Below are 72,089 nucleotides of genomic sequence, written 5' to 3' on the forward strand. Positions count from 1 at the left end.
GCTCATTTGTTTAGAGGATGTCCCTGCAAGACTTCTAACACCAGCAGAACAAGCCTCGCATAAGGGATGGAAGCAGCGCGCTGGCTGCTGTGCGCCTGGTGGGTGCTCAGCGGGGCAGCCCGTGCCCTTTGCCTGATGGCAGAGGTGTGATCTGCTCCTGAAACGAGTGGGCAGCAGCCTGTAAATTGGAGTATTGATGCGCCTGGCATGATGCTGCTCCACATCTGGTGACAGAGTATGAGCAGAGCGAGTATAAAGGGCTTTCCTGATCCCATCTCTTCTGTCTGGAGCTGGCGGGTGGGATCTGTAGGCAGGGTTTCCCCAACTGCTCGGATCTCTTCTGCCCAGATAACTGGCCACTTAAGCAGCTTGCTTAAGTTTTTTAACTGATTCTGAGTTCCAGTTGTACAATCTCAGAAGGGTCTCAGAGAATCCATACTCTTTGTAATCTCTCTGGAAGGAGAGAGATTTGGTGAAGGCAGGCAGAACAGCTGGGTGTGCTGCCGGAGTAACACAAATTGCTGGAGACCCAGCAGGACAGTCCTTTAGGAGAGGAACCTCATGAAGAGACAGCTCTTCAAAACTTCTTCACAATGTAAGAGGGCAGATAACCACTTTCAAAATACTTTGTATTCAAGCCTCTTTGAGTCATAGCATCTTACGGTTGTGTCAAGAAGGTACTCTCTGTCTTACACATCTTCTTCTCATTCTTTTTTTCCTTTCTATTATTGTGCCTGATGTAGAAGTTCATTTGATTTTCTGATTCTTCCTGCATTTAATTTCTCTGAGTTCAATCTCTGTCTAGATTTAGAGTCATAATCATTAGTATTTGGAAGTGTGAGGCTAAAATGATATAATAAATTTGTTATAAGGTAGATTTTTTTTTCTTTCTAGCTTTTCAGGGTCTAATTATTTTACAGCTGATCTAGTATGCAATTGGTAAGATGAAAATGTAAATTCGCAGGTTTAGTATTCAAGGTATTTTTCATCTGATCAAAGAGATGGAAGCATTTTGCAAAACACAAAGCTAGCACTTTTGCTATGTATGAAATTATGTGGATGTAGTCCAGCCATCAGGAAATCCACAGTGCATCCACTAATGTTTATTTCATTTTTCTACAGGGGGTCTTGACCTTATCTTCATGCCAGGCCTTGGGTTTGATAAAAAAGGCAACAGATTGGGAAGAGGGAAAGGATATTATGATACCTATCTTGAAAGATGTATGAAACATCCCAGTGGAAAGCCTTACACGATTGCCTTGGCGTTTAAGGAACAGATTTGTGAAGCTGTGCCTGTGGCAGAAAATGATGTCCCAGTAGATGAAATTCTTTATGAAGACTGCTAAAAGCATCTTGATACCAACCCGCCTTCAGAGTGACCGACCAAAGACTTCAGATCCATTAACCACAACTTTTTAATAGTCATATATGATGTTGGGAGCAATAAAATACATTATTTGTATTCGAACAAGAAAAAAAAACACAATGTATATGTGGTAATAGTAATGCAGATTGCATTGATTTGCTTCTAATTAGCAAATATCTGGAGTGAATTCTTATTCTAGAATCAGTAGAAATAAGAATATGTGACTGTTTATTGCAGTAAGAATCATTTATTCTCATCATACTCATGATGAACAAGCTACTTGATACCTAACAGTTTTATTATTCCAGTTTCAGAGTGAACTGTCTTCTGATGACATTTCTTTATCCATTCTGATATTTGTTATGGTAAATGTTCTTAGTACTGAAATATTATGTGCATCTGTGAGCAAAACAAGAAACCACCAGATAAGTCGTAGAGTAAGCTGGACAAAAACTGGTGATTCAAAATAAGTTTTAATTGATTTTAGTGTATGCAAGTAATGTTGATTGTTTATTTGTCTCTGTGATCTCATAATAAAAAGAGTATCTGTTAAGAACAAGTTTCATGTCTATGACTTTCATACGTGTTTGTTTCTTTTATCTTAATATAAAAATGTCATGTGGTCTCAAATGTGGGCAGGGAGTTTTTGATCTGGAGAACAACTTATATTTTTCTTTTTTTTTTGTAAAATAACATTCAGAATTACTTCAACCTTTACAATTTTGTACATGAGCCATTCTTAATACCCCAAATGTTGTACGAAGTATGGGAATTATGTTAAAAGATTAGACACTAAGAATTGCAGAGAACAGTTTTTATGGATTGACTAAGGTTTTGGGTGGGAGGTTATTATTTGCCCCAGGCAGATTAAAAACAATATGTATGTAATTACACTTTAATGATGTCAAGGGGCAGATTGGAGGAAGATGGACACCCATTAGTTAGGTGGATGTGGCAGAGATTATCAATCCTCTAGACCATCCTGGAAGTCAGCAGGAGGACAATCAGTTTTCCTCTGCAAGCTGTCCTCATGGTAACAGGACATGATATTTCTGACTCTGGATCAATCACAGTCAAAATTATGTTTCCGTACCCAGTGGTCCAAAAGCCTTACAGAGTTTTTGCCATGTAATCGTGCATTGCTGTGTGTGTGCTGCACGTGTGAACTGGAACTAGAGCAAACTAAAGCATGACTCTGTCTTGGAGTCTGCACAGCATCTAAAATGTGTGTGCCCAGGAAAAGTGTAGTGCCCACTCAGAGGGAGGATGCTAGGTTTTAAAGGAAAACAGGTTTGGGAATTAAAGGCCAATAATAGGTGATAAGAAGGGTGGCAAAATGCTCAGTTTCTCCCCTTCCTGTGCTATTAATAATCCTACCTGCCTTCTTCAGCATGACTTCACTTTTCCTATACATGTTCAATCCCTCAATCAATAAGTCAGTGCATTTATTTTAACCAAACTACTGCATGTTATCATTAAAAATTCCATGAATTCTCAAGGACCAGATGCAGACCAGAATGCCCTTAAGACTTCGTCCATGGTAACTGTCCTTGTGAACAAAACCGTGCCTACCTGTGATTATATGAATCTTTCATCTCAGAAAGCTTGTATTCAATTTTATTCCCATTTTGCCAATAGAGTAATTAATTAAAACCCTCTTGTTCTGAGGTTAACAGAGCTGCATTAGCTCAGGTCTCTCTGGCCTGTGCACCCTGGTGTTTCTTTACCCCATGCTACTGAAGGTCTGTCTGCCTGGGGTGAAGATGCACCTTCAATGTTGGCCTGCTGGCCTTCCCACCAGCGTGCACAGCAAAGCTGCAGCCTGAACAAGACAGCTGGAAGCAGTTTGCAGCTCGGGCTATTTAGTAAAACGATGGTGCTCAGACTTGGCTGCCTGTCAGTTCTTTATCAAACTGAATCCTTCCGCCAAATGAAAGATGCATTTTCTCACTTGGTGTGTTGCAAACTATGCAGAATAAGTTGTGTTCAGGTGTCATACAGCGTTGTGCAAGCAGAAGGTGAGATGATGGTGTTGGTGCATGCAGCAGAGCGTTCTCCAGCTTCTCTCAGCTCTGCAGTGCTGTCAGCTGTTCTGCTGTACAGGACGAAGGCAGACTCTTAAGATTCAGGACCTTCAGGGAATAAGTGTGATGAGAAAATTGGACTTTTTTTTTTCATATCCTGGCAGTGTTTTAATCCCTTCTTCATTTCTGAACTTCTGTTGGCATATGGAGAGCAAAAAGGAAAAGACAGGGCAGGCTTCGTGTGTAGCAGGTTTGTCTGCAAGGCTGCTAGAGTTCACTGGTCACATTAGGATGAGACCTATGCCAGATGGCACTGCCTGCCATGGACATCAACAAAGCTGTGCTGAAGCCAGTATTTTTCACAGAGGAAACCTGGATCCCAATCCTGATAAATGTTTTAAATGCGTATACTACGTCCAGCCCTATTCAAACAGCTACGTCCTTCCATCCCACCCAAACTGGGGTGCTTATAGGAGCGTCCTGCCTCAAAGTCTAACCCTGGCAGCATAGCTGGGCTCCTGAGACTTGTTTCTGTGCTTTTGGTTAGTGTGACACTAAGCATGACTGCGTCAATGCCACTCCAATCCTACTTTAGGCACAAATTGAGAGCCCATAGCAGCATAGCAGAATATAATCAGGCACTAATGACCTCTCGCTGTTACATTCAAGCAGAGGGGAAGCCATGATGTGTGGTTTTGAGGCTGAATAATTTTTTTTGACTGCGTTTTATTAGAACACTTTATATTACATAAATCAAATAGCTACCAAGAAAGCCTCCTTATTACCCAAATCCTCTGTCTTGTGGCTTTGCTTTTCTTAGGCATTCTTTACATAAGAAGGTATTTTATTATTATTATTACTGTTATTATTATTACTTTATTTTATTTTATTATTCTTACTATTATTTGACCAGTTAGATATGAGGTTAGTCACACTTTATGGGCCTTTTGGATTAGCTTTTAATCCTTCTGGCTGAGCTTTGGTGTGTTCACCAGAACAGACCTTGGTTTGACACACATATTTCACTGCGGGTGATAACAGGTGAGCAGCTGTGTACAACAAGGCTAGCAAATGATGCAGAGACTTCAGGGCCAGCACTAACAGCTGTACAGAAACTAGAGAGAACTGAGGGCTTGGTCACTCATTTTGGTGTGGGGGAGTTTAAAATGGGGCAAAAGGGAAAAGCAAAAATTTGGCTGCAAACTAGGAGCTCCTGTCCAGCACAGCCGCAGGTAGGTGCCAAGCCACTTCTTTGTGGGCTAGCTGGAAATAATTGGTACAGAAAAAGAAAGCATACTTTGAAGGCTTTCTTATCTCACAGATCACATCACTGGGCACTACAAAGCCGATCTCTGCCACTCATGCTCCCAACCGCCCTTTTGGCTACGGCTGTGAGGGAGGCATTTAATGCACTGTGACAGTGGGAATGAGAGGAGCAGGCACTGTGTTCCTTACCAGCCCCTCCTGGGTCAGAAGGAGATCAGCACAGGCCTGGGGAGCCACAGGGCCCCAGCTGATGCAGACAGCCCTTAACATTTGGCTGGTGGGGACAGTAAACCAATATTTATGTATATCGTCTCGAGAATCACAGAGCTAAATAAATGTGACAGCTTTCATCTGACACCTAAAACTCGCCGCTGTCGCTCTGGGTTTTTCTGTTTGCCACATAACATGAAATCACTGTCAGTTTGATGGTATATAACAGTGTTTCTGAAGCACAAAGGTTAGGGGGCTGGTAGGTGCGTCAGAATTATTTACGTTTGCTATGCATAAAATGGCACTTGGGGAGCAAGGCAGGCAGGCTGCCAAGGAGAGGAGCCTGGGCTGTCTGTATGCTCCCTCGTATCAATGCTGGATTGTCAGGGTAGGATTTATAAAAATTGCTTCGAAACGGTATCATCCTTCCCCAAATGGATGTGCCCCTGTCTGTTGCAGTGAATGTCATTATTGCTCTTCTCATGACAAAGCACCTATCAGGCTTTACTTTGTTTATAAACAAATCTGCCTGCCCTGCATAAGAAATGGGTAGTTTAAGGAAAAATACCATTACCAAAGGAATAAGGTAATTATATTTCAGGATCCCAGCAGGGAATGCTATCTCAGAGTATTCAGGAAGATCTGACCAGTGGAGTTATAATTAAAAAATGTCCCCAGGGAGGAACTTGTAAATTATTTACTGTAAGGGGCTTTTCCAGGCTCTTTTAGTTTAATTACACACTCTGAAAGAGAAAGGCCTCAGAAACAAATTAACTAAGAGGTTGAAATGGATTTGTTAAAATCATGTTCACGGCTAAGCAAGTGGAAGACTGTGAGTAAGGTTCAAATATAGGACAAATCTTCGGAAGTTTTCGAAGATTGTTCGTGGTTTAAAAGTCAGATGGAAAGCACCAAAATGTACATGCATGGAAATGCAGTCGGTGGGTTTGTCCAGGATTTCCACTGGCCTTTGTATGTACTACAGGGGCTCAGATCTGACGGTGCTTCATGTCCTCACAGCCATTTGCTTTGTGAGAGGAGGACCTGACATTTGTGAGCCTTTGGGAAGGTGCAGATGACGTCCGAACGGAGGGGGATGAGGGATTAGAGGTGATGGAGAGGCACAGTCAGAAGGTGCTGAGACATAATGAGTTTTCCATTGCTCTCATGCCTCCTGTGGCACTTTAGCTCAAACCAGCCTGGTTAACCCTTGGTGGAAGGTGGTCTGAATGTGGCCCTTGGTGCTGAGCCGCAGGCACCGGTACCATTAACCCATACCATTGACAGCTGTCTCCATTTCGAATGCCTGGCTGAAACCTGACTTGCTTGCTGGAAGGCAGCTGGAGTGATCTCTGGTCAGATGTGGAGAGGGGGAGTCAAGAGGCCAGAGCTCTCCTCTCATCTCAGCCCCTGACTCATCGCTTGGCAGAGAAGGAGGCATTATCTAATATCTGTTTGCTAAGAAATAAGGTAGCCAGTAATACTATATCTGCCTGCCTGCCGATGCCAAACCTTATGTATGTAATGGCCCTTCTAAGCTGCTTTTCTCCTTGCATTTATCTCTTTCTGAAAATAAATAAATAAATAAATAATCCGCTGTGGCACCCTTTGCAAACAGCCAACTGCCTGAGCAGAGCAGCCTGCCAGGCAGGGTTTCTGGTACGTTAGCACATGTACATGCATATAGAACTTCTCTTTTCCTCATGTTTCCTTTTTCTTTCAATTTATTGCACTTACATGTCTTTCTTAGATGGAAACTGCCCCAGAGTTAGCAGTATTTCTACCCCCTGCATGTGCAGAGCCTTCACCACATGCCATTTGGTTATAGCCTCGAGGTCCTGCTATAATGTCCTAAACAATAAGTTCTCCACCTTCAGGCAAACTAGCTGAAAATCTGTAGATGAAAGCTGCTTTAGTCATTCATCAGGCTGATGAGATCTCAGCTTTTATTTTGTTATAGTGTAAATCTGCTGCTTAGTTTTCTAGTCTCTCTGAAAACTACTGAATCATAAAATGCTTGTAGCAAATGCCATCTTGCCTGTCACCAGAATAATACATTAAATGGCTTATCAACTCCAGGAGACGACTACAATACCTTCGAGATGATTTGGATGTATAGTTAGGGAACAAAATATGTTGACAGCTTTAGAATTGTCTTGATCAGTAGATTTTATTTTGTATTTTACTATAGTATCCAGTAGTACCTGGGGAGGAAAGAAAAGACCACTAAATTTCTGCAAATCTAGCTTATTCATGGGGAAAACCATAGAAGAAAAGTGGAGTTTAAATGTAAAATGAAGGACTCTTCTTGAAAGGGCAGAACTGTGAGGTTTGACTATCCTCAGCAGGAGTATTGCCATTTAATTATTAGGAGTGGTGAGTCCATATTAACCTTTATGGAAAGGTACTATAGACCATAATAAAATTGAATATTTTTCTATAGCTTTTTGTTATCGCTGTGTCAAATTTAATAAAAATTTATTAATAAAGAAATTCCATTAGAATGACTAAAAAATTACTGGAAAGGATCATTTGCTATTAAATAGTGTAGATTCATAGAGTGATTATTATTGGACCATATAAAAGCGTGTATGACTTTTTCCTTCTGCATGCAGCTGGAAAATGTAGTTACAGATAGACCTCGAAGGGCCCTGGCTGATGTTGCTGTGCCTGAAATGAGTGCCCCTGGGCAGCTCTCCATCACTGCCTTCCTACACGTGGCGTGCCTCGAGTGGGGCCAGGAGCTGCCCCAGACCAACCCAGCTGGGACACAAGGCACATGCAAACCTTGTCTGGAGTGAGATAGCCCCAGAGACCCTCCAGGTCATCTGTGGGTTTCATGCTGAAGCAGTCCCACCAGGGCCAGCTGTCTGGCTTGCTTTCCCTGGATGTGTAGGTCAGGATGGCTCACCAGTGCCCTGGAGAAGGCACCCCTTTGCATTCTTCTGCCACACCAGTTCTGCACCTTTCTGCAGAAATCCTGCTGGCATGAGGCTTCTCTGCAGGCAGATCATCCAGGGTTTCTCTCCTGGTCTGTCCTCAGTAACTCAGAGGAGGTGGGAATCTGGGGAGGTTTAGGGAAAATCACGTCATGCTGGAAAAACAGAAAAACAGGTCACTCTTGGTGAGCTGAGCTGTGGTAGGTGGCCCACTGGGAGGAGAAAGGGCTTAGCTCAGACTTTGCAAACGAGGGTTTTGGAGATCCCCTCCTGAGCAAGTGGCCAGATGCAAACTGCTCTTTTTTTATGAGCGTGATAAATTCTCTCCACTTTGCGAGGGCTAAAAAGGCGACTTTGCAGCTTGTGAGCTGGGAGAGATGCCTTGCCCTGGGACTTCTGCTGCTTAAACTGGTGGCGCTTTAATAAACTTCATCTGCTGCAGTGCTACAGGACACGCCACTGTCTCCCTAACAGGAAAAGCTCATGTATGAACAGTGTTGTTATAATAAATTAAGACTAGTGGGAAAGGCCGTGGAAGTTAGCCATAAATCTGGTGGTAAGCGCCAGCGAGCAGCAGGGGCTCTGCTGTACATCGTTAATAAAGATGTTGGAAAGGAACAGCAGCGTGTTGCTGGGGATATTGTTACTCGGGTCTCCACCACAGCAGAGCTGGAGTTTGATACGCAGCGAGACAATCAGTCAAAACCTCTCCGCTATCGTCAAATGAGCCAGGTTGCTCTCAGTAAAAGCTGCTGGTGGCAACAAGGTTATTGTTTCATTTTTATGTTAAAAAAAAGAAGTGTCCAGCTTGATTTTTCAACATAATGCAAATTCCTCAGAAAATTCCATGGCTTGTTGAACAGTGCTGTGAAGACTGTTTTGCATTATTTGCACCAAAATTGAAGCGAGGTTTTCAGCTGTTTAGATCACTGGCTTTGGCTTTGTGCACACAGTCTTCAGCATGACAGGCCTCTGGCTAGCATTAATGCCAGCACAATGCAGATTATTAAAGAGGGAGAATAAAGAGGTGAGAGGAGGGTATTTTAGTGCAAGAGGATTAAATCTGGTTTTGAGTAAGGTCTGTGGATCAATCAGGCTATTTTATCACCGCTTTGGTAGTTCAAAACAACCTAGATAAATAATTTTAGAGCATTGTAGTTTTCCCTGATGGCTACCCAAATTTCTGGAATAACTGTGTTCTCCCTGTGTGTGTGCAGGATGCTCTGAGGCCCACGGGCAGACTCTGAGGGGCACAGCAGGTGTCTTGCTCATGCTGGCACCTAGAAATTGAAATGTTTTTCTCGCTAGAGCTCAGGTAGAGGATTGAATCCATCTGGGCATCGAGGATGGGGAATGAGGATCTGAAAGTGCATGGCAGCGGAGCAGGAAGGGGACCAGCTCTGCAGCTGGGGCTATCCCGGATTCATCCCCTGTGAGTCAAGAGCAGGGAGACTTTACAGGCAGAGCCCTGGAGAATGCAAGCATTTGTGGACTGTGGGGAGAAATAGAATGCAAATTAAATTTTGAAGTAAGCATTTAGCTAAAATTAGCGCCCATGGGCCTGATGTTCTGTGTAGGCTGTGACAGGAGACATGGCTAATTGCAAGTGAGTTTCCACCCCACTTGATTATTGTTGTGACACACAGATCATTAACATGATGGTCTAAACATGAAACAAATTGTTTAAATATTAAACTGTCAAGCCTTTCCTCTGATCTCTAAATCACTACCTAAAATAGGGGGGATGTGTGTGTAAAAAATGAGTTTTGGGCTCTGCCACCGTCTGATACCGTGTTGCTCCCTGTCAGTGTGGCGACTGCTGCCAGAAGGCTGCGAAATGGTGTTTTCCATCATCTGCTTTGTTTGCAGATATATTTAATAACTGGTCACCTTCCACAAGCTCTCATGAAGACACAGAGGCTGCTGCCTCCTGCGTGCCTCCCTCTGGCCTGGCTCTCCAGCATGACTGGCCCTAGCGGTGACATCGGGCATTTGGAGCAAGGGAGATGAAGAAAGAGGCCATCTGCCAAATTCTGGCCCCTTCTGCAGTGGTTCCAGGTGGGAGTCATTGAGCAGTGAACAACTGCAGTGTCCTACTGTCCGTCTTGTGCTGAGCTACAGCTGGTCCTGCAGGAGCTGGGTGGCTTGGAAGAACCCCAGGAGCAGCTACAGGCAACGTCTGTGCTCCCAGGTAAGAAGCCTCCTTTTGTCACAGAGCTGCAAGATCCACAGGTTTGCAGGATGCCCTAATTGCCAGCTCTTACACTTTCAGAAACACCGGCCTTCAGGTAGAGGGAGGCGACCACAGACAGCCCTCATGATGCAAGAAGGGTGTTGGACATGTGGGCGAGGCCTACACCATTTTCTCATTTTCCTGGTCCTTAGGCCACAGAACAACACAAATATCCCCTAGACGCTCCAGGTGCAGTAATACTAGACTGGGTGTGGACTAGATGATCTTTCAAGGTCCCTTCCGATCCCTAACATTCTGTGATTCTGTAATACGCTTCCCAGAGAGGAAGAATTTGTTTGTGTCCAAGCACCTCACCTCTTTGAGGGTCTCCCCAACACCATTTCTCCATGAAACGACCTGTGTTCAGCATCAGCTTCCAGATAACATAGGATAAAATGAGTGTAAGAGCACTGAACTTCCATTATTTACAGTTCTGACCAGCTGAATTTTATATCTCAAATAGCTGTTCTGCCATGCAAAAAGTGTTAAGCATAAAAGACAGCAGAAGAGACAGAATAGAAACTGTTTAGCAGGAGCACAATGCTGTTGGGAGAAAAATACAAGCACATTAATGACATTCAACCAAAGGGTTATCAAAGTCAATGAGACTAGGGCACTTATTTGGGAAACTATTTATTCAAGGAGGAGACTCTAACAGGTTTGGATTCATGGTTTCCTTCCTGCGTAATACATGAGAGTGCAGGAAGCCAGCTCTTGAATTCACAGGTCATAACCTTATCTGCTGAAGAGCTTGAGGAGGATCAATTTGAAATGAGTCCTAGCACTCTTCTGCTTTTCCCCAAGAGCACAGGAAAATTAATACACCACTGAAGTTTCTCTCTGTCTCAAACCAGAAAATACACATTTGTGCTGATAATTACTTTGACAGCCATCACATGTGCGTGTTGTAAAGGATCAGCACAGACGCAGCTTCCAATGTGACGATAGCCTGTGGTAATAGCTACTACTAGGAGGAAGCTAATTAGAATGCATTACACAGACAGTCCCTACAGTTCACTGTTCCTTAAGAAAATTTGCATTTGGAAAGAGAGCCTTATTTTTAATATACATGGACAGTGTTGCCTGCAGATGTCTATTGTGCTACACCGGATCCATTTGTACCAAAGCATTCTCTGCAGTATCTCACCACATATAGCAGCTTTCTTTAGCACAGCAACAAAACTCAGAAAAAGCTTTGTCCTAGTTCTCCTTATAGACAAGCACATACAAAAATATCAAGCAATATTTAGCAGGAACAAAGATTTTAGAGGTAACCTAAGGAATTTTGTCCAATACTACTTTTTCAGAGTTCTCTCAAAGGCTACCTGCTGGCAACGTAATATGCAGAATAATGAAGTGAGGATAAGTAAATCTGTTTCTCACACACACATTCCAAAACTAGATTCAGAATGAGTTGAAGCTTTTGAATAGTACTTTGATTTCTAAGTCACGTAAGTATTTGCAATTTTACCCAGTATCAAGTTGCACATGCAAACAGATGAGTTTCAAGCAGCACGAACATACTCAAATTCTTCTGTGCTGGAGGTATTAATCCACATACGGGCATTCAATTACTATCAGAGCAAACTGTTCAACTGCACTAGAATCAGATAAAAATATGCAAAGCAGGTAGCTTGAGGCTCGTTTATACTACAATTCTTTTAGCTGTTTGAAGAGACTTTGTAATGTCAGTATACTCCCACCTGAGTATATTTTTTGTTGTGAGCATAGTAAAGTGGCCTTCTCATATGCGAGAGCTGGATCTGAATATATTCACTTCAAGGATGCAGGGCTTTTTGTCTTAAGATAAAAATGACCAAATAAGAAAAATAACCTAATTATTATTATTATTATTTTAAGAACTTATGGAACTTATAGAGTGAGAATCTGTGAAAAATAAATGAAAACCTGGATTCTACTTCTCTTGTTTTCTCCTGCTCATCATTTACCCTTTCTTTCTAGTTCTTCCCCCCACCTCCATACTATCGTTCTTGCTATCCTTATCAGTATAATTGGTTTTGTTGGCCTCCAGCTCAAAGGCCTGCCACCCCATCACTGTTTTAGTTTTTCAGATGCAGGGGGGAGGTTCAGGATAGAATCCCATCTTTTGGGAGCCTATGGAGATGCATAGAAAAAAAAAAAAAAAGCAGATAAGAACAGTAAGTCTATAAATCTTCACATCTATAAATCTTCAAATGGATTACTGATGACAGTGACTCTTTAATGGAAAGAGTGACAGTCCATGTAGACGAAAGGCAGTGTAATTCATGGAGGCTATTAAATTTGAGAGGCCTTTTCATTCTCATTTGTCTTTCAATGTTATGTGTCGATTTCTGGGAGATTATTCTCTGGGGAGATATGTGCCCTACTCAGCAAGGCCTGAAAACTGCCTGTGTTTGTCTGGCATTGGCCACAGTGGGTAATGTATTTACTTCTCCTGCATCAGGGGCAACAACCCCCAGCACTTTTGGGGGCTGTGGTAGGGCACCCATCTGCCCTGTCCTGCCCTGCTCATGATGTTTGAGACCCTGCTGGTTGCACTCACTGAGCTTTTAGGATGAAAAGGGGCCAAAAACCCATCACAGGGCAGCAGGACACCCACAAAAACTTCTCCACATCTGCTGATCATCTGTGATGCAGCTGTCCCCAGACAGCCCCTTCATGGCATGGCACAAAAATCACAGGACAGGGGTCACCTCCATGGCATGGGACCTGCTGCTGGGGCTGTTTTCTGGGAGCTCCTCAGTTGGCATTTTGCAATGGGACTGAGATCTGGGATGAGACTTCGAGGCACTACTGACCACCAAAATAAGACTGTGGTTTTAAAATGCTCATACATCAGAATAAGAGTGCAGGGTAGCAAGTGGGCTCTGGGGGGATTTGCATCTCAAAGCGCTCCCTTTGCCAAGGTTGCATTCCTTTATTTTGATCACGGATTACAAAGCTACCGTGCAACAGGTTCCCATGGGAAAATAAAGAGCAGCTGAGTTTCATCAGGAAACAAGTTACTGCTTTGAATCCAAAGAGGCCAGGAATGGGATAGTTTCACTCCACGGCGCAGGAGGATTTACTGTAACACAATCACTCCATGCAGGTGATTGACTGTTACTGCTGCCTGCGAGAGCCTGAAATCTGTTGCCTTTGCGTCCTTGCCGCTGGTACAATTGTTCATTCACGGGCTGAGACGCTCCTGGTGCATCCAATTCTGCCCTGGGTAAGTGGATGCGATCCCCATCAAAATCAATTGACTGAAGTCAGGCCCCACATCTCCAGCTGCTGAGGGGAGGCAACGAGATGGGCGCTGGTGCAGAAAGTCACTTAGCGCTCCCAGCTGCTTTATGGCAACGGAGGCTGGGAGAGGAGAAGCAGAGACACGAGCAGGGCCCTGCATTGCCTGGGAGTCCTGGGGATGTGGGTGGGAAGGAACCTGGGAGGGGGAGCTGCTCCTTGACCATGTGTTGAAAATGCCCTTTTGATTCTGGAGGAAATTACACGCTATGTATTTGTTTACTTATTTATACAGCTAAAAAGATTGAGGACATTGCTGTCAATCTGCAGGGCTCTGGATTCACACGCTGTCACTACAGCCAGGTGCTCCAGTGCTCTAAATTCCTCGCTAGCTGCAATTAGCCCCAGGCTGGCCAAACCTGCTCCTTCCTAAGTCCATACCTATGCAGCCCAGGTCAGCAGTGGTGACCTAAAATCGTTGCCTTTCCCCCTACAGAGAGGGTGCATTGGCCTCATGCTCCACACCGCTGCCTAGAAACTTTGTCACAACACCCCACTGCATTTTGGCAGCCTTACTGTTGTTTTGGGGATGAGTCACAGGAGACTGAGCTATCTGGTCCCAAAGGCTCAGTTTCGGTGCTGAGTCACTGGCAAGGCGGTGTGGGCAGCCTGGGGCTGCGTTTGTGCTCTGCCTCCTGTTTGACAAAGGACTTTAGCTTATTTTTTGCCCATCTAAAAGGTCATGCATCCATAGGCCTCCATTTGCTGATGTTTCTCCTGCACATCCAGCCAAGGATGGTGTGGCTGGTTCATGGTCCTCGCTGGGTAACACGAGGGCTTCGTCACAGTGCATCACCCTCGTGCTCATTGGGGCTGCCTCCAGCCTGGCTCTGACTCCAAGGCAGACTCCATTTACTTATTTATTTATTTATTTTCAAATAAAACCAATATTGTTATTGTTATGTATTATTTATGCTGTGGAAAATACTGAGACGAAGAAGTAGGAAAAAATTAGCTCATTCTTTCTAGAATCTGAGAGCAGCTGAAAGACAAAGAATATAGAATTAAAAAAAAAAAAAAAGGCTCGGCTAATTTTGGAACATTTCATCTTCACAAGATCCTCTCATTTCGTAGCTAATTCTTTATAAACCGTTATTCCTTTTGTTGCAAGTTTGGTATCATTTTACATTATGCCAAGTTCAATGATAGAAAGAAAGGGAGAGATGGTTTGAATTATTCCCCATCCCCCTATCCCACAAGTAAAACTTGGGTTTGAAGATCACTTTTTAATATGCAAGAATCCAGCCAAGGACGCCCTTGCTAATCTTTCAAAATGCAGCATTGTGCTCCTTCAAAGTATTAAAAGCTGCTTGGGTTTTGATGGAACGTGTAACCCTGTATTAAACTTCTAATGGCTAACGAGACAGGACTTGGTTATGAGGGCTAAAATATAGAAAATATAAATCAGCAGCCTGGAATGAACACTCGTCCTCTTTTACTTTCATTAAATCCATTTTAAACTAACTTTACCATTTATCTTTCATGAGATTTTCATTACTTTCCTATCCATTGAGGACAAGCTGGAGCAGTCAGTTTTATCGTTCATTTGTCTAATCTTCCCTTCACTGTGGGTTATTCAAGCATCTGAGCGTGATATTTTGCTGCCAGCCCAAACTAGTGTTTTAGTGTGCGCTGACCCTGCTCCTCCTCCTGTAACACGCTGTACTGGCAAGAATATGCACCTTTAAAACAAAAATACTCCCTTCCAGTCTCATTCTAAGCTGGAGCAAAGAATGGAAATGATAATAGTGGATTTTGTTCATCCTGTTTCCCCCTAGAAAGTTGCTTTGAGTTATATTGGGCTTGCCTTGTGCAAACAAAGTAGCAAGGTTTGATTCAGTAATGCCAGGGGGATTTCTGGCTTTGGCTAAACTATAAATCTCTAATTTTGTTAATGCACACCTATGGAATTCCCAACAGCCGTGGCTCCTGGCACCTAGAAAACAGCTGAAGGACAATAACAGGGTTTATGTAAGTTACTTATTTGTGTGGAGGCTACACTGTAGCTCTGCTGGAAATAATGGTAATTCTCCAGTAATTTACATCAGTGAAATGATGTTATTCCCCGATTGCTCTGCAGTTAGCTTGTGCCACTGCTACAACCCAGGAATGGAGCAGGTAGGATATGTTGTTAAAGAAATCAGCGCACTTCTGAAGGTGTTCCTTATGGCCACCAGCCCCCAAAGAGTCTCTCTGCTTAAGAAAGAGATGGACAAGTGGTAGCAGTGAGGATCCAGAAGTATTTTTCAGGACAAAGCTCAGTGTTGTTGATGGGGTCGCATGAATGGGAGCCTTACCCCAAAGGGAGACGTGGTGGTGTACAGAGAAAGAGCTGTAAATTGGCCAGGAGAGCAATGATCTGCATCCAGCCCTGGTGTGTGGATGGCCTCCAGCTCCATCACCCTTCCTTGCTCAGGCCTGGCTGCAGAAATCAGGCACTGAAAATGCTGGAGAAGCCTTCCCAAGTCTTATCAAAAAATAAAAATACCTATGTTAGTTAGAATGGACAAGGGAAGGCAAGGTGCATAGGCTGTTCCTTACCAGAAGGGCTGGATAGAGGGTAAAGATTTATTATATGCTTCTTTAAGGGGTTTTATTATTTTTTTTCAGGGATCAGATGAACGTGACTGCTAATGGGAAAAACCCAGCGCCCACAACAAAGGCATGCGGATGTCAGGAGCTGCCCTTCAGCCTGGTGGGGGGGAAACTTACAGTGATTGATCCCTTCATCCTGGTTAAAGTGTGGAAAGAAGGCAGAGGCTGGATGTGCTGCAGAGTTATTAGCAGCAGTAATTCCCTCCCCGCCGCTGCTGTCAGCTCCCTCTGCAGCAACCAGCCACCGGAGCCGAGCAGGGAGAGGCTGAGCGGTGCCATGTGGCACGAACACATGTCAAGTCCCGAGCCCTGGGGACAGAAACTGGGACAGGGAGCTCCCAGCAGGAACCTCGGCAGCTTCTTACAGCCACTGCTGGGTGCTGGAGCCTCCCCTACCTATTAGCAGACAAAAATAGGGCCACAAGGCTGCGACGGGGACAGATGATGCTGTTCCTCTGAAATCAGATGTGTATGTCTGGGGTGTTGCATGGTTTCTGCCTCAACAGCTGGATCGCATCCTCATTCTTACTGCTCACTAATGTTCCAAAATTAGCTGCGCCGAGCTCTTGCACATTTAATTTAAGGTTTTTAATTCTCCTTATAGACAGTTGCACCCAGTAGTGCATCGCATGAGGAGGTGTCGGGCTGGTTTCCATACAGACCTGCAGTGCTAGATGCTAAGGAAGAAAGTGGGGAGGAAAGGCTTGCTCCTCTCAGCAACACCACCCAGGTAAATGGGGCCCGTGCCACTTTGCAGGCTGTTCAACAAGGAATAAATCACCGTGTTTTCAAGCTTGGCAGCTTGTTTCTCATAATTCCTTGAGAGACAGTAATTAAATATCACTGCATTAGTACCAATATGTCCCAAGCAGAGAACAAACTCATACTCATAATTATGTAGCCATCACATTAAACAAACGAGCTGCTCATTAAAAATAGATGCAAAAGATTCAATTAGATCTGGTGCTGTATTAAGAATCTGATGACATGCTGGCTTTATTTCCATTGGTTCTAGCAATATCGAAACAGCTTTTTGTAGTGACCCAAGAGGAATATATTTCTTTTTTAAATACCCATTTCCTTCCTAATCTTAAAACTACTGTTAAGCACCTTTTCCTTTAAGTGAAGAGAGAAAAACAAAAAAAAAAAGGAGCTTTATTGTTTTCTAGCATTCCAGCTGCGTTTGGAGGCATAAAAGGGCGAGGGAGCCCAATCTTTATTCTGTGTGCTACCTCTAATATAATTCAGGACAATGTAATAAAGAATCAAATCCCTTTAAGGATGATTACTGAACACACAGAATTTCTTCTAGCTGTTACCTGCCCCTCCTTCATATGCTCGGAGCACCAGAAGAGCCGGGGCAATGCGGTGCTGGTGATGGGAGCGTTGCCTTCAGTGTGTGCTCCCCGGCCAGCTGGGCACTGCCTGCCCAGTCTCAGAGGGCTTCGGCATCGCCTCAAGCTTAGCAAGTGGTTTTGTTCTCCCAGCCTGGTCTCATTTAAACCCCCTGCCTGTGGCCCTGCCCCACATGTTTTGGAAGCAAGTTGCCTTTTGCCAGCACACCAGGATTATGCTTTCTCCGTCTCTGCTCTCCTTCCTCCTGAAGTGCTGCCCAGGGGACGGGGCTGTAAATTGCATTCCAGTTCTGTCTTAATCCATCACCTGGACCAAGGAGGAGAGTCCTAGCAAACACTGAGACAAAATCAGCTTTGCTTTTCCCCTGAATCTCTCACCTAGTGCGCAATACACTGTCGACTTTTAATTAAGTGTAGGCAGATTATCCAGATTCAAATGGACTGTGCTACACCAAAAATAAAGCATTTTTATTCCTGTCTTTGACCTTTTTCTACATCATAACTCCAGTTTATACTAAGATTAATATAGAAAATAAAACACTTATTTTCACAATCTGATTTAACTCTGGTTTTGTTCAACTGTGCTTTACTTTATTTGAGTTAGTTCCGCTCCCTCTCCTGGGTCTGGATAATCATGAGTTGACTGAATATAGTGTGGAGAGACATATTAAAATTTATACTTATAAAATAGCCTGATGCAGCGTCTGCTGTAGATGGCAAAATAGATCGGATTGATTGGGCATTTGTCTCCGAAACAGAGGGTGGTTTTGATGTATGTGCATAATTTGTAAGTGAATTTGCTTCTCCCTAGAACTGCTGCGTTTGATGTTGCATAATTAAGAATTTCATCACCAGCCTGAAAAGTGCCCTTCAGTTTGTACTGGGGCTTGATTTCATGAAGAAATCACCTTCTGGACACAATGCACTTGGAAACCCCAAGAGTCCCAGCTGCTCTGGGATATTTGATGTGATGGGCATTTAAAGGACCGTGAGTTTATGGGTGATATCATTATAATGACCAATTTCTTGACACCACCTTGCAAGTCAATATATTCTAGCAAAGGGCACTAGCATGAAAAGTTGTCCACCTAATACGCTAATCTGCAAGAGACATGAAAAAGGGAATATTTCAGGTATCTTTACAGTCAAATTTCAGCTCTTGCTGCTGTATCCAGCCTATAGATGGCTGTGAAATCTCTTCGCAAGGTGCATTGTAGAGTGAGGAATAACTTTGCAGTGCCTCCAGTGCAGAAGAGGAGATGGTGATGGGGACGTGAGCTTGCTTCTCCAGTCTGGTGCTTGCTGTGTTTTCACGTTCTCATGAAGACACAGATTCCTTCAGAAAAGTAACAGATGTTGGCTTTGTGTGCAGCGCATACAAACCTGTGTCTTCAGGAGGAGAACTGCAGGCTGGAAAGCAGAGCACTGGCAGTTGCTGCTGCTGTCTCTGCCGAAACTTGCAGAACGTATGTTTTTTCCACTTTTGCCCACATACTTTTCCCTAGCTAGCTCATTTCCCTTTTAAAAGACATTCTTTTCCTTTTTTTTTTTTTTATTTTTTTTTTTTCCAAATGAGTAACAGTTTCTTATGTGCCATTTTACTGTCATCTCCAGGAAGGTGCAAGGAGTTGCCACGAGTGGAAGGAATTTGTCTGTGCATTTCTTCCGCTAAAGGGAAAACTGTGACTGTCCACAGCCAAGCTGCTGTTAGCATTTCCCTTTGCACGACTCTGTTCTGAAAGCTCTTGACTGAAGAAAAAAAAAATATGCAAAAGGTTAGGTTTTCTTTACACTTATAGAGCCTTTCATCCCCCAATGACTGAATTTATTTCATCCATAAAACAAGAGTCTCAAAGGATCCCACTTGTCTGTACATGGGATGGGTTGATTTGTATTCTGCTGCTGTTTTCTGTAAGATAACAAATACAGGAGGAGAACATCAATCCTGGTATTTTTTTTTTCTTTCTTTATCTACCCTCCCATTCTCTGTTGTGCCACGACTGCTAATAGCATTCTGTTTTAGTGGTGGTTGTAATGAGATACGGATGCTGAATATTGTCTTTTTGTACCTGTTGCACATATACAGATGCTGACTGCAGGCTTCCCTCCTCCTCTCCTGCTTCTGTCTGAGCTGAATTCATTTACCTCAAAATTACAGATCTGTAGTTGTAAACCCACCGGGTCAGGGAGATACTTGGAAGAAAGATGTAGTCCACTCACCCCTCCTGTATACTCATACGTTATTATCACTCCCTTGCCTCCCTTCTTTTTTTTTTTTTTTGAAAACGAGGGACAAATACTCCATCCTTCGGCTTCAGTTTCACATCATTCACTACAGTCATTGTGTGTAACTAAGTTTAATTATTTATAAAGGTGAGACTTTCTGTACTTGTAATAAATTTCTATACTCATAAAAAGCTGGGGATTCATAATACCCAGAGCTAAATTATTTATCAGCCAGAAAGATTGTGGGAGCCATAGTGCCAGGGTACTTCTGAAGACCTGAGCTGCCCAGAAGGGTCATCTCCTTTGGGCAGAGCAGGGATTTGACCTTGCTCTTTCTACTCCCTTGAGCTTTCCAGACAGAGGAAAGTGTTTGGCATTATTCAAGCCCAGGCTTTGAAAATTATGCATTTGCTAGAAAAAAAATACAGTATGGAGACATGATTTGAAACCTAGGAACCAGATATCTGTTCCTCATATATCAAATGGGAATAGCAAAGGTGCCCATCAGAGATGCTTGTGAAGGGCAGCACTGTCTGCAGTCACTCATGTTTTGCCCAGAAATACAACTTCACCCGTGTGGAGAAAAAAGGAAGGAAGGAAGGAAGGAAGGAAGGAAGGAAGGAAGGAAGGAAGGAAGGAAGGAAGGAAGGAAGGAAGGAAGGAAGGAAGGAAGGAAGGAAGGAAACAGACAGAAGAAGGAGAAGAAAAAAAATCCACTTGTCAGAGCTATTAGATGAACCTCAAAGCACATTCATAACTCTGTTGTTCACCAGCAGCAGGGCTTCAGGAAAAAAATCTCCATAGCAGCCAGCAGCACAGGTGATATAGTGCAGAGAATCAAGGGCAGGAAGTCATCCCCAGATTTGTATTTTTGTAAGTAACTGAGAATTTCAGTTTATTTTCAAGACAAAAGAACTGAGCAGGGAAAAAAAAAAAAAAAGTGTTGCTCCTTCCATCATGAAATACATACTGTGGCAGAATGCTGCATGCCTTGTGTCAAAGGATCCATAGTATTGATTTCTTGAAATGAAAAATAAGTTTAAGGTGGAGTGCTTGAAAAAAAAAAATCAATAAAATTTAAAGTGACTGAATAGAACTATCAATTGTAATGACAGCAGTCAAAAAGCCTTATCCACTTCCATAACATTTTGGTGTCTGGACCTTTATTTTCATTACATTTGTCATTGACAGAACTCTGACCTTACCTTACCAAGCTGTCTGAAATTAGATTAAAATTAGTTTGGCCGAAAAATGCCTCTTTTCATTCCTCACAATGTTTGTAAGCAAAAAATGGAAAACAGAGCAGAAGTGCAAATGTCTGCAGTGTAAATCGGGATGCTACAACCTGGCCATCTGGGAATCAAATCTGAAAATACATCCTGAGATTTAAGAAACAGACTCAGCTTCCAGCAGCTACCACCCAAACTACCTCCCAGGCTGCCAGACCAGAACTTGAGAACGTGAGGCTCTTACAAACCCTTCTTCATTGTTTTTGCCCTTTATCCCCGCAAGAACTGAATTATCAGCAATCAATAAACAAACAGCCCACATGTGTCTGAGGGCAGTTTCCCCCTGTCCGCCTGACTCGTGACTTTCATCTCAGCCTTGCCCATCTCCACCATCATCACCATCACCACCATCATGGTGGGGCTTGTGGGAGGACTCGAGGCTCATGCCAGCCTCAGGACCCCAGTGCCCTGCCCAGCATAGATATTAAGAGTGCACAGGGCAATGCTGGGGAAAGGTATATGTGGGAAGATGGGGTTGAAGGAAACACTTTGCTCTTAGAGGGTGTCAGGTTTGTGCTGCAGCTCCGGTTAATGCGTAGGAATTCATTATTCACTGTTATAAACCATCTTATCTCACTGTACATCATGTAAACAGCGGCATCCTTTTCCACACAGGATGCTCCCTGCACAAGATACCACCGTAACCCCTGCATGACCAAGGCAGTGGCTTTTTTGGTGCCTCAGGGATGAGCAGAGGCCCGGTAAGACCAGCAGGTCTGCCTGCTGCTTGCTCCTGAGCCCTGCTCCTTTCCTTGCCTCTCCCTTTGCTTCGTGGCCTGGCTGTGCCATCTGCTCCGAGCAGCCCTGCAGCCTGCTGTACCTTCCCCACCCATCATTTGCAGCCTTTCCCAAGCAGAAATCAACTTTCCCCCTCAAGCAAGCTCTCCTGCTCTGCAGAGAGCTGAACAACCACCTAGCAAATCCACGGTGATATCTAACCTGGTATCATCAGAGCAGTGCCCCTCTCTGCCTCCAGGCAGCGAGAGCCCAGGATGGACAGTGCCCATCGCCTGGCTTGGCCATCCCCAGACACCTCCTTGCTGCTGGCAGCCCGAGAGGCAGCAGAAGTGTGGTTTCTGGCTGACCTTCTGGAGGCTGCTGGGGCTCTGTTGTTTAGATACTGCCTTGCACACCTACAGCAGCCTGAGATGGTTGAACAGCCGGGGTGTTGATATCGCTGGTTTGCACCCTTACCAAAACCTTATTATTTCTTTCAGTTTCCCCGCCTGTCTGTCCACACTGACCTGCTGCTACTTGTCTTCTCCCAGGGGAGAGGCGATGTGTTTTTGTTCTCTAGCAGCACGTAGGAGAGCGAGGCCTGAGCTGCTTGTGCCCACCAGAAAAGTCATTCCCAGCAGTGAGGACCAGCAACCTCTGCAAACCCGGCATGGTCCTGGCCTGTCCTTGAGCTTCTTGCAAAGAGCCAGTCCTTCAGTCTCCCTGATGCCCAGGGAGTGCATCTTGAAGCTGCTGGCCACCAGAAGGTGAAGCAGGATGTGCCGTTCAGGGTGAAACACTCTGGCCACCCCGATACTCTGCATTCAACAGTGAGGCCCATGCCCAGGGCTGAGGTCCATGTGCACGGCAATGTTGCTGATGTGGGATGCATCAGATGCATTTGTCTGGGCTCTCATCAGAGGCTTCATGTCTGCCGGTATCTGGAGGTTGAGTCCTCCTCTCGTGGAGAGTTTTGGCCTCTCTTGCTCCAAGTGATGACATTGCAGCATACTCAGCTGATGGGAAGAGCTCTCTGGAAATATTGCTTTGTATTAAAACTAAAAAATCAAGGCTCTAAATAAGAAGCTCAGTGGCAAGTGATTTTATCTTTCTTAAAGCCTTTTGAACTTTTGAAAGCTCCAAGTGCTTGATTTACTTCGGGGTCCAGATGCCAGCTCAGGCTGATTATTTTCGAGACCTGTTCTCTCGTCCCAGGTCACTGAGTTTTGCACTTGATCTTCAAGAGCACCTTGGCTTCCACTGCTGGGCTCCTTCGGGAAAGAACGAGCTTGCGCTCAGCTCCAAGGAAAGCAAGTCCAGCCTCCCCCAAAGCACTGGAGTTGATTTACAGGAAAAGGGCCAATTTTTCCTTTATCACTTCTACTGTTGCAGAGAGATGAATTCTCCATGGCATAATAGCGGAACAAAAATAGATTGCTTTTGTAATACACTATACAACAGGCTGGAATGCATCAGCCTTTTTTCCTCAACTCTTCTTTGACAAATGGAACTTTATCTATCTGACTTTACCACATCGTTCTCCTTCTCACTTTTTCTCCCCTTTCCCAAAGTCCCTCAGGAGCCCAAACGGTGCTGCCTGCGGTAGCAGAACTGTTAGGGCCATGCATATTTTTCTGACGTGGACATGTACCTGATTTACCGGTTGCTAGTGCTGCAACCAGAGCTGTGCAGAGTGGCTCAGCGAGGTTGCGAACACTTTCTTGCTGGCTGGAAGGACAGAGGTTTCCATTTGCAGCTACTGACGAGCAGCAGTGGTAGGATGACTGGGCTTGGGTCAGGTACCGGCCAGGTTTCTGTTTATATGGGGCTGGTTTTGTTTTCACAGATGACTCACAGTCATTTTTTTGCACTGCATTCCTGTTCTGTTCAGTTTTGAAGCAAGAACAGCATTAGGGAAATGCCCTTGTCTATAGAAAACCTTCTAATTAAAACAACTGCTTGGCTGTGTGCAGCTGAAGGTAAACAACTCTGAAGGGAGCATTTGCTTTATCAGTACGTAGAGAAAAAGCAATAAGAGATCACAATCTGTCTAAAAATGGATGTCAAAGTGAAATCCCTATTTTGCTTCATCCACAAAATGTAAAACCTTTAAAAAAAAAAATTATGCTTTTTGTCAAACGCATTTCAGCATTGGGGGAAAAAAATGTTTCCTTCAACCAGGGTGAAACATCCCCTTCCACCTGAGGGCTTTGCAGCTTCATCCTTCCCCAGATCCTCAGCAAGGTGTTTCTTTAAAAGAAGGATGTCAAATGAGACTAGCAAGGAAAGCAGTTCCTCCATATATTGCATATATTATGATTCTGTCACATATTTTCACCCCTTTTTTTAATTTTCCTTTTTATTTTTTTAATTTTTTTTTGGTTTATTTCCTTTGCACAAATGATAAGTGCTTGTGGATGCTCCAATGGCTGCGGGGCTGCTAGCCCAAACACCAGTGACAGCCCAAATCTGTGCCCAGAACCCCTCAGGGTCCCCATGGTGGCACACAGGGCTTGCAGTGGCACACCAGGGACATCGCCCCAATTGGACACAGACATGTGGAGCTGCTGGTGGGGAACTGCTCACATTCAAGACCGAAAAGCCACAAACCAAAGCATCTGATGGCTTTTGGCACCGCCGCGGGGAACCCCTGCTCCGACTCATTCTGTCGAGCACCAAAAGGGCCCGTGCCGCGAGCTACAGCCCCATCAGGCGCTCTGGGTGAGGATGCCAGATTTCGGGTGCGGGGAGTGGGCTGCAGATGGCAGGCACAGTTTGTGAGCTCACTTCTCTACCCTGGGGCCCGCTGGGCAGGATTGATTGTGCCGCTCAGAAAGCGGCATTAGCAGATGTTATTGATGTGGGACCGGAGTTATCCACAGCCCGTGCTGTCGATGTAGAAAAATACCACAGATGGCATCGTTTTTTAAAACCCCTCTGCCAAAATCTTTTAAAACAAAACTTGCCATTTCTGCTCGCATTGATCCTCCCTCCCTGTTATTGATTTTCGCTTTTTCCCATTACCGATGCGAGGAGGGGGAGCGCCCTTTGCAAGCCGACTGACTGAGGGAAGGAAATAATTCCCAGAAATCCTGTTAATGGTGGGGGGAAACTTGTTTTGCTTGGGTTCTGATTTTGTTTTTGCTCTGCTCTTACTGCTCTATTTAACATCAAAATAACAGGGATGTTAGACTGGCTACCAAGTCCCCAGGTGGCCATAAGGAGAACTTGGTGCTGTATTTATGTGACGGCTGCACCATAAAAAAGGATCAGTAAATGCTTCAAGCAGAGAGTTCAGCCCTATCGCCTGATATGAACTGGAGCTGAGGAGGGATTTTGGAGCCTGAGAGACGCATTTTCAGGAAGCTGAGGAGGAAGGAGGCTGCTGGATAAGGTAGAAGAAAACCTGAGACCTGGAAGTCTCAGCCTTCCTTCTGCAAAGGGACCTGAGGTGAGTTTGACATGTTGCAGTGGTTTTCATCTCCACATTGCAACTCCTCTTCTGCCTTACTGAGAACTCACTGCAGAAAATCAAGCATGGCTTCATCCTTCCAGGAAGCGAGTCAGTCCTAAAAGAGCATCCTTAAGGTGGAGTTGTACCTGCAGAGCTTTTCAGCAACAGAGCTGGCCTGTGCCCAACTGCTGAGCTGGAGCAGCTCACTCCCAGCCTGGATGTCCCAGTGCAGCCAAGGAGGCCATGACCTGCCACGAGGTGTGATTTAGGGGTACAGAGGGTATAAACAGCCAGACCCTGGCACTCGTTACCAGAGCTACCATCGCAGAAGCTGTGATTGCAGCCACCCCTGCCGTCTGTGCCAGGAGGGGGACGCAGCACCCCATGGACTCTCGCCATCCCAGCATGTGTATCTAGAGGAAAGACAGGCCAGAAATACAAAAACAGACCTTGATCTCTCCAGGAAAGTGTTGCAACCCTGAGTCATGTCCCCTCACTGGAACCAAACAACTTTTTTTCTGCTTTGCAAACAGTGACAACACCATGCTAATGCAGAGAGCAGAACAGGAATAGGTTCACCCCTGCCACATGGCTGCAGGGTCTGAATTTGCCCCTTGGAACCTCTCTTCTATGGGAAGCTGAATTACAGAGAAATCTGTGCTGCCTTTTGTACCAATTTGTGCTCACTGAGATGTTTGCTGGCTAGATCAGCCAAAAGAAAGTCATGATGCCTTCTGAAGGAAGCTGCTTATTATTTTCTTGGGCCTACCAGATCAAAAGACAATCACTTTTAACTAATTAGTAACTGTGCAATGCTTGATCAAGGATCAGGGTGGTACCCCTCTGGTGGCAATGTTTGCATGTGAGCTGTCCTGGAGCAAGCAGGGTCTGTGCTGAGGAAGACCCATGGGATGCACTACACCACATCCCTCTGGCTCCACTGTCCCTGCAGCAAAAGCCCTGGTGCGGCTCAGCACCAGCTCAGGACAGCTGGAGGGAACATGGAGGAGAATCAGCCTCTGATTTGTTTTCAGAGCCATTACATTTACGAGAACAGACCTCTTCTTGCAATGTATTCACATGAAGTTTTGTGTCAAGCAGCAGATAATGGAAATCATCCTGGTGCCCATTACTTTGGTGGCAGCTTACCTTGAATGCAGCATTCAGTCCTGGGCACATCATTACCAGGCAAAAATAGAGAAGCCGGAGACAATTCAAAGAGCAGCTAAAATGATTTTGGAGTTGAAAAGATTGATTTATGAGGAAAGATGATGAACTAAATATATATAGCTTCACTGAGTAATGACTAGGGTTATGGTTACTATGTTCAGGCATACAGAAAAGAATTGTTGTGTGTGTACGAAAATGTGATGCTAAGGGGAGCACGATAGAAAAGGCAGAAGCAGAAGTCTGAGCTCAGTAACAGGACAAAATCTCTGTGAAATAGTCTCCTAAAAGGCATGGAAAAAAACTCCCATCTTCTTATGGGCATTTAAGAGAAAACAGGGGAAAATGTAGAAAGTGGTTATTTATCCAATTGCTTTTTAATCAATCTATAAGCCAGAAAAGCAAAAAAAAATAAAAAATAATAAATAAATAAATAAATAAATAAATAAATAAAGAGATTCATTTTCCCTGACTTCAGTGTTCCTTAAAAATACCAACAACTATGGTGGAGGAGAAGCTTCACACTACGTATCTCTCAATGAGATCTGGATTTTGTAATCTTGGCAATTCTCAGAACCCGACAAATACTCCCTCACACTGGGGACAACATTTCCAACCCAGTCGGTCTGTGGTTTTGGGGGTTCCTTTTGTTTATTGCACACCGCAGAACCCAGAGGACGTGGGCGAGGCGTCCTCGGGCGTGGGGCTCAGCCTGCTCCGGCTGCTGCTGGAGCTGCCCCCTGCCAACACCTCTTCGCCAGGCCCAGGACCCTTGCGAGGCAATAGCCATGGAGAAACCCAAGTCCCATCCCATCCCTTAGCCCTCTGAGCCAAATTTCCCAGTAGGTTTGCAGAAATGCTCGCTTAGCCCTGGTAAGGGAGAATTAAGTAGAAGAGAGAATGATAACTGGAAGAAGTGGACAAAATGGACAAAATCCCTTTTTCTTCTGTCCACTGGGATTCTCCAAAGCCCTGGAGAATATGCACAGTGAGTGCTTTTGGAGTTTGAAGGGATTCCAACATCCCCAAATGGTTTAGTTTGAGAAACTGATGTTGGAGGCCATGGTCAAGGGCCACCATGCACAAAGACCCTTGTTGATGCAGTGTCCAGCTGAGAATTTCATGGGGAAAATCTGCACCCTTAAAATTAGCTAACCAGCAGAATGGCTAAAGAAGTAGTTGGCTAATTTGGATCGCAGCAATGCTGGCACTTCACACTGCCATGCCTGTAGAAGTAACAGCATGGAACATTAAGTGATATAAGTGAATGTGCTATTAAAGAACTGAAGGGCTATTTTTTTCTAGATGTCATTTAAAAAAAAAAAAAATTGCCTCATTTAACCTCATCCTAAAGCTGTTAAAGCAATTTTACACATTGCTGTTTACTTTTGAAGTATGTTGAGACCTTATTTTATTCCCTCCTACCACTGTTCAAGGCTAATCAGAATATATTAATGCCTTTACAGTAAGAAAATCTATTTTCCATTGCAATAAACCAGCAAATGAACTTAGAGATTTCTACATATTCTGATTACCAAAGACCTGTTCTTTTTCTTGTCCAAAGGCTAAGAAAGGAAGTCATGAAAGAGAAGTGAGATGCTGTATGACACAGGCACCTATTCGTGGAAGAGAATTACAAAAAAGCTTAATGGTTAAACAGTGGGAGTTGAAAGCAAGCCTAAAATGACTCAGGCTGTCCTGAATAAGGAGGCTTTCCAAAATCTGGCCATCAGCAGGCTGGTGAAGCATTTTGCATCCCTAAAATCAGCTCTGTTTCCCAAAGGGGAAAAATACCTGCTCGGTAATAAAAACATGGGCTATCTGCTCTCAGTGCACCGGCTCAGGGACACAAGAGGTGAGCGATTCTGCATCAGCCATGCTCACCCTGTGCTGAAAAGCACCCTCCCACATACAGCAGGGTGCAGGTAAAGGGGAGATGTCTCAGGCTCCCCTGGGGCTGCCTCCCCCCGTGGGCTGCGGATCAGGGACTGTGCACGGGGCGGGCGCTGAATCCAAGTGAGCTGATGGAACATTTTGATAAGAGGACTGCACGGGGACTTTGCTTTGGGTTGTTTGCTCTCCCTGCTTAGGCAGGGACAAGCAATCTGAGCTTGTTTCTATCCCTCTGCAAGAAGCCAAGGAGAAAATTTAGGGGACTGCAGGAGAGACTGTGGAAAGCTTTGGGAGATAAAAACAAACAGCAAACAGAGCAACACGAGGGGACAATGCAGTGTAAAGGGTAGGAAGATTTGCTTGATGCCTATGGACGAAGGACAAATATGCAAAAGCATTTTTCTTTCTCACTGCAGAGTTTGCAGTGCTTTTTGCAGTTGCTTTTTTTTTTTTTTTTTTTTTTTTTTTTTTTTTCCCTACGCAAAAGAGACTCATATCTCCCCTGCTTCAAAAAATAAAAAAAAAATAGAATCTTGGCTCAGAAAGGGTCAACAGATTTATGGCTAGCTTTAAATCAGTGCAACTTTACCTGGGAGGTTTAGTTTTGGATGTATTCAGAGCAGGGAATAAGCATATGAATTATTCTGGTATAGTGGTAGTAAATAGTCCAGCGGTCTCAGACCAATTTCTGCGGTGCCATATCTCATTCGGGCTGATAAATCCAGCATGTGCAGCTGCTGAAAACCAAGCTCCAGGTCTGTACAACCAGTGACTCGCTGACCATGTCCCAGCCCCACCCCAGTAATGTGTTTTTTGTGATGCCAAGATCTGGTGATGGCCTCAGCCTCCCTTGATTCATTTGCTGTTTCTCAACATCGGGAAAAAAACCATTACCATGTTAGATGGTGAGAAAAGCTCTCTCTGCAGCTGGAACAGCAACTCTTCCTCCCACTACTAGAAATTAAAAACAAAATTATAAAAATATTGTTGTGGATAATTTCAGCCCAGAAATACTGAGCAGCTCTTATGAATGATAATGTTTTCGCTAATGCTTCCTGGTAGAGCCACATCCTTATTCCTGCTGCTCGGAAGGGTGGTTTAACATGTTTAGGAGGTTCGGAGAGCTGTCTGAAAGCAGTCAGTCAGTCTGCACTGTGATATTTTGGCTCTGCCTGTATTTTGTTTAAAAAGCAGAAGTAAATGTTGCCTGAGGAAATAAAAAGAATTGAGAGGAAAAATGTGGCTGTGGAAAGCCAGCTGTCAGTTATCCAAAATGTATTAAATCCTGGCAAACAAGTCTCCAATATCACCTCCAGCCCACTTTCTCCTTATTTTCCTTTCCTCCAGCCACACACAGTCTTTATGCCATCAGAGCACTAACAGAGAGTTGATGGCCCCCCAAACTCCACCACCATGAGGTCCATTTGACCAGCCCCAGCACCAAATGGAAGCCCACGGGATGTATCAGTGCTGAAAATTCAGTGACCTGGATAGCACCGAGCACTGCGCCATGCTGCAGTGGAGTGAAAACAGCCTGTTCAGAAAACCAGCCCTGGAGACCTCCCTCTCACTTATCTTGAATCATCCTTGACACAAGGGAGGTGTGAGACTGGCACCCGTGTACAGCCACTTGCTTTTGAATTTACAAGGTGGAAAGTCCTGGAAAATTGCCCTTCAAATCCAAACCTGACTTCCCTCGGATAGATAAAACAGCGGGATTATCTTGTCTGCACTATCTCATTCAGCTGAGACTTTATGTGCTGAATGCATTCCTGATGTGCTCTCCTCTGAGGGGCTGCTGGTTGCTGTATGGATATACGTGGTGGTGGCTTTTTGCCAGAGCATTTTGGTCCCAGCAGCAGAGGTTGTCGGTTCAGCATTTGTTTGATATTGCTCTTTGCTTGATATTGCTCTTTGCTCAGGAGAATTCTTCTCTTCTCTCCTTTCCCTCACAGCTATCACTGTGCCTCTCCACGGTGCTCTTAGCACCATTTAAACCATGCCAGCACATCCTATTTTTACACGTCGAGAAATTGCAAGCCTATAATGAAATATGGGCACGAAGGAGAGCGTACAATAGGTGGTGCAAAACGCTCGCCGTGCAGGTGAGTCTATAAAATAGCGATGTGTAAAACATCTCTGAGCCCTGCTACGTTTTGGCAGACTATTTCCTTTTGGTTACAATTCAAGCACTAGTACAGTCTGTAGAGACTTGCACAGATTTGCCTTGGGGCTTGCTTGTCTAAAATATACACCTCTGCATCTCTATTGTTTCAGAGCAGTCAGGATCAGATGGGATTTTTTTAAGGTGTCTGATCTGGGAGAGAGTTCTTCTGGGCTGATGCCACTGTACTGCACAAGATATATAGGCTTATTTCTCGAAAAGCTGGCTCTAAAAAGTGCTTGATATGGAGAAAATTCTTTTGAGGTGTGGGATTGATGGCAGCAACAGCCAAAGGACCGACCAGAGGCTTTCATTCCCAGGGAAATGAAAGGAAAAATGACCCTCCTACATGGATTGTTCTGCTGATGGGCATTGTGCACAGCTCCCCCTGAAATTATTGCAAGTCAGCCACCAGGGGAAGGAGAAGCCCTCTGGAATTCCTTGCAACCCATGTTCTGACTGAGGATGCTCAGGTTGGCATTTGTGAGGGCTCTGCCACCTTTTGCCAGGCTGGCCTGGGACACCTGATAGAGTATTAAAGTATTGGCCAGATCTGGCCAATGTTGGTGGGATGCTCAGAGGCACAATGGTCCCTCTGTGGAGAGCTCTGTGGCTCTGCCTTCCAATGAGAATGACAAAAGTTTGTTGGTTTTTTTTTATCCACTCCATACTTGTTCTTTCCATGCCTGGCAATAGGAACAGGCAGCAATGAAAACACCAGTAGCTTTCTATTGAAATGTCTTCAAAATGTTCCCAGACTGGGCAGAGTGGCTGAAACCCATGCACAAAGCGTGGCTCATTTTTGTGCTTTTATGGCCCTGATTTGCCCACTCTGATGGCTGGACCTTGCGCTGGGTGAGGGCTGGTGCTCGCCTTCGCCTCTCCCCATCAGTGCTCAATAGCCTGTGAAGAGGGAAGGCTTTCTTTTAGTGGGAGCAGGTGTTTGATTACCTCGCCTTTCTCTTTTTGCATTCAACACATCCCCAGCTCACCTCTCCAGGAGGGATAAACTTGTGGTAGTGAAAGCAGCAAGGGAAATCACTTGAAAGGCGACATTGGAGGTAGGCTGCCGAGCAGAGAGCTTGATGAAACAAAAGAGGAAAGAAATGAAAGAGAGCATTTAAAGTATTTTCCCTCCCTGCGGCAGCGCTGCCAGCCTCACACAAGCCTGTCCCTGGGTAGCTGCCCCAGGCTGCACCCAGCAACTGGGAGAAATTCAGTGAGAAATTCAGCCCCCTTCCCCATCCCTGGCAGTGTCCCCTCCAGGGGTCCTTGCCTGGAGGCCACACCACTGCTGGCTGCTCTCTCACCCCCAAACCAGGAGCTGTGGCTTCCCCTCGCAGGACAGGATCCAAGGAGAGCGAAGGCATCCCCAGAGGGGACATTGGATCCGCTGCCGCCCGTGCCAAGCCGCAGTCACGCAGCGGGGCCGTGCTGAGCAGCAGCAGCTGAGGACTTGGCACCTGAGCTGCCCTTGGCCCGAGCGCCCAGCTCCATGTGCCAACACCGAAAGGGCTGGTGGGCCAGAAACAAGCAGGACGGACACACGGACTGATGTTTTTTGGATGCAAAAGAACTGGTGGGGACCCTGCCTCGTTTTAGCACACCCCAGGTAAGCATCCATCCCACCAGCTTGGTCCCAAAGGAGCAGACAACTACCATCCAGGCTACATCTTCCTTTCAAAGATAGAAGGTGGCCATACCTCAGTGACTCCAAGCCCATCGCTCCGCTCTAACCATCTGTCAGGCTCGCTGCCACGGTGCCTGGGTGTTTGCTCAGACACTGAAAGGGAATTACCCACCTTGTATCACGGCAGATTGTCTTTTGCCTTCTCGCCACTCCATTCCCCTGGTGAATATTTTGGATCTTTGCCTCTAGTGGCTCAAATGCAGGTGTTGGATGATTGCCATGGAGAGTCAGGGACAGAGAATAAAGAAATTCTTGGTGTCTTTGGATGAGGTTGAGGTTGGAAGGGATTTGTGTCAGCTCTCCCAGAGTTTGCAGATACCAGCACAGCACTGGGATCAAAAGATGAGCAAAAATGATTTCTAAGCCACTATTGTTCCCTTTAGATAACATCCTCCAGCGTTGTGCCAGAGAGTGGCCCAGAGTACAGACTCAAGGCCAAACTGGGAACATTTGCCTATTGGAAACATCTGCTGTTCTTCTCTGCTCCTCATATAATTTGCCAAAATTTACTTCTCGTACGTTCCTGGCTCAGAACACTTTGTTGTGAGGCTTAATTCGCGGTGTGTAATCTTGTGACACATTGCTGCCTGATGATGTAGGACATGGAGATGATGAAGGAGGATGACTGGAGTCTAAACACACCAGAAAGAGTGCAGTGCCCAGCTTGGAAGCTGGACAAAATATTTTCATAAGCATCAGCTAGCTTTGCTGTTATTAGTCTTAAGAGCTGGAGAGAATGAGAAAGTTGTGCAGCCAAAGATAAAAGGCCTTTCAATAGATGTGCCCATGAATTGAATGCCCTGCTGAAATTTCAAGGTTTCTTTGACCTCCTGATGTGATAAAATGAGTGTCCTATGCTGGCATGTAAGCTCTTCATGCCCTGTGAGGACATTTAAATGCACTCAACAAGCCTAGGTGCCCTGTAAAGCACACCATTCCCTTAAGAAGACACTGTTGCATGATATGGTTCATTTTCCCTGCCCTAGATAAACACTACAGCTCATTAGAGCCTCCAGCCCTTTGGTTGAAGGATTTCCTGAAGGACTTTTCTGGATCAGAGCACGGAGTGGTGGGCAGTGGTCTCACTGCACCTCAGCTCTTTGGTTTCTCCAGGTTGGCCATCTCCAAAGTCAGTGATTCAACCCATCCTGAACCTGGGATCTGAAATGTGTGGGTTCAATCTATTTTGCTCTGATAATGCCATGGTCTGTCCTTTAATAGGAGAGGTAGGGAACACAGATGAACAACCTCAGCAAGACACAGGGAAAATCAGGGAAGATGAACTCCCCTCACCCAACAAAAGCTGGGACTAGGTGCTGATATACAACTCCTACAGCCAAAGAGATGTGAATGCTCCTAAAACTCATTTCTTACTTATTTTTGGGTTGTTTGAATCTAGAGGTCAAATACTAGACTTTAGCATTGCAGTCATGCCTTACATGAAAGATGAATATATGAATACTTTATAACAGGCTAATGAACAATTAATAGTTAATTCAACAAATGGATAATCAAATGTTATGGATTGTTATACAGTCCGACAGGTCAATATGCTGCCTGTGACCATGGCTGATTGCTACCAATAACACCTTGAGTGATGTGATTACTACCAGCTTTAACACAAGACGTTTGTGTCTGGGCAACTTCTATTAACCCTCTCCCCACTCTTCTAGAAATAGAAACTTCCTCCATTGCATGCCCAGAGTTAATGGGTTATGATAGGAACATAAGGCTGTGGGCTGTTGAGTAGCTCATTTGTAGCTCAAAAACTTGATTATGGATGAGCAGAAAGAAGTAGAGACAGATGAAGGCAGACTGCAAACGACGACAACATCTGCTAACTGAACAGGCAAAGCTCCGAGTGCCAGAATTGCGCATCCAGAAGTCAATGAGTGGTGGGACTTTTAATCTGTGCTGGGGGGGCTCAGGAGGATCCTAGAGATTCCTTCAAGGTTTAGCCGTAAGCCTAAGTGTCTACCCGACTGTTTTAAAATAAGAGTTTGCAGAGCAGGTTAGCTAACTAGCCCAGATGAGTCTGTGCAAGAGAAATTGCTCTTTCATGATCTCAGCTCTGCTACCATACAATCAATTTTGCCTTTAAGTAGTAGAAAGGCTCCCTGGAAGTTGCCAGCTCTGATTACAGTGTGAAACATCTAACCTTGGTTTACAGCAACCGCAGTTGCGTTCCCCGTGGCTTGAGATTTACTTGGCCTGAGGCTGTGCTGGGCGAAGGGGGAGAACATCCCCCCAGCACCCCTGGGGAGGTGCAGACCACTCACACATGCCATCAGCAAGATGGAAAAGCAGCTGAAGGAACAGCTCAACGTGGGCTCGTGTCCTGAAATGCAACCGCACAGCCGCTGCTCGTTTGTCCTTGGAGCTGCAAGGATTGCTTGAGTGACGGCCGAGGCATTTCACACGCCAGTAAGCACATTCTCCCCAGGTATTTCTGATCGCTGTTCATTTTGTTTGCTGACAAGTTTGTGGCAATATGCTCGCTCCGGCTAAAAATTACACACCGGCTAAGAGATGAACAGGCTTAATTTTCCTCACTTTTACACTGGTTTTGCAATCAGTGTAACTTCAATGACCCTTTACTTTTATACCAGAAATAGTACTGAGGAAATTGGATTTAACAGAGTAAAGAGCTGTTCGGTGGAGGTATCGTAGGAAGGGAAAGACAAACCAGAGACTTTTTTTCCCACTCTTCCTGATTCTGGCACAGGCTAAAAGCCAAATCTGCCACCAGTACAAAACAAAGCAAACCTCAGACTGCTTTAAATGCCCTTGGTTTGTAAAAGCTGCTAAGGAGCCTTATGGTGCCATGTTTTCTGCATCTCTGTGCGCATCCCCTCCAAAACATGAGCAGAGCTGCCGTCCTGGTGCTGTATGAGATGGTTATGATCCCCAGCTGGCTGGTTTCAAGTCTCTGCGCCAGGCCAGCTACAAAGAATCTCTGGTCCAGAGACCACTGATGTGAAGATTCACTGTTCTGAGGTCTCTGAATCATTTTTTTCTGTCTCCTCTCATTTCTTCTCCCACCTGCTGAGTGTTAGAGGCTTGATCAGCCTGGTAGAGCATGCAAATATTAACATTTTCCCCCAGAAGTGCTAACAGCCACATGAACTTCTTGCTAATGGGTGCAGCGAGCAGGAGATGTCACTGGTGCATCCAGCAACTGTCCCAGGGAGCCAGAGCTAACACCTGGGGGCTGTGGCCATGTGAGGCAGCAGGAGCAGCTTCCCCTCCCTCTGCATTTCTCCTCTGGAAGGACAGCCCAGAGGGACAGCAAGGAGGGGGAGCTGGCTGCGATCCTGAAGGCATTTCAAACCATTACCAGCTTGCAGTAGAAAATGTTTCCCAGCAGATGAATAGCCCCAGGGGTATGCGCAGACAAAAGATCCTTCTCTCAGTACGTGTGTGGATCTCAATGCCAGTATCCAAGTCATTATTGCATTTTCTTTTTTTTAATCCTCCCTAATTTTATAATGAACTTATCCTTGCTTATTTGCAGACATTTGGGGTTTGTGCCCTTTTATATGAACATAGATAGAAATAGGATAGGAAATCTTTTTCCTATGGATTATGGAGAAGTGTCCATGTCTCTGCCACATCCAGAGTCCATGGGAAGCTTCTGGCTGCCTTGTTCCTGCTCCCCCTGTTCCCAGGCCCTCTTCTCGACTGGCTGAAGGTTATCTACTGGGGGAAGGTAAGAAGATAAACCCTGCTGGCATGCTAATGCCTGCTGAGTGGGATGTGCAGCCTAGAGAGCGCAAGGAGTCCGCAGCACTTGTCCTGGGCAACGGAAGGAATGAATCAATTAATCTCCAAAAGTGGGGACTTCAGAGTTGATGAATGGCACTCAGTGAATATTAAACTCCCTTTTCTGTGGGATGGATGTTTTCCAGCCTGGCAAATTTTGTCCCTGCATACTTTACAAGAACAAGCTGCAGTGCTCTATGGCTGTGACTAAGGACTGGAAGAGAGAGCACCTGCCTGGGGCGAGTTCCTGTAGCACTTCCAGAAACAAACATACCTGTTCCAAAAGAAGATCCAGCACAATTTAAGATTGAAATCTGTTACTTCGAAGGATCCAAAAATGGTTGATTTTAGCAGAGATTTCACTATGCTTTTTAACTATCATAACAAAGGAAATAAAATTAGCCTGCTGGATCCACACATCTGACTCCACTCACGTGGCGCAGGCTCTTGTATTTCCCAGAAGATCATTTTCCAGCCTCCTCCTCTTTTCCCATGACAGGTGATATTAGTATTTATAGGTTAATAAGCTAGCTTGGGAATTCTTGAACAATTTCTGAATGGGGAGAAACATGTGGCTTGTTTTACGGCCCAGCTGACGCTGTTGCCTCTCAGTTGAGAAGGATGGCTTCTCCACAGCAGGACGACCCACGTGTCTGCAAGGTCTGAAGGGTTGCAGGAGCCCTCATGCAGTAATGTGGGGTCCCAAAGATACCGTGAGATCTGATACTTGTTTCTAAGAACTGGCACAGATGGGAAGCAGAAAACACCAGGCTCCCAGGACCCAGACAAGAAATGAAAGCAGAACAAGGGAAAGGAGCACAGGGCTCCTAAGAGAACAACTGCCCCATGGCAGAACTGGTGCTACCAAAAATACTTCACAGACATTTCTCTAGCCCCTTCCTAAAAATCTGCCTGGGCATTCAGTGCCAGCACGTAGCTCTCCAAGCATCCAGGCAGCTTTTGCTGGTTTCTAACGTCAGAGCTCGCTGCATGGTCTCACCCCCAGAAGCGGCAGGCTTCAGCAGATTAGAGCTGAGGACTCAGCCTTTCGAGTATAAAATTGAACAAAATCTTAACTATCAGCGTATTATGCGCTCCGTGCAGCAGGCCTGAAGTGGCTCTGGAAAGGACGGAGCACTTACAGTTTTCACAGAAAGAACTTAGAGTAGATAAAGATGAGCATTAACTTCTAAAATAAGGGCTGCATTTCATATAATAACTTTCATTATCTGGTGCTGCTGGCCTGGGCTGTGTTATCCATGTGGATTTGTGGATGTTTAACCTGAATTGTTCTGCTTGTTATCACCCTGCAGTTACTACAGGGCTCCTCTTCCACCAGCTGTGCAGCAGGAAAGTCTAATCCCTGGTGAGATTTCCCTGCCAAGGCTCTCAGGAGCCTTCAGGACACCAGGAAGGCCAGATCCAAAGGCAGATGGAGTCAAAGGGAAGGTTTCCAGCAAAGAGAAGTGTCTTTGGATGAGAAAAGTCCCCAGAGAAGACTCCGGCTTTCACAACTTCACTTCCTTTCCTCTCAGCAGCAGCTGCCTGTGTGGCTGGTGTTTGCACAGCTGGGGAACACCAGGGCAGGGCTGGCCTTTTGGTATCCAGAAACTGTCCTTTTGGGGTTACTTCAGCTTTGGTATATTTTCTGCATAGAAGATAGAGGGCAAAGATACGCTGTCTGAAAGCCACTTTTCTTGGTTTGTCTGATTTTTGCCTCTCTTCGAAGAGAGGAACTGCTTTGGCCTTTGGGGGCAGGGTACGGACACTTTCTCAAAATGCTGCTAATTATACCTCAAAACTCTTGCTTAAGTTTCAATGATTATTCTGGGCAAATTCTGCTGCTTTGTTGCAATCATGTCAGGAAGGGCATTGCTGGGGCTTTGGTTGACTTTGCTGGAAAAACAGGGGAAACAGTCTCCTATATTCATCACCTTTCCTCCCTGCTGTGCCCCCCACCTGCTCACCACACACCACTGCCCACATCTCTCAGCACATTTTGGGATTGCAGGGTGTTGTAAAGCAAGGAATTGTGCCATGACATTTTTCCAGAGGCTAAATTTTTAGCACATACTCAAATGAGAAATTCTTCTGATACATTAGCAGCAACATAAGAGAAATAGAACAGCTTAGCAAGCACACTATGTACTGCCTTGCTTTTGTTTCTTCTCCTGGAAAGTAATAACATAATGGTGCAACAGCTAGCTGATGAAGTTCTAAGTCTTTTTTTTTTTTTTTTTTTTTTTGCAACAGATCTTCACTGAGTTATTGCAAAGTTGTTTCCAAGTAAGTAGCCTTGTTGTTATTCTGTCTGCGTACCAAAGGTTGTTTCACTACCGCGTGGAAATTTGGGAGTCATCAATATTTAATCTGTGTTCTGTTACTACACATTTGTTTTCACTAATCCCTGCTTCTTCCTGTGATGTAGGTTTGACCTGTTTGAATTTTGCAACTTTATGTAAACTGAAAGCACTGTCATAACTCAGCCAAATGCTACTTGTGTTTTTCTGGATAAGATACTTACATTTCACCATAAATGTATTATAGTACTACAGAAAGTTTACAGGAAAGATTGCAATCAAATAAGAGTGGGGTTTGATCTCTCTTCCAGAGGAAATAATTTGGATTATTTTCTTGTGCCCACATCCTCGCTTTATTTCTGCTAAGATATCATCACTTTTTCTTTAAATGTGATCTCCTTGAAACACCTGTGCATTCTCACAAGTGTTGGCTTTCTACCATCAACTGAGCATTACAGCCTAATCTTAATCCCCATTACCTCTGTTGTTCTGAGAAAAAGAATTAATGGAGCTGATGTTGTTTTGATCTCTAGATTCTCACTGGATATTTAAGAGTCCATTTGTTCTGCCTACTTATTCCATCATTACACTACTCAAAACCCTCCAAAATAATAATGCTCTTGTCAATCCTGCAGACTCAGGAGGTTAGGGCCAGAAGGAACACACAGGTTTTACAGGTGAGTTTGGTGCTACTGCAATAATCTCATACAGACCATCCCATGATCTATATGAGGGCATTCATCTGTAAAATGCAGATTATATAAAATTTGCTTAATCACAATCTGCAGAGCCACACAGTTAACTGAGATGTAGATACTTCACCAGAAACCAATCCTTCCTCCCACATGTTTGGGAATGAGAGGCAAGTTCAGGCACATACCTGATACAAACCAGAGACAGAATAGAATTTTAATTGATAATTCTTTTGTTTCAATTTTCCCTTAAATAATTTCATTGCAAAAGCCTGCATGGTTCAGTTTTGCCTCATTCCTCCTGCTGTCTCCCTTCCCAGCCTTAAAGCAGAGGAGTATCTGAGGAGCATTTGCTTTTTATTAGCAGAAGAGACAGGCTAAACTGGGACATGATTCATGCTTCTAATTTATGCCTTCTCTTCCTTTATTGTCAATGGCTAATGAGAGGTAATTGCAAAAGCTCACAGAGGGAGGCACTTCTGCAAAAACAGAAGAAATGGAGAAGGTGCGAGTGAGGTTGTTTTTGCAGTTCAGAGGCTTTTCATCCCATTGTTGGTCTGTTCATGGCTTGCCAAAGTTGCTGCTCTCAGAGCTCAATGTAATTTCCAAAAGTCAGAAATCGCTTAGGTGAATCAATACATGCAGCAGTACTCTGGCTCTTGCTGCAGGACACAGTCAGCATCACCAAGTAAAAGCCCGGCCCCTCTTGGTTTCATGGGAGAACACACAGGATTGGGGACCCCAAAAGGGCTTATAAATTGCCAGCCATTTCCCAGCTTTATGATCCAGATCTCATTTCATCCCAGTTTTCCTGATTTAATTATGTTCATCACTAAAAGGCTTTTGTTGAGAATGGACTGGATTCAGTATGAGTCAGAGGCAGCCTAGGATCAGTTGCCAGGAGTCATTAGAGGGGATTGCTGACCAGGAATGTTTTTCACCATTTGTCATTCATTTTACCTACAGACTTTCCCCAGCAGGAGCCAGTGCCCCTGTGCAGTGGTCACCCCATGCAGACCTGTTCCAGCTTCAGGCAATTTATGGGAGTGCTGGCCCATAAACTGTGTTCACCGACTGCCACTGACAGCATCATTGGTTAAACCTTGGCTGAGAAAAGAGGGAATAAATGCTCAGGACAGGCTCATATTCCCCAGATTTCTCACTGCAGTATAGCTTTGCATTCAGCTATGCAAAATAACCAAATTCAAGGATGCCACCAAGTGTCCTGGTTGTTTAAGTGACAAAACATCACTGCAGGGGAAAAAAGTTACATGACCAGAGCCAGACAGCATACAGTATTGGACAGGCAACACAGCAACACTGCAATACCTCTGCCCACAAAAACTTGCAGCTCCATGTTGTGCTATAGCTGCATGAAGAGCTGATGTCTCCCTTCAATACAACTTTTTGGAAGGTCAATGTTTGCTTCTATCACAGGGAATCATGCTAGATGTAAGCCAGGCTTCAGGCTGATAAACCATGGATAGCTAACAGAGTGCTAAATAGAGCAAAGAACCACCAATGTGTTTAAAAATTACTCCTACAATTAGATTGTTTAAAATTATGTTCCTTAGTTGTAGGGTATCAAAGGTAATATTTCAGCACTGTGTCACATACACCTTAGGAGAGCCTCCTTACACTCTTCTGCCACTATGTTAATGCACCTAGACCATGGCCAGTTGCATTGATGGATTTGGTCTAATTATCTCCTTGTACTTCTTTGTCTCTCTGGCTCCATCTATCGTCTCTCATCTCCTGTCTCAGACTAACGTTTCCAGCTCTGGGACACGGGCTGCCCACCGGGTTTGCCTGATGCATCACCATAGGAGCTTTATGAACTGGAGAGAGGTGAATAATAAATAAACAGAAGGTAAAATACAACTCTCACCCAGTATAATCCAGCATTGCAAGATAGGTTTCCCAGGGAATGGCAGTATATTTGTTTTCCAGATCATTAGCTGATGCAAAAGAAAAGGAGAACATTTATTAGCCTCCCTCAGAACCAACTTTAACAAGAATGAATATTCACTGCTATAAATAAGACTGTTTCAATTAAGTCTGCACATAAAAAATGCTCCATGGTGTCACAGAAGGCCACGCTATTCAAAAAGATGTGCCTAGATGAAAGTACATAAGCCCATACCTGAGAACAAACACAACTGCCTTATTTCCAGTGCTTCACAGTCACTGAATATTGTGTTTGCATCTTATCTGAACATCAGGTTGCAAGATGCAGAAGAAACCTTGGGCTTGCTTTTTTCTACCCGTTAATGGAAATCTGGATTTCAGGAAAGCTTTAATTGCTTTCTTGTTCAAATTCAGATCATCTACTGTACTGGCAATATGTTTTGTGCTTGCCTGAGTATCACTAACAAAGAGCAGTCACAGTACCCGACTTCAGCCTCCAGGAACATCACCCCCTGATGTGACATCGGGGCCCATCCATCATGTCCTGCTGCACAGATTTTGAGGAGAAAAAAACCACACATTTCTTATATCCACCTTCAAAAATCATTATGAATCAACTCCACCAGCATATAAGTTCACACCACATTGGTGCCTGGGAAAGCCCAGACAGTCACAGGCTCTCTGACTACCAAGACCAGGGAGAACACATTGGCAAAGTCCTACAGCTTGCCATGATATCCTTGCCCTGTACTTCAGGAGTCCGCTCATGGCTGTTTCCAGGGGCAGTCAGCTGTCTGACCCAGTCCAACTATTGTCATGTTCTGTAAATGACATCTACTGAAAATGAAGAGGAAAATAAAGAGAAATCAGTGCTTCTGAAGTCAAGCAGTGGCCACAGGAAAACCAAAGAGACAATTTCATAAATTCGAATACATTGGTGAACAACCTCTCCCAGCCAACCTTTTCTTTCCTCTTCATTTACAGAGCTGTGTTGTGCAACCACTGTCCTTCAGTGGATATTTGCTCCTTGAAGGATAGATCCTCCTCTCCTCCATGGAAGTAAATTCATCTTTTGTAGTAATACTCATCCTATTAAGAACTCTAGAGGAGCTTATTAAATACCACTGAAAAACATGATGCCAGTAATTAGAGAGAATCAATAAAGATATTTGCTGCAGTCAATAATCTAAATTACCAACAAAAATGTGGCCCATATAAGCAGTTCATATATACTTCTCTGGGATAAAAATCAGAGCCTGCATCTAACATGGTATCAGTGGCAACAGCAAATGGTTCCAGGAAGGATTTACCCTGTTGCAAGACTGCCATAATGCAGAAAAGTGGTAATCTACTCTGAAATTACACATTACATTCAGTCCATTCAATTCAAACAATTCCAGGAAAAGCTGCATCAAAACTGGAAGCCATGACAGCTATGTCACCCCAAGTAGCAAATACAATGAGGCTTTGAGATGAACACCTACTATTAAGTCAAAGAGTAATCTATGGGCAGTCACGGTTCAGACATCCTTATTAGCATTAATTAAAATTCTGGTGATCAGGTGGCTATGGAACGGACAAAACTTTAAAAGAATTTAAGCAAGAGAGAAAGGCTGAAGATAGGGTAATAATTAGGAATAATATCTCGTGTTAAATTTAATTCTTTTAGCCTTGAAATTACCATGACAGATTTCAAATTTAGTGGCAGTTTTCCAGTCACTAAAATGAGCTTAATTATATAGTTTAAGACTTTGGGAGAACTGATTCAGATAAAGCTACATGGGGCCCATATCAACTGTGTGGTATGCTTGAATGGACTCAGATAAAGAAGGAATAGATATCAACTTGTACAAGTAGCTTAAGACATCATACCTGATTATTTTTTAATTTATTTTTGAGACGGAAAAAGTTTGGATAACTTTTAAACTTTCTTTTAATTAATAATCACTCTCAATTTGCCTTTCTACTTCTTGATTTCAGCTGGGACTAAATGCAAGACAGAGATAAAGCAGCCAAAACTCTGAATAGTGCTGATGCTAACAGAACTCCTTAATCATTGCAATTGGCCTATCTGTAGAGCCCAGACAAGACACCTAGAAAGATGAGTAAAGTTCAAATCTCCAAGCTATTTCTCTGAGTTACGGGACACCTTGTAAAAATCATCACTGTGTTTTATTAACTACTGTTAGTTTAGAAGAAAATACAAGGCACTTAAGAAAATGTCATATCCCAGAATTCTATCAAATGGAAGAAATCTTTATTCTAATATGCACATTGTGACAAAGCACTTTTGGGTTTTCATGGCTAGGAAACATCCTGAGTGAAGGATAACCAGCAATATGATTAATAGACTGAAATGCAGGTGCAGAACGGTATCTTCTTACAGAATTAAACTCAAGAAGATAGATGTTAATATTATTTTAAATCCACCTTCACGGGATTCTGCCGTATCTGTGTAATACACTTATATGATCTCATAGTCAGGCTAACTGAACACTTTACAGTTTTAAAGGCATTTATTCTCCCAAGAGCCCCATGAATTGGGAAAATACAGTTGTCCCATTATATAGATGTGGAGCTGCAGCACAGAGGTGCGACGTCACACATGGCGAAGCAGGGAATTGAGCACAGCTTTCCTAAATCCCAGGTTGTCACCCTAACTACTGTTGCTACATACTCTTTACATCAAAATGAATGGTTAAGCCAGAGGCCCTGCACTGCCTCTCCTTCTGTCTACATTAATCTCTGAGCACCTTCGCAAACCCGTGAGAGTGCTACATCAAGAGGACAGAGCAGGTCAGTGAGAGAAGTGCCCCGTTTATTACAGTTTCTTGCTCATGACTGATCCTCCGCCTTAGGACCTACTGGCAAAGAGTAAGCTGTTCCCGGAGATAATCTTTCAACTGAAAGGAATGGGATACAATGCCTTACAAGAGTACAAACGAGCTCTCAGAAGTGATAAAAGCAGGCACAGCCTGGACTCCGTGAACAGAAAGTTTTCATATTTCAGAAGTTATATTAAAAAGTTCAAATTCAAAGGAAAAAAAAAAATGAGAACAGTCCTGTGCAATTCTCTTAGAACACAAAGAAACCCCAAAAATGATTGTTCCAACCCTGCTGAAGATGGGAAAGCATGGGAATATCTCAGGGTCTCACCCACCCCTGAGGGGGGACCAGTTTTACACCATTCCTGAAGCTGAGGACCTTTATGCTGCACATTTTGAGATGCTTCCCTTGTGTGTTATTCCAACAGGATCCAAACCAAAGGACATGGGCTGCATTTCTTCCAAGCTGAATTACTTCTCTCCATCCTGGTGCAGTTTTACAGAAGTTTCTATGCATTTTCTTCTCAGTTTAGATTCCTGCAAGACCCTCAGATGTAGAATACAGCTTAGCCCTGAGCTGTTTTAAACTTATTTCAAAAATTAACCTTGTTGTCCTCTGAACCTAATGTGAATCCACCATCTGGAGCTCGGCACAACCACACCCAACCATTTTAGGGAATAGATCAAGCATGGAAGCATTGCCAAACATGCTGCTACACAAACAGCTTTTTCTTTACTCCTAGACAATACAAACACTTCACAACACGTACCACAACACATCCTCTATTCACACTAGCTCTGCCAGGACAGATTCATTTCATCATGCATGGAAATTGAAGAATTATTCCAGTTACATGCTCCTAATTGCAACCCCTTTCAGTCCTAGGTTTTCTCCCTTGTGACCTTTGCTAATTAGTAACATTTGAATTTGAGGTTATAAAGCCCTTGGAGGAAATTAATATAGCCCAGCTTTCTTATTTCATAAGGCTGAATCTCAGTGTCTTCATTAATTTCAGTGCAACTTTTGCCTCGTGAAACTGGAGAGGAAGGGAACGAAATGACAAGATGTTTTGGAGATAGTGATCGAAGGAAGATGCAGTAGAAATGATGGATTTCTGCATTTCCTTTTTTCTGACTGAAGTCAGAACAGGGCTGTCAGGTTTAAAGCATTTACAATGGGGATCAAACCACTGATGAGCATGACACCTGCCCTCCCCAGCTCTGATAACCACCACTGGACCTTAGTCTCCGCTGACTGAGGGACCAGAGTGACACCAGAGCCTGGAAGGAGGGGAGAGATCCCAAACAGGAGGCACAGGACGATGGGGAGCCCTATACACCCTGCAAGCAGTAAGACTTTTAGGGAGCAACAGTGCCTATTGCCAGCTAGGTGTAGCAGATGGACTGCTTCTGAACACCCCTGCTGAAGCTACTGTCCAGGTAATGCCATCTTAACGAGGGGCACAGGATTTGTGAATGTACTGCAGGAAATCCCACGTTATATGGGACAGCTGGTGTCTCAGTGTGTGAAAGACTGAGCCAACATGCTGCTTTCCCACCTGGAAGTGTGTCCCGTTGTCTTCGGTAACACTTGTAGCAAATTTCCCCATAACACAAGTCTTTTCTAGTCCATAAAAGAAGAAAGTCAGTCTATGATATATATATATATATATGTGTGTGTGTAAACAAAACTGCTGAACTTTATACTTGGTTTTTACTGCAGATATTTACCTCCTTGTAACCTATATTTTCTCATTGTTAAACAAAAAGAGCTTTTCTACCTCAGTGCCTACACTTCAAGAAATCACAGTGGCCACCTTCTCCTGTATTTTCCTAGTAAAAAGCCTGTGGTCAGAAATCAGCATATCCTAACACAGGATGCCACGTGAGCAGGAAGACAGCAGCCTGGTCCCAGCCTTTCCATCACTATAGGGGTAAAGAGACCTTTCCCCAGTTCTCTATGCCAGTGGCAACATTAGTCATTAGGAAATAAAAGTAAAGGGTGAACTAAGTTTTAATGAACATTCAGAGTCTGGATCCCTGCAAAAATGAAATAATGTACTCTGGGCCCATGATTAATTACGGGCATACCGGGTGACTTCTCACCCTCTTATATTAAAGAGAAGCTAAAACACCTTACTTCAGAAAAAGAGTAATAAGCGTATGATGTACCTTCATTAAATATAGATGTTGCTCCTTTTACACAGCCATAACACAGAAATCTGATCTTTTTCCAGCATGTATACATGCACACACAGTGTAACAGCAATAATACAGCAATTAGTGGTACAAGCTCCCAAGAAGCAGCTAACTCCCCAGCTTTCTTGCATAAACATGTAGGTCTGTACAGGTAAGCTTGTTGGAAGGTTTATATAAAATTCACCTCAGTAGCCCCTGAAATTAGTTTCCAATTTTGCTGTGAATGAACAAGAACAGCGTGCCCTGCCTTGCCACCAGCCCAGCCCCACGCTGCAGCCAGCAGGGCTTGGAGCAGCTGCCCAAATGCCAAACAATCAACGCTGAGCAGCAGCTCCTAATTGTTATCACTTGCATTCATGCCTCTGACTCATTCCCGATCTTTTATTTTTAAACAGTACAGCTCATCTCTAGTGGGGTGGTGAAAGGACTTAGAGCAAAAGGCAAGAAGTACTTCTGGCCACCTTTGAAGGCTTTGTGTCTGAGCATGTTGACAGAGACCAGGGGATAAACAGCCTTCTGTAAACAGGTCAGGAGAAGAAGAAAAGCATGAAACAGAAATACAGGCTGCCTTTGATGAGACAGGTCTTAGGTCCCTGCTTTGTGCCACGCTCAAGCACAGCTATTCAAGACTGATGCTGGTGGAGTTATCCTGCAGCCTCTTTACAGAAAAGTGCTTACAAGCATAAAAAACCATGATTTTAATATTGACGTATTTATACTAGAGAACACAAGCATGATAATTTTCCCAGCATGAACTTGAAAGTTTGTTTGTTTTTTTTTAAAGTGTTGAAACATTATGCCTCCTCACTGCTACATATTCTGGATGTGCAGCAGGTTGCAGACAAGCTGCTTTAGAGTGCTATTAAATTAATAATTCTAATCTATTTGCTTTCCCCCTTCGCTGGTACAGAAAGCTCCATCAAAGTCATGAATCCAATACCTCCAGCTTCAGAAAGCAAGCTAAATCCTGACACATCACCAAATAAAATCCAAACCTTTGAGGACTGAAAACAAGAGCCTCTTCCCACCTGGAAAAATGATTTGGATTCCTAGGTGCCTAGAGCACCAAAGAGCCCCAAAGTTTCAACCTTCCCCTTCCAAGCACCCATGCCCTTCCCCAGTACAGCGCAACCACTGCTGCAGGAGGAAAAGGAGGAGCCCAGCAAAGCCCTGAGAGGTGAGAGCAGCAGCTGCCATCCTTATGTCAGGGTCTAGCAGAGGTGTCTTTGCCCAGAGCTGAGAGCTGCCAGCTTGGCCTTGCACCCACTGCATGGAGGTGACAAGCCTGGAAGCACAGAGGCAAAGCGTTGAAAGGTGTAAGAGGAGCATTGCATAGCGTGACCCACCTTGAGCCTCATGTCTCACCACCCCACATCACCTCTGCAGGCAAACAGCCAGCTCACCTGCCTTTCCTTCCCTTTTAAAGCCTTCAGCTTAAGCAGGCTGGGCTTTGCCGTAACAGCTCTCAGCTGGCAGCATTCACCTGAACTGCCTTTGAACTTTGGCAGCACCAACCCCTGAAATCCCAGGCTTTGCCTGCTCAGCAGGGTTGCCCAAGGGTACTCTTGGGTGGGATGGGGAAACCTGGCTGGCAGGTAGGGTGCTGCTAGCGTCCCAGTCCCTGGGACGGGTGTCTTTCCTCCCTTTTCTACTTTTGCTGTATGAACAGTAGAGAAAATGCCTGCTGCAGAGGGAGAAGTGCTTGGGGTGGATGGCTGCTGCAGGGTGTCTCGCTGCGCGGAACGGGGAAATTTAACTTCATCAGCTCCATTACCGAGCTAGGCATTTAAGTGTCAGGGAACTTATGGGGTCTGTCTTGCCTGGATGTGTTTTATCCTGTAAAAATGTAGAAATAAAATAAAATTAAAAAATAAAATTATAAACTGTACAAATTGATTGTGTCAGCCGAAGTATGCAGCTCTAATCTGTGTTCTTATTTGAGCTCTAATTTTATGCCTGCTGGTATTCAGTTATACAGAACTTCAGCAAACATTTATATCTCTCTTAATTATCCCTTTTTCCTATTAATTTCTCTTACACTCGATAAATGATCCTTATGCCTGTTGGTTTAAGACTTCCTTGCAAAGTTGTTTTTCCCTGCTTTTCCATGAGCCAGATATTTTAATTTCTTGCACTATGCCTCATTTGCTAGTAACAATGATGTATTTTCCCTTTCCCCATGTATTTATTTTTACTGAGAGATGCAGCCGTTCATCACATTCAAATGAAGAATTATTACTTAGCTATTATTATTATTGCTAGTGATGGTATGTAAACAACTATAATGATGTGTGGGCTTGTGTAGGAGCAAAGACCACAATAAAGATGTTGCCTTAGGGGGGATGAATGAGGCAAACGTGCAAGGATTTAACCAGTGCACCCTCTCCTTGCTGGTTTTGTCTCTTTTAGGAGCTCATGTCAGCTCTTTGGCCTCTTCCCTTTGGTTTTTGGATCGGATTGGATCGGATTGGATCGGATTGGATTGGATTGGATTGGATTGGATTGGATTGGATTGGGAGCCACTGGTCACTGCGGAGCCCTCCCCAAAATGCAGGCAGAAATAGCTGCTCCAAGAAGGACACACTCCAAGACACCTGTGAACCTGAATGATGTGGTAAAAGGAGTTTTCCCTAAGATTCTATTGAATATGATGAGGGAGGGATGCTTTAGATGTGTGTGGGAAAGAGAAAAAGTGGAACAGTAGATATTTTACAGAGATGACGCCCAAGCATATCTGCCAAACAGCCTGGAAAGAAGCTTTCAGAGACCACTGCTGGGGCAGTTCGGATGCTATGCGTGGGAAAAGACCCTTCTTACTCTATTTTCTTCCTCTGGGAAATGTGCCTTTTTCATATACATTCTTAATAAATGCACAGAGTTACACCAAAGGTATGAGGCTCTGCTGTTCTCTTTCCTCCCAACCGCTAACAGCCAGCAATAACTCATGTATTTGCTCAGCTGTTCAAAGGCAGTTACACTGCTACCACGTGCCAATGATCTTGTCTAGAGTAAGTGTGCAGGTGACAGGGAGAAACAAGCCACATGCGAGTCTTTGGTTGTGTTCACAGGCAAATTAAAAACAGCAGAAAATAGGGAGGGAGCATGAAGAAAGAGCCAGAACTGAATGGGGAAAAAAAAAAAAAAAAAAAAAAAAAAAAAAACAGCTCTTTGTCAGACCCATAAAGAAAATTCAGAGTAATAAAGAAAGTTCAGTCTCTTTATTCTGTGCTGCCAGCAATTTACTGCCCTAAAATGAAGGCAGTTGGCTTTAGGAGGATGAGCCTTGAAGACAGTAAAATTTCAGTACTGCATATTAGCCTGGCTCCCCTTCTCACAGTCGGAGTGTGAGCAGAAGAAAGAGGCATCAGCCCAGTCCTCCCTCGTCCCACCCCTTCTGGCTGCTGCAGGCTTAACACCAGAAGATCAGCCCGACCTGGTGAGGCTCTCCAGGGATGTCTCTAAATATGGCACAAGAAAGAGTATTTTGCTGCAATAACTGTTCCTTGGAAACATGTAGCCTTGGTCATAAGTTTCCCAAGACCACTGCAAAAGGCTTCTCTTGACCTTGGCTCATAACATCTGGCTCCAGGACAGACCCATCTGTGGCTCCCCAGAGCTGCTTTTTCAGCTGAAGACCCAGACCGGAGCCTCACTGCATTTTTCTGTATATTTCTTAATGCTAAACCCTTCCTAGCTTTGTCTGAGTTTCCTTTCTCAGTTTACCTTTCTAAAAGCTTTTGGTTTGTTTGCATTTTTTTTTCTTTTTAATGCCAGTAATTTTCAACAATAACCATTTTGAGCAAACCAACAAGAGGAAAATCCACTTAGGATCTCCAAAGAGCTTACGAAGGAGTTTTTACAAAGAGCTGACAAGAGTGGAGAAATATCTTAAAACATATTTTATGAATTCAGCAACCTGCTTTGAAATACATATTTCAGCCTTTCTCCTCCAAAAAGAGGGGTGAGAGTAAAAGAAAGATGGGGAAATGAAAAAATCATCTGTGTCGGGAGTATGGTGAATATCACTAACCAAACACTCAAGATTTAATGTACACCAGAGCCCAGAAAGTTTTCATATTTATTACAGCTATGTTGTATTCTTTGCTGTATTTTGGAAGAGCTTCCCTACATTAAAACACCATTCATATCTTCTGCCACTTTTGTTCCCATTTGTCTCTAACCAGCTAGAATTAAGCATTAAGATAAGGTATGGTTTGCACAACTCCTTTATGCCACCAAGGATTTGGCTTCTAGTGGCTTTGAGAGGATGGGGAGCAAAAGCTACAGCCCCATCTGGTCCCAGGCAGCTGAAAACTGGTGTGGTCCCTATGAGTACTAGCATTTTAGAAATTTGCCATTTGGGTCTCCGTGATGCTGTACCCAGAGGCATGTGTGGGCTCCCCCATTGTGGAGGGCAGAGCAAGGAGGTGCCACTGCCAGGGAAAAACACGAATTTCAGCATGGACAATCTGACCCTGCAGAACCTGGCTGAGATGCGCTGAGGGACACAGATTGGTTCTTCTCTGATAACCATACCCCAGAATTTATCCAGGTCTGGGGTGCACTGTCACTTAGTATTCCCCACATTCCTCTGCTGTTGCTTTGCTGCATTTCTGCAGGGATTGTTCATGTTTTTTTTAACTCTCCATCCTTTCCTCCCAGAAAGACCTTTCTCAGCTTGTTTGTTTGCTTGTTCCCTTCCACGAGATCCTTCAACAAAATCACAATCTGTCAAAAACAAGGCGTCTGCATTTCTGAGCCCTCACTGCTTTTCCAGGTAATTTATGAAAATGGAAGAGCCTGTTTCAAGCGTAATCCAATTTGCTCTCTCTCAGCATCATAAGCACATTTGGAGCCAGATAAGACAATTATCACATGGATCTTTAATACCTGCAATTTATAGCTAAAAGGTTTATTCTGATAACTTTGTTTTCAAGTGCCATGTGCTAAAACACAACGATGGGGGCTCTGCGGCAGTGAGACAGCAAAACACTCCCTGCAGCGTTTCAGCTGGCACATCCATGCCACCCCAGTGCAGGGCAGGTTTCTGGGGAGAGGAGATACTCAGAGCAGCAATATGTGGGCACAAATTACTTTGTTCCTTGGGAGAAAGGCATGGGGCAAGCAGGAGACAGTACTCGACTTTGTGGCGCTTGGTGGCCAGCCTAGAAGATGGCACGGAGGCACCCCAAAACTTTCACCAGCTTTGACATGGAGGAATTTTTACAAAGCACCCAGGGACAGGGGGTTGCTACTGAAACATCTTTTCATAACCAGTTTCCAGTTCCCAGATTTAACTTCCATATGTAGCCCTCAGTCTCTTGCAGAGCAGAAACTCAGGGACTTACAGCCACCCTCAGGGCTGGGCACCAAGAGGTCCATATTTTCAAGAGAGCTCAGTGAAGTTGTTAGCGAGTCTGCAAATATTTCCTTTTTATCACCAGGCTTGAATACTGATATCACAATATATTGCTGCTCATTAGAAAAAGAATCTGATTTCTAATTGAATTACTAGCTTTTCATCATTGTTTATGACTCAGGGTGCAGAACTGAAATATTCTAATTATTTCATGATAAGAAGTGAAGATAGGAATTTATTTCATCGTGTGGAATGGTCTGTGACAATGTCTATTTTCAACAGATAAGGTCTGATCTGATAGAGAATTCACTTGTTTCATTTATGTGAGTGGAGCCAATAGTTAGCCATAGAAAGCAACCAGGAAAGTCTTGAGAGAGCTAAAGGCAGGCACTTTTCAATTCAATTTAATGTGCAGCCCTTGAGCATTATTAGTGTTTGTATTTGGTCAGCAGTGAGAAATCAAGTATATTATGACCATGTGCTGTAGACTTGCAAATAAAAAAGTGATGTATTTTTGTAAGGCAAAAATTAATTATTTCAATATGTTTATAATTTTATAAAAACAAGCCGCCACAACAATTCAAGAGCCACACTAGTTCTCTTAGCTATGTATCTAGGGCACTACCCTAATTTCTTATCAATCCAAATAGAAGAATATTTTATAGGAGTTAAGAGTTAAGACTCTTTGATGTTCGTGTGCTTCTTTGGAGAATTTTGCTAGGGAGATCTTATATCTAACACTATTTTAGCTATCTCTGATATATCCGAGCCATCAGAATATCGCAGCTCAGAAGGTCTGTGGTGCATTTCTTTGGGGACTTCATTAGTGGAAGATACCCTGACTCAGTATGTGAGGTGCTTTTGATGCATCATTCATACACACGATAATCAACTCTGCATCACGCGGTGGGGGTGGGGAGATATTTTGTGTAGCAATTTATAATGGCAACCCAAACAGCGCCCGAACATTTAAAGGCATTATTTGTATGTGTATAACATTAACTAAAGATTTTCAAGCAATAAACTCCTTGTATCGGCTCATACCCACATGACCAATTAGTTTTTCCTCCGTAGATAATTCGACCTGCAAATTACCCAGGATGTTTTGCTCTGAGTGCTCTGACCCATGCCTGAATCCAGAGAACAAGTCAGGGTGAGTGCAGGAGCCCAAACGGCAGCAGTGTGCGGGGTGATGAGCAGCCAGAGGGGGTGCTTCAAAGGAAGTAAAAACCAGTCAGATTGAGAATAACCAAGGAATGAACTGAGCTTCTTGGTGGATGGTGCCTCTCCATGATGTTTTTGCCTTTTCCAAGGAACTACAATGGATTAGAGGCAAAGCAGATAAAGCCCGTATGTTAGGCTGCTCATCCCAGGGGGAGTCTCACAGATTTATCAAGAAAGAAAAGTCTCAATGAGTAAACGATGGAATGGGAATTTTACCTTTTTTGGAAGACGATATTTGGCCCTAAGACAGGCAAAGATTATCCATTCTCTACGCTTCTTATTTATACCTTCAGGAGCTGACAGCTCTTCTAAAAGCAGACTGATGGTTTTTAGACAGTCTGAGGTTTAAAATTAGGCACTGGAACTAATAGGCTGTTATTGTCTCATAATTATATTTGACATGATGCTTTTAACTCTTCTGTGAAACATCATCCTGCATCAAATGGAGCTGGGATGCCGTAGCATTGTGCTGTGCAGTGGCAGACAGCAGCCACGCCATGCCACAGGGGTACCAAGGCTCTTTCCATCTCCCTCTGGACAATACAAAGAGGCCACAGTTCAAGAGAAAAAGCCCAGCTGGGTGAGGCCATCTCTTTTTTTCTTCCTTCCCTTGTCACAGCCCAAGGCTCAGAGCAGGCACGTTTCCATCACAGAAGTCAGGCAGGCACCAGCCTCCTGTCAGCAGAAGGAAAAACACAGGGTTGCAACTCAAATCCCCTGAGCTGCACGAGGCATTTAGGAGCTTCAGGGTTTAATTCTTTTGCCCAAGCTCCTGGAGCAGTGACCTTCAAGGCAGTGCCTTGACAACTTGTGCTTTTTAATAAAGCACAGGCTGGTGGAAGGCAGTTAATTTACATGGGGTTTCATTCTTTGAGCTCTGTCATAAGTGCACCAGCCTCGCTTATTGAATTCCCCAGTCGATACAGCAACCAACTGCAGCACATTCACATCCAAGTGCCCAAATGAAGCACCTGTTCTCAGTTACTTGAGGATTAATTTCTCTTTTCCACTTTGTTCCCTTCCTTTCTTTCTTTCTCTCTCTCTGTTTTTGGCTTCTCATTCTTCTGGCACAGACACAAATGTTAGGAGCTCCAACCGGAGATGCAGCCACCTTAAGTAGCCCTTTTATTTGCTTTGTACTTTTTATTTGCTTTTCTTGGCTCTTTCAGCTGCCTCTCTCTGACTGCAAGCCCAATTCAAACCAATCCATGCAATCTAATGCAAGCCAAGGTGCTTTGTGTGTGGTTTGTTTGTTTTGTTTTTGTTTTGGGGGTAGAGTTGTATAAAGTCAGTCAATGAAAAAGAAAAATATCCATATTCCAAGCAGGTCTTACTGCCTTACCAGGTTCTGCCATCAGACGTAGCACCACCCAGGCAAAGTGCTTGAGCACAAGTAGCCTAAGGAGCTGAGTAGATCCCCTAAAGCCACCTCTTTACCTGGGCCATGTAGTCCCACATGTCCTCAGTTATCTCCCTGATGAAGAGAAGAGCACCCTCACCACAGCTCTTTGCAGAGCCAAGCGCACAGACTGTGGTTTGACCCAGAAACCTTTACTTTTTTTTTTTTTTTCTCCAGCAGCTACACTGGGATAGGATGAAGAAAGAGATCTTTTTGAGTGTCTAGGGATGGTTGTTATGGGTTAATTAATGCTTCAGCAGTGGTGATATATAAGGGAGAGTTATGCATGTTTAAGGTGATTCATGCCGCCTCACTGGATTTAAGTCTAATGGGAAACTTATTTCACTGTATTTATGGGTAACGTCCGTCCACATCCCAGATATGTCCCCAGAGAGCCTTCTCTCCACGGCCATCCAACTCCTATGAAGAAATATGGACTCCTCTGTACCCATCTTGGCCGTAAATTTGCAATTAAGAGAACGGTTCATTTACTCCTTGGTGATGCCAAGGCGCTGCTAACCCGCGGCTCCGTCAGGCTGGTCCCTTTCCCTGCCTGCCCTGCCGCAGCCCCCAGCCAACAGCACAGCTCCCAGGGGAGCTGCACCTCCCCAGCTTGGCTTTGCAGCTCTTTTTCTTTTCATCCACTTCTCAGAGCCGTCGGATGCATTGATGGGACAGATCCAAGTCTGATTTTTGTCTGTATGAGCTGCTCGCACCTCCCAGTCCAGCCACCACCTCCCTGGTCTCCCCCCCCAGCTGCCGTCCTTGTCCTCCCCTGAGGTTTGACTCACATGTGCCCTCTAGGCAGAGCCGGTTTTGGATGGGCCCTCCAGGGCCAGCTTTGCTTTACATGACATTATGTGATTAATTTCCCGCTGAGGTGGCAGGAATAGAATGGTGACACGACAATCTGTTTAAATTCTCATTTCTATCTTCTCTCTCCCCCCTCCTCTTTCTTTTATTGTTTCTTGGCTTATGCTAAGCCTCAAGGAACTGCTGTCTCGTAACCCTCCACCATCTGCTGTGCCGCAAGCAGAGAGGGGCTGGGGACGGAGCTGTTTTCTCTTCCCTCTTCCTCCCTTTCCCCTCTGCCAGGATTTTTGCATGCTCACAGCTCCCTTTGGGCATATTCTGCCTCCAGCAAGCCAAGGGCCGCCGAGGTCTGGGCTGCTAAATTAACCTGCAGACATACTAGCATCCAAATATTCAGAGACCAGCATTATCTGGGTGTATACACAAACATGGGAGTCTGTAATACATGCAACGTACAGGAGCACAAATACAACCTGAGCACTTCTGTTCACAGGCAGAGAGAGTCAGGAGGAAGGGAAAGGAGAAATATAGACTTCACCAAACTTCTTTGCACAGTTCCCGGAGCAATGTTGAGCTTCAGCCCCAGTCCATTCAGCATTGGGTTACATTTAGGCAGGAATTAAGTGCTACCAATTCAGAAGATTTCCCTGCCTGAAACAAAGCCTTCAAGAACAGACTTTCAGGGAAAACTCATTTGTCTGTGTAATCCAAACTCTTCCACCAAGGGTTTTTGTTGCATTAAGAAATATGCTCAAAACCCATTTTCCCCATTAGGAGTTTGCTGGCGACTGCAGTCCCAGCCTGGAGGTAACATCAGTGGTTTCAAAATGTGCTGGAGATGTTGCACATGCGAATGCATCTGTCTCCCATGGCACAATAGGGCCGTGACCTATTTGGATGCTAGGCATGAATATATAAATATTAAATAAATTCTAAACTGCTACATCAATTCAATACCTCTGTGAAAATCTTAGACTGAGGCTTTTTCAGACCAGCCAAATTAAGGCTGTTTTCCTTTTGGGACAGTTTTATCTGGGTGCCGTGTTTAACCCATTAGAGCTCTTTGTTGTGCCAAGCTGGAACACATGTTGAACAAAAGAAAGTGCACAGACTTTGTAAGGCAACAAAGAAAAATCTTAGTCTAGCCCTGTCCCTGTCACTGCTCAGTCCAAGCTTCAGGAGCAGGCTGGGGCTGAGCGCAGCATCCCAGTGGCACCCGTGGGAGCACGAGAGAAGCTTGGATGCCTTCCCTCCACTTCTCCAGGGAAACACAGCTGGGAAAATATAAGAAAAAATCAGCTGAATACATGAAACTAGAGTGGAGGGAGGGTGATCTTACCCCCCATCCATATGATAGTATGGGATTTGGCCCCCTGGGTTAGGTTTTCTGGAGTGAAGATTGGATGTGGGGATGTGCGTCGCAGTGTGCCACAATATTCAAATCAATTTCCCAGGACTGTGTGCACAAAACTATGGCATCACCAGCAACACCACCAGATTTTCTTGAATTAATTCAAGACAGGGTCATTGTTAAATGATTCTCATAAATTAAATTTTATAGAATATATAATTGTCCGCAATGTTTCCTATGCTCTAGTCCAAGACATGCACCAGATCTCAGATCAAGCTGAGATCATACAAACCACAGTAACAGACAATTTCTATCCTGAAATAACTTGGTTGGGGGTGGCAGAAGTGCAATCTCCCTTTCAAAGCAACTCAGATTCATCCAATGACTCGCCCAAGGTCACACAGGAAGCCAAAGGCAGAGCCAAGACTTCAACCCAGCCCTCCAGCTAATTCCTGCCCCCTGAAACTTACCCTTTCCTCCTCAGCACTGAGTGAGAAAAATTATTACAGAAATCTCAAGTTCAAACTACTCGCTGCTTGGAGAGCAGCCCATGTCCTGGCTGCTTTATCAGTTTGTGTGGAAAGACTCCAAGACATTACTTATATTGACTCAATATTAAATGGCAATAACCACCACGACAGATTTACTGTCTGACGATGTCTTCCTGCCTGCTGTAGTAGCAGTACTGATAAATTTTTTGCTCATTAGAAGATTTAGGTGCTCAGTTCCTCTAGCAACATTTTGAATTTTTCCATTTGAGGGAGCATCAAACCCTTATAAACCATGTTTTATCGGGGAAAGATCACACCTGGCACTATTGTGCTGTGTGAGGCGGATTTTTCCTGGGAGCAATGCTGCATTTGAAGGCACCATTTGACTTACAAGCTGTCAGGGCTGTGCAGCAGCAACCCACAAGCAGATCAGGGATGGGAGGACACGGTCAGCAGGATGGAAACCAGCAGGATGTGTAAGGAGGAAAAATCTTAATTACAGACCTACGAAAGAGTAATATGTCCTGCTCTTTCTGCTTCCTCAGGGGAAGCCTGTGTTGTATAATTCTCAACTCCTCTTGGAAAATCAGAGTGCTGTTTCCTACCTGGCTTGCTCCTCAGCCAGCCCTGGAAATCCCTGCCAAGTCCCTCCTGCAGAGCATCACTTATGCAGGGCGGTGGAGCATCCCACGTCCCTGGGGCTAAGGGTTTAATAGAGCTCGGACTGCATATAGCTCAGTGGCATTTCGGTACCACTCAGTCAGGGGATGGCTGGGGCTGGGGGACCTTCTGGATGGGCTGGCAGAGCCGCAGGGGTGGTGGGTTTGGTGTGTTGGCTTGTTTACTTACTGGTTACTGGGTTCGAGCACAGGGCTGCAAACTGGGGCTGCTTTTAAGCAAGCAGATGGGCCTTACTGCCACAGACATCCCGCACCCATTGAAGCGGGGCTGCTTTCATACTGCTTTCAGCAGGGCCAGGCTCTCAGGCTGTGCTTGCTCATTAATTTCTCTTGCCTTGCTTGCCTAAGTATGGTGCAGGTGACTGAAGTGATGAAACCATTTTAGTTGCTTTTGGGTTTTTGAGCTGCAATTGGCTCTTGCCTGCTTCTGCAAATCCATGCAAGCACTCATCCACCCTGCCGCAAACATCAAAAATAGCCTAAATGCCCCCAGTGCTCCCTTTTGCACCACCGAAAATAGCAAGAGGCAACAAAGGCAAGGCAACAAACATAAAGCCTAAGGTCAGGAAGGCTGTGTACAGCACTTGCTGCTTGCTTGTGTCGGCTCCCTGCATGCACACAGCAACGACATGGACCTTGTCACGGCTGAGCCATATGCCAGAGGGAAGCAGAGAGAAATGATTTTTCTGATGCTTCCTGCTCTCAGAAGGGCTTTGCGGATCTCACCTTGCTCTCCAGTGCTGTTGCTCTCTCATGAGGAGCAGTCAGCAGGCTGCTGGTGCCCAGGGGCAGCACTGGGGTCTGTGCTCTGCAGCTCCAGGCTGTCCCCCCTCTGGGCTGCTCTCCTGCTCACCTCCCCCTAATGGACGTACACAAATATATGTATTTTCACACACATCAAAGGGGGAAGGGGAGAGAAACGCCAACAATTAATCTCAGGCTTGGACCGAAGATCTGCTTCTCCCCGCTAAATGTCAGGATCTGTGTCCAGCCCTTGAAGAGATGAAATAAGGCTAATGAGCTTGCGGTGCAGGAGACGTGGTTCTGCACTTGACCCCAGACACAGAAATAGGCACTGGAGGGAATATTATAACTAAGCACCTATTTGCTGAGTGCCTCTGTAGCCTGCCCGCTCCGTGCTGATGGGGTCTCTCGTTGTTCCCTGCTGAGCAGGCACAGAACACGTGCAGGGTGGTGCTCAAATAGATGCTCAGTTTTCAGCGTGGGCTTCTGGGCTTTGCAGGAGTTCAAAGACAGGCAGGAATGCAGGAGCGGGTAGGAGAATGGCACAAGCAGCTGTGTTCTATGACTCGAGACCTCATTAAAAAGCATTTCCATCCAGGCTTTTCCCTCTCCGCTGACTCCAATTACCCCATTTGCTGTCTGCATGCTGCCCATCAAATCTAATGGCTACTGCAGGTGATGAACCCCTGCGGGCTGTCACAGAGAGCAGCTCCCCAGGCAAGCAGGAGGGATGTGTGTGCTCAGGCACCTCTCAGTGACATGATGGCACCTCTAGGTGACACTATGGCACCCATGGCCTTGGTCATGACCACGGGAATTATTGTTTTTTCTGCGTGAGGCCACAAGGCAGCCTTACCTCCTGCTGCACACACCTGGCTCTGTGCACAAAGTGCTTGTGTTCCCCACTCAGATCAGGTCACCACAAAGCCCCAGAGTGGCCCCAGAGGACAGGTACCATGGCAGCCCCGTGTTCGTGAAATCAGAGCAAATGTTTGTGCAGCATCTTAAAGGCTCACCATAGTATTGTCTGAATTATTCACTGCAATGATATTCTTTGCAAATGTTTCTCTTTTCCTCCTGTTTTAATTCACTTCTGAATGAGTTTGAATTTCGTTTGATGCATTTCTTGTAATTGTCCAGATGCTGCTTGGACACGGGGTTTCCAAACAGGCCTGGGTGTCTCACAGGCAGCGCAGTCTGACTTTCTTCCCCTGCTGTTCTTGGTTATTATGCCTGCTATATGGCTGGTCGTTTGTATTCTTTCTGTTTCCTAATGACTCTGAAATTTTTCCAGGAGAAAATTGAACAAATCTACTCCTGTTTGATTTTTTTTTTTTTTTGTAAGAAATCTGAGAATTATTCTGAACAGGAAAAAAATCCATTCACCTAAGAAGCCACGAGTAACAAAACTGCAAAAGGACGAAAAATAGACTGGGCTGCTTTATCAAGCAGCGCAGTCCCTCTGTTCTCCTCTCCTTGTCCTCTACTCTTGATTTTGACACGTTCAGCCTTGTAAAAGAGAGATCATCACCAGACGCTGGAAAGCAGATCACAGGGTTTCCACATAATTTCGGATTTGCAGTGAAGTTGGTCGGTGGTGTCAGATGGAAACGTGCTGCACCAGCCGCGAAGCAAGGTCAGGGGAGGTGCGTCAGTGCTTACACAATCCACAGCATCCTTCTTGCAGAGCTTAACCTTCGTAATAAGCCCCAGCGGTTTGATTTAACTAATGCTAACTGATGCTGGCTGGATTTCACCCAGGGTCCCTGCTGTAGGTATTCGGGAGCTTTGATGGGAAGATTGCTATTAATCTACAGTGAGGGCAGGTTTCTGCTTGATGTTAATGACGCCAGCATTGCAAGTCCCACTTGCTCGGGACTAGAGGACTTATTAGCTGCTGACTGTGTCTGCTCTGAGTTTCCTCTTCCAGCAGCAAGAAATAACGACCCGTTGCCTCTGATGGAGCACTGCTGATTTACACCCATTGAGCATCCAGCCCAAGGTGTTTCATTGATCCCCTCACTGAAAAGCTGGAATAGATCATTCTGATTTAGATTATTAAAATGCATTCTTCCTGATGGAATATCTGGGCAGCACATTTAGAGCACTTTCCCTTCTCCTGCACAGTACCAAGTACTGGCATTAGTTTGTAGCATGTGATGATTTTTAAAAATGTATTCAGCTTTTGCCTTCTATTATCTTGGATCATTAGCCAGCATCCTGTTATGCAATGTGATCTGCGAAGCTTGGTGCAGTCTCTCACGATGTGGTATCATTTCTCAAACAGAGCATGCAGTGGGGGAGAAATTAATTTCTCAAAGCTGCGGCATCCTTACTGACACAGTGAAATCAGATGGCTTCCCTGGTTGTTTTAAAGGTTCTAAATGCTCCGGCTGAACACTGAACTGAGAACATTGGAGAGTTATTTAATTTATCCATCTCCAGGACAAGAGGGCTATTTTCTTTTAGGACATGATTACATGGTGAATGAAACCTCCCTGTACTATCTTAGATTTCCTTTTTGTTTGGAACTGTCAGAACAAAGACCAGTTTGTTGGCATAGCCTGGAAGGGGGGTGAAGGCAGAGGGAAGAGCAGATCTCCAGCCACAGGCTCTCCAATACCGTCCTGCAGAGCAATAATTTAATGAAGCCTCCAAGGCAGCTCCCTGGGCAGGGTGAGGATGTGATGAGCCGTAGGTCCATCAGGACAGTGCACTGCATCCTGCACAGTCCCAGAGCCTCCCTACACAGATGGGAGATGTGGGGTTCATGGGGGTGCAGCCCCCCAGCCTGCCTGTTCTGCAGAGCACAGCACCGTGCAGGCTGGGATGGTCCAAGGGGTCTTTGCCCCAAGCAATGATGAAAGCAGCTGTGTGATTTTCTCCTGACCAAATGACACGCTGATCCTTCCTAGATGAACCACTCGAAGCAGAAGAAAAATGTGTTACATTTTTTGTTCAAATGCCTGGACCCCTTTTGTACATCCAAAGTTTAGAAGCATGAATCACTCACACGAAGGCATTCATGCAGATAAAGTGCTGTGCACCGCTTTGAAAAATTGCCTCCAAAAATATGGTTCAAATGATGCAAATCCAAGGGATGTGATATGGTGTTGAGAAGTCATTAAAATCTTTGCTTCAAGAAATTTCTTTAAAAATTGTTGTCTGTGCTGGAAACAGCCACCCAGGCAGTCTGAGCCTGAAAGCAAAATTAGTTTTGTTTGTCCTTGAGAATGAAATAGCCAAAGTTCATTTCAGATACTTCCTTTCACTTTTTGGTCCCTAAATTGCTATCCACAGAGTAAATAAGATGTTTGTCCTTCTTGCCCACCAAGTCCAGACAGCGTGAGAGGACAACGGCTTTCCTGTACAAGCTGCGACCCACTGTGCATTTCAGCAGATGGTGGAATAGCTTCTGCTAGGTGAGAAGGACACCTCCCCATCTGCTTTGCATTTATTAGCCCTGACTTTAAAAAAGAAAAAAAATGTACATTTTTCAGCAGCACAGCTGAAAATCTTATTCTTTGCCAGGAAGCATGTTAAGCAGCCCTGCAGTAATTCAGATAAGTGTCCCAATATCACAGCAGCCTCAAAACATGAACACAGAATGAATGCACTGAACCAACCCAGTAGAAGCTCTCCATGATGTTCCTCAACCCTTACTTAAAGGAGCAGGGACAAGCAGCTCCCACAGCAAAGCAACTAAATCTTCTTCACCTGGCCAAGCTCTTAACAATCTCCTCCCTCTAGTCTGAGGACAGAGGACTCATAGTCTTTCTGAGGTTCTTGGGCAGAAGACAACAATGATGCCTGAGGGTCCCCATGTCACTGCTGGGCTGAGCCTAGCTGACTCAGAAGTCCAGGTCACCCAGCAAAAATCCACTGCTGACCACGATTCAAGCACTAACATCCCCACTGGCACTGTGCTGCTCTAGCTGTTAGCTTTGCGGTGTCCTTGAAACTTTCCCCAAAGAGCTCTGGGAACTATTTTCTCTACTTATTTGTTCTTCAGTTCTTCAGGAATACAGCATTAGTGAACATGCACTTGCATTGGGCAGCCCTGCACGCTCCCATCAGCTGGCTCTGAACAGCAGCCTGCTGCCTTTTTAAGGCACATCTTAGGAATGCAAATTTTTATTGCAAATAGAAAATGTTCTCGAGTGTTATGGATACAGTTTGTGTTTTTGTGGAGATCAGAGAATCTGACAACGTTACACAGTAATGACTTTATCCCAACTCTTAAAAAATTCTAAAAGTAATTGAAAATACTGTCACATATAGTTTATTCTTGGTGGACTACTCTTCCTGTCAGCTGCCTGCCACTACCAGTTGGTGAGAGGAAGGACACAGGCAGATTACAGGAATTTTTCCAATGTCTGGCTTTTCCATGCACTTTTCAGAGGGAAGCAGAATTTTCAAAGGGAAGCAGGAGGTTTCTCTCTTTTTCCCCATTATGCAAGGCCAGCTAGGTCTTCAGTTTGTTTAGAAAGAGTTTGTTATGAAAGCAGCAAAGAGCAAGTTATGGATATGCTTTTGCTTTTCTTCCTCTGGTTCTGCTAATGCTTGGTAAACTTTACAAATGGTACGATTATCAGGTGTCTAAGCAATATGACATCACTACGTTATTCACCTTGTTGCCCAAAGCTACGCTTGATGGGACACATAACTCAGTGCTAAGAGGAGAATAATGCTGCTGGGATCTTTTACCCATTTTTCTGAAAAATTGAACTCATTTCTATTATGCTGTATAATACCCTGTAGACCCTCTAGGGCTTTTGTACAGGGTTTCATTAGGGCTTCTGTACCAGGTGCTGGACTGCATCAGCAATCAGTTTTGCTCTTAGCAGTACAAGGTAAATCCAAAGTGACCAGCTTCATCCTTCTGGAGTAACTCCCCACTTCCAACCTTCTGAATGCAGTGGGGGCCCCTGTTTCAGGTACTACTGGGAAAAACATGTATTCATCTTTTAGGCAATATTATTAAGACTGAGGTACTTGCACTATGTGGGCTGCCTCTTCCAAGCAGACACTTGAAATGTTCTTATTTTAGTATGTAAAATATGTCTTTGGGAGAACTACAAACCTGTAATTACTACTAATGTAAATCTTGTTAATCCAAGTAATCCTTGCAGGGATTATTCCAAATGTTGTGCAGAAAAGATTAGAAATGATACACAATACAGAAATCATCTGAGCCAAATTCTGAAGCTTTTACTGTGAAAGCGACTTCATTTCCTCTGTAAGCCATCCCTTTGCTTGCTGACAGTCCAGCATGACCAACAGCAGCAGACAGTGGCCAGAAGAATATAGAACTGCCAAAGAATGAAGATTTGGAGAAAAAAGAAAAAGATAAAAAAAAAAAAAAGATATTACTTTGTGAGCTGGGAATTACTTTAACAATACCAGAGGTGTAAGACAGGTTATGTAAATAAATGCACACAGAAAGTGCCATGTTTCTTCACATTACTTCTAAGATCTAAATGCCTCTGCTGTTGTATTACAACAGTGCCCTATAACACAAGCTTCTTTACTGATTTATTTAGGATATCCAGTCTCAGTGCTAGTACAAGAAGCCACATTTTGGTATTAGTTATTACTGCTGAGCTGAAGCTGCAGTGGTCTGTTCTGGTAGGATCGCATCCAGAGTGTCTGTGAGGACATGTTTAGGTCCAAGCTCCCACCCTCTCCCTGAGCCCCCAAGTCCATCCTCAGCCAACATCTTTGTGTGAGCTTTGGCACAGGCAAACTCTGGAAGACTATGAGAAGCCAGCCTGCATGCACACAACTTCTGAGGGCAGGCTAAGCCTGCTCGTGATCCAGGTTGGCCTTGTCTGCTTGGGCCGTGCTTGCCATACATCCTGCAGTGACAGGCCAGGAGGGACTAAATCAATCTCACAGTGGAGACTGGACTTATTTGTCATCCTGGGGTCCTTCCTCAGGTGACAGCATTGTGATAGAGAGCATAACGGCATGCAAAAAATAGCAGTGCATGTCAGTGGTGCAGGACATGGAGCGAGCCGTGCTGATACCTGCGCTGGGACGTGTCCTGACAGCCAGGCATGCCCCAGAGAGACAGAGCCTGGCAGTGGAAGGCAGCAGGGAAAGCAGCTCTTTATCCTGGGCCTTTACAGAAAGGGAAACCAGCAGGGGAAGGTTCAGTGACATGCCCAAGGCTACAGAGAACAGGAGGGTCAAAGCACGGGCAGAAAGCAGCAGTCAGTGGTCTCCTCCCTTCAAATTACCAACACGCTGCTGCCCAGTTGAAAGAGGCATTTCTTCCCCCCACCAGGAAGTCTGGCATTTCATTGCATGCAGCATCTGTCAGAAATGCTAATTTAAGTTTCAGCTATTCAGTTTACAAAGGGAAACACTAAAGGGAATGTTTGCAGTTGCCTGAATGCCCTGAAGCAAGCATATAAAGCAACAAAGATTATGCACTGGCGTATTTCATGTCTGCATAAAGGACCAGGTGAGTGGCCTAATGAAGGATGGCAATTCATTTCCATTTCTTTTACTTATTTTTGCCTCTTTACTCATAAATCTGTTCTTTGGTTGACATAAAAAAAAAAAGAAAAAACTTATGATGCCAGCCTTAGATAGGAGATTGATGAGCTATTGGGAGGCGGCTGAGCATGCACTCCATTATCAGGGAGTAACTCACTAAGGAGTGTGCATCTCTTCTGCTTCTAATTAAGTTTGCAGTTTGTCTTAAGGATTTTGAGTACAATGTTGTTCTTTTTTTACACATGCATCAAGCCTACAAATAGCACACGTAGTTCAGTCTGTGTTTCTGATAGTCAGGAGGGCCTTTGGTAGGAACAGGAATGCTGGCTTAGAGGTGAGATGCTCAGATGCAAGGATTCACCATCGTCATCACATTAGAAAGAAGACATTTTCGATTCACCCTGTGGCACATCTCCAGCTGCTTGATTGACCTAGAAACATCAACACTTTCTCCGCAGGTACTGCAGTACGCGTGATGAGTGTTTAATGGTCAGAGGTATGAGTGATGAAACCTGGCTTGCAAGCACACAGGATGATTCAGAGAGTTTCTCCATCCCTGAGTAGCCCTTAGTCATGTCAGTTGTCCCTCTGAATGAAAAGGGGTAATTTTGTGACTAAAACCAGCTTGGCTACTGGAAAGTTTGCAGAATCTGGTAGAGAGCAAGCATGGTGTTAGTAGATGAAATCCTACTAACACCATATCCAAAAATCCCATTGATTTCAGTGTTGTTAGGCTTATTGTCCAGTGCCTGATCTAAAAATGAAATCTATTGGAAAGCTGTCCCTGCTTTTGATGTTGCATTGCACTTTTCTTTATGCAGACTTCACAAGGAAAATTTTTGTCTAGTCCCTGAAATTCATGGCAAAATTCTTATGATTTGAAGTGATCTGAGCATTTGCATGAGAGATATCATATAACCAATACTCTCCTTTTCTCTCTGCCGACTTGCTTCTCTTCTTAGAAAGCTTGTGAATAACTTTGCTTTAGGAAAGAAATAGTGAATGGAAAGATTGCCAAGAGCCTTATTTCTGTGTGCTCTACGTTCACAGATGGTCAAAGAGATAACCTTTACCAGAAGGATGCACTAGAACAGCTTTAAAGCCAAAGCCTGCATCCAGTCTCCTGAGTTCATGAGCTTATTAAGTTTTTAGAACCAATTCTGTAATTCACTTTAATTCCAATAACCTTTGCATGGGTTGTTGACACTTCTATTGAAACTGCCAGATGCTGTTAACTGGAATTGCCAGTCAGTTTTACTTGTGCAGGTGCTGCTGTTGTCAGTAGCTTTGTGCAATTAATTCAGCTGCCACAGAGACTTTGGAAGCCTGGTGTAGGGTCAGATATTATCAGTCGGGTTTAGAACAGATCAAGAAACCTTCTTATCCAAAGGTAATATCTAGCTGAACTCATAGGCATTAAATCTCAGCCCACTTCCAAGCACAGAGACTGCTTCTTTTCTTCCCCAAGGACCATGTCCAGAGCAGCCAGCTCGAGGCAAGAAAGCAGCCACTCCAAGGACTTCAGTAAATAGTTTCCTTTCCTAATCAGAAGCTGTGATAATTCTACCCCAGGCAGTAGTTCTGCCTTTCCTCCAGGATTGCTTCAAGTTTACAGTGCAAAATTAAGCATTTTGGTTTGGATTCATCTCACCTAACACTAAACCTCTGAAGCAACCCAGCTTCTCCTGTGCTGCCTCATAGCCCATCGAGGAGACCTGCAGCTCCAAGCAGCAACACCCTGCTCATAGGTACAGTGCTGTGATGAGCTCTCAGCAGTGCCGACAACTAGGGAAGGAGCTTTAGGGGATCAGCTCACAGTACGTGCCTCGTGCATGCAAGTCAAGGTGAATCCAGGCATACAAAATGCTTCTGGATTTACCTTCCTCAGGAGCTGGGCTAAAGAAGCTCAGGATCTACCTTGTGCCAAGTGCTCTGAACCTTTCTGCAATAAATCTTCAGAGAGGCTTTGCCACGGAAACAGGTTGTGAGCCCAAGCCCTCTGTTTAGCTCTGCCAAGCCCTCCCGGTTGGACTGCCTGCATCCAATTAATGTGCTACCCCACGGTTTCAGTGGAGATTATTGACTGAATGCTTTTTCGCCCTGATAAGTTCCCAGATTGATACATGAGGGAAACCAATATCAATAAGCACTAAAGATCAGCTCAGCACTTCCCACTGTGGGACACTACTGGATAAATGCTAAGTTATTATTATCACTATCTCTCGAGTTAAGCTTTGCTTCAGATTTTAGAGCCTTAGATAATTAGCTGGAAAGACAAAAAATGTGTAATGAATGACCAAGGGCCCTAAGCAAACACTTAGGTGAAAAAGGCAAGGTGGCTCCAGAGATCCACATGTCAGCCTGGGATGAAGCTTTGTTGTTGGGAGTGGCCTTGATTCATCTTCCCCATGGGCACAGTGCCTTAAAAACCTCTCCTGCTCATTGCAGCTCCCTGCAGTCCCTCAAGGGTCAGGTTTCCACCAAGCCCCCCATGTGTGATGGCTGAGATAGAAGCAGTGCTCACCAGAGCTGAAAATACGGTCCACGCCCCTCTGGGCAAGGAGTAAAAAGTCTCCATCTGGGGCTGTAAATACCCACGAGATATATATTTTCAAATGCCTGTGGATCAGCAAAGAATGCTTGGGGAAAGGAGTGGGGCACAAGGACTCATGAAATACCTTCTCCTCCTCCCTTTTAAATACCTTGAGTTCCTTGCCTCAGCCAACTTTATTAATCCTTTGTTATTAACTGCAAGGGAATTTCTTCTGCTTTCTTATATCGTGTTCTTATACTGCTTCATCTTTTACACAAAGGTCCCTTAGGTCTTACATCTCAGGGCACTGATGCTTTTCCTCTGCAACACCACATGAAGTAACACAAGGCTCCAGGGAGACTCCTGGACAGGGTCAGGCAAGAAGAGGCAACTGTAAGACCGTGGGCTCCTTGGTACTTTGGGAACTAAGGAGCATCCTTGCTTTGTCTTGGCAAGCCTGGGCTCCACATTTGACCTCATTACCAGCCCTCTTCATGACCCTTTCCCGCACCTCCACTTCTTCCACATTTGCTGCTGGTGGCAGGGATGACACAGATCTCCCTTGCCCAGTCCCACTGAAATGCCAAGCGCTTTTATATTACTTTCTGAAACCGATCTCCCCTCGGATTTTCCCCAGCTGTGAACCAGGCTGCAGCAGTCCCAGGCCAGCTCCCCCCAGGTGAGGACTTGCTCACCAGCAGCCTCCAGCAGGCAGTTTAGTTTCCCTGCTTGCACCCACGGGGTGATGCTGAGCCGAACCTACAGGCAGGTGGGAGGTGTTACCCTTATGCTGTAGTCAGGGGTGGTCTGTGTATCGCTCTCTTCCTCTTAATAATTAGGGAATATTGTGCAACAGAGTCAGATTTCTCACCTAATGTCTGTATTTCATAAAAGTGTTTAGACAGGCAGCTGATAGAAGAGAGGTGAGTCCTCCTACTCTGCAACTCGAAATTTAGCAGCATAACTTAAATAATGACATTTATTGCTCAGCAAACCATCAGAAAAACCATGAGCTACAGAGCTCTGACATAACATTTAGTCAGGCACAGCACGGGTTTGGTTGCAAACCGGCAGAATCAGCATATTTTCTTTTGTTTCTCTTACAAACTCTCATGTCAACATTCTCAGCAGTTGTTCTTTGGAGGGCATTTATACTGTGGCACGTTGCATTACACTGCTATTTGTTCTTTCCTGGCTTTGTGAGAGGAAAGCAGAGCAGCAGACAAAGGCTCGTGGAATTAACACATCCAAGAGAGCAGTTCAGGGAGTGAATATTAAAGCAGGAGCGTTATACGACACATCATAACCCTAAAACTGTATTTTTTTCCCATTGAAGTAACTGTGCTGTTGCCTGCTTGGAATTCATCCACTGGCCATGCCATGATGCTGGTGGCACATTAATCTGACAAATGCTCAAGCAATACCAGTGGTCTCCCTGTCGCAGAATTAAGAGCAGACTTGAGACTGGCTTTATGAACATGTTGGCACAGACCTAGTGAAGTAGTTTTGTTTATAAACATTTGGCCCCCAGGACCACCTTTCACATAAGCACAGCACAATTCAGAAGCTCCCCTCCTTGAGGTTTGGGTTCTGGATTTCTTCCATGTCTACACAGAACAAACCGCACTGCTTTTGTCAGCTGCTGACCAGATCCCATACGGTGGGATTTGGTAAAAAAAAAAAAAAACAGTTCCAAGTGCACTTCAGCCACTGGATCTGTGGTTTTATAAGACTCTGTTGTGTTCCCCCCACCCATGCCCTCTTGTCTCCAAATGGGGAGTCCCAGTCTCTCCTCCTTAGGCTGCAGTTTCATTCCCCCCAGCCATTTTAGGCTATATATTTTTCCCTGCTCAGGGGCTCTTTAGACACAGGTACAAAATCAAGCTCAATGGCCAGAAACCTACAGTTATTTCAGTCCCCAATCAGTATTGCTGGCAGGCTATTACCTACCCAGACACACGGTATATTCATGACCTACAACAATGACAAGACCTGCATAAGTGGTTTGTCAGTTTAAAGGAAAATCTGCAAAACACTATAGGTTGCCAGCGCCCTGCTGACCTCAGGGTGCACCTCTCTTTGCCTCAGTAACACAGATTTACCTAGAAAGTGCCATACTCTGGGGGGGAATAAAAGATCTGGATGCAAAGCAGTTGGCTCCAAATCAACTGAGACAGAAGAGACAGCCATTGGCAAGCAGCTGGGACCATGGCAAAGTAATGGAAAAAAACTGCTACCTCACCCTGTGCTCACAGCATCTCCTCTGTTCAAGAGGATGGATGGTCTTGGGATCACATAAGCCTCATCTGCTACGGTAAGAGCCATGGCCAAAAACAAGTGCTGATTGCTAAGTGAATTTCCACAGGCTCCTTTTGTGCTGGCTTTCTGCAAATAAACCACCTAATGTGTTTATAGGTAAGAGTGCTCTGTGACTTTGGGCTGCCTGTGCTGTGGGGTGCGTCATTATCTTGCTACTCACACATAAGCTACCAGGTTGAGGAGGGAAATAACCATCTTCCCCCTGCTCTGGTTAATTGCTTGCCCTGCACGAAGGCGAGGTTCAGCTCCTTTCCCCACGTGCAGCAGACAGTCTGGCTGCCCCAGAGAGCTGGGGGACATGTGCTGGGGCCAGCTGCAGCCTGGTGCAGGAGCTGCTCCCCCAGAACGGGGAGGCAGACTGAGATGTTCCACCACAGAGCACATCTCTGGTTGCTTCTAAGGCAACCCAAAAGGCTGCCCTCTCCTGTTATCCAGCCAGCAGCAAATTCTGCATGGTAACAACAAAGTTGTACTATAGCATCAGTGCCATCGTAAGTCTCAGGCTTTTTGGCCAGGCAAAGCACAGAAATAATGGTGTGAAAGTCTGTATTTCAGCTTAGCCAAACACAGCAACTACAGCAGCATGCAGAACACAAAATGCAGCAGCAAGCAAGGTGCAAGCAGACCAAGGGAATGTGGATAGGGCTTGTAACAACCAAAGAGTTTGCAGAAGTAAAAAGAAGCAAAAAAGGCATATTCAGAAAGTAACCATTAACAGTATTTCCTAAAGAATGCTTTAACCATACCAGAAAGCTAAAGCAACAACAGACAAAGATATGCATGGGCACGGAGATCTGAATTTCTATTGAGTGCCCTATTGCTGAGTTTGGTGAAGAAACTCAGAAGCTGTGGCTGATCCAGCTTGCAATGCCACAGCTGCTGGCTGGTACAGGCTGGGAAGGACACTGCCTAGTGCTCTTCAGCTTCGTTTTCCTGGCATGGCTAATTCATATCCTGACTCTGTGCCCTAGAGGAGCAGCAGGAGTGGAAGATGTCTTTTTCTTTTTTAAAATGAGCATTTTCATACCTATTCCACAGAATCGAGGGGCTGGAAATGCAGTTTATTTTCTATACTCCCTTCCCTCACAAAAGCTCAACCGTGGCTGAGCTTTTGTGATAGCTCAGCCTAGATAGCACTCCTGATAAATATTTATCCAACCTCTTCTTGAAGATCTCCAGCTGTGGGATCTCTATGGCCTCCCCAGGAATCCCTCATCATTACAATTAGAAGGTTTTTCCTCCCTTTTAGTCTGAATCATCCTTGCTGAAGTTTAAGCCATTGCTTTATACTGCAAAGAAGGAATTATTTTCTTCTTCTTCGCAGCAACCTTACAAGTCATTCACGCTAAGTGGGAGATCAGGGAGACACAGAAAAGGCTGAGGACCTGAAGCTCTTTCTGCCCATTTTGTCATTTTTTCCTCCAAGAGGTTAATTAAGTGGAAAGAGACACTTCCCCCAGTGCAACAGGCATGTTGCTGACATGTAAGTAGGCTTTGTGCCATCTGAACAGATGCATAGCATGTAAGCAAGCAAAGCCATGTTTGAGCATCGGGCGTGAAAACTGAGCTGAAATTTAGTCAGAAGGAGTCAGGCTATTTCTAACAAAACAGTTTTACCAGAGAAAAGCAGAAATTAAGTGTGAGTGCATCTTACCAAGCCATGATAGCTCATTTCTTTTTTTTTTTTCCTCCTGTATGGATTATTCATCCATCTCAACCTAAGTGATTCTGTGATTCTAAGCTGTTACCAGCACACAGAAACCAGAGCCGGAGCTGTGACACGGTGATGACACCAACACTCCTGCTCCAGGAGGGCAGTGCCCACCTCCAGGCCCACCAGAGGGACTGATCACACCTCACAGCAGCAAAATCCCCAAAATCTGAATTGCCAGGGCACAGGAATTCTTCCAGAGCACCAAAGCACATGTGCCTAAAGCTATTTACTCTGCTGTAAGCTCCCAAACCACAGCCAGCCTGTAAGCCACACTGCTGCAGTGCTGAGCTTTTCTACAGACAAATATTGGTGCCAGCGTGTCTCTGGCTGCTGTCCCCAGGAAGATGGCAATGCTCTCCAGCTATAATCAGGACCCTCTGTCCTTCCTTGCTCCCAGAAAAGATCATCAAGTCCGACGCCGAGAGCTGCACAGAGCTAACGAGAACCAAAGGGGCAGCAGGTGGTTCCAGCTCGGTTCATCACATCTTTGCCCAAAATAATCTGCTGGCCAGCTGCGAGGGGGAGAATCTCATCTGGCCGTGAATCAGCGTAAGCAGGGGGGATTGGACGCAGAGTCGGGCAGAGAGGCTGACGTGGATTATTTATGGTTCTTAGTGGATGGACAACTTTCCTAAGTTAATAACCCTTTAGTCAGTGCTTTTTTTGGTGCTTCAAGAGCAACAAAGCACATCTGGTCTCACTTCTCAGGCTGGCAAGTACTGGATTGCTAGGGAGATAGTGTCCTTGATGCTAAAAGGACTTTCTATCTTATTTTGCAGTGTTTACCAGCATAATCAAGAGGCAGCATGGGTGGGAGGGAGGGGATGAAAAAGAGCCCCATGTAGTTTGCCTTTGCCAAAGATCACTACATTAAAAGGTTTGAGGATGCTTATTTCCACAGGAGTTTGTGAGAAGGAAAATGATAAACTCTCTTCCGCAGAGCTGTAGGTTTGTGTCAGACCAGGACTGCAGCGGGTGGTGAGCAATTCTGTTGGAAATGTTTTTACATGGTGTCACACACAGCATTTCTCCGCATTGTCCCAGCTTTCCAAGGTGGTCACCCACCTCAGGTGTTTTCCTTGGAACTCTCTTCACAGATGCAGAGGCCGGATCTTTATCCTGAACCACTCCTGAAAATAATTCTTATTCCTGAACTCCAGGAGCAGATAACAGAGGTTGCAAGCTTAAAAAATCACTCCCAAGGGTCACAGCCAAAGTATTAAGGCTTCCCAGCATATGGTTGGATGAAGTGCCCAGCAATTACCTACAGTGTTGAATAAGCTGTTCATATCACGTATCATTTCTGTGCATTAAGCTGATCTGTGTTGACAGAAGAGGGATATTGGGGAGAATGTACTAGGACTCCTGATATTTTACACAATGCAGACGAAGATAA

At 44.7% G+C, this 72,089-nt stretch overlaps 1 protein-coding gene and 1 long non-coding RNA gene across 3 annotated transcripts in view; one reads left to right on the forward strand and one right to left on the reverse strand.

The window, feature by feature from the left end:
• The window catches only part of MTHFS (methenyltetrahydrofolate synthetase), a 23,892-nt gene extending 21,973 nt beyond the window's left edge, over positions 1-1,919 (forward strand). Inside the window, exon 3 of the mRNA XM_082769560.1 lies at positions 1,123-1,919. Coding sequence (XP_082625686.1) covers positions 1,123-1,346 — 224 coding nt within the window. The 3' untranslated portion in view covers positions 1,347-1,919. The remainder of the gene's footprint in view (positions 1-1,122) is intronic.
• Positions 1,920-15,476: 13,557 nt separating this feature from the next.
• LOC309882400 lies at positions 15,477-32,192 on the reverse strand. Of its 2 annotated transcripts, none has more exons than XR_014318284.1 (3): positions 31,989-32,192; positions 31,179-31,267; positions 15,477-19,025 (listed from the first exon to the last, which is right to left on the reverse strand). It is a non-coding gene; the product is annotated as an uncharacterized lncRNA (long non-coding RNA). The 2 variants fall into 2 exon arrangements; XR_014318285.1 differs by having other exon boundaries at positions 31,138-31,267.
• Positions 32,193-72,089: the final 39,897 nt, after the last annotated feature.

Source organism: Aythya marila (assembly GCF_965140915.1).
Source record: "Aythya marila genome assembly, chromosome: 11".
Classification (NCBI taxonomy): domain Eukaryota; kingdom Metazoa; phylum Chordata; class Aves; order Anseriformes; family Anatidae; genus Aythya; species Aythya marila.